General features: G+C 57.3%; 3 protein-coding genes across 5 annotated transcripts in view; 2 read left to right on the top strand and 1 right to left on the bottom strand.

Moving 5' to 3' along the window:
- Nucleotides 1-10848: 10848 nt before the first annotated feature.
- Nucleotides 10849-18365, top strand: LOC137776254 (protein DGCR6). Of its 2 annotated transcripts, none has more exons than XM_068562508.1 (5): nucleotides 10849-11035; nucleotides 11123-11283; nucleotides 16233-16333; nucleotides 17201-17341; nucleotides 18274-18365. In XM_068562508.1, exons 1-5 carry the CDS (start codon nucleotides 10926-10928, stop codon nucleotides 18301-18303), a joined length of 543 nt encoding a protein of 180 aa, XP_068418609.1. In that variant the 5' UTR covers nucleotides 10849-10925; the 3' UTR covers nucleotides 18304-18365. The 2 variants fall into 2 exon arrangements, with proteins under 2 accessions (XP_068418609.1, XP_068418608.1); XM_068562507.1 differs by having other exon boundaries at nucleotides 17874-18365.
- An 890-nt stretch (nucleotides 18366-19255) lies between these two features.
- PRODH (proline dehydrogenase 1) lies at nucleotides 19256-37733 on the bottom strand. Of its 2 annotated transcripts, none has more exons than XM_068562505.1 (14): nucleotides 37461-37733; nucleotides 33542-33750; nucleotides 29750-29784; nucleotides 29227-29376; nucleotides 27375-27439; nucleotides 27059-27175; nucleotides 26556-26635; nucleotides 25931-26012; nucleotides 24776-24868; nucleotides 24541-24687; nucleotides 23839-24014; nucleotides 23361-23459; nucleotides 19527-19615; nucleotides 19256-19451 (listed from the first exon to the last, which is right to left on the bottom strand). In XM_068562505.1, the coding sequence occupies exons 1-14, from the start codon at nucleotides 37731-37733 to the stop codon at nucleotides 19264-19266; spliced, it is 1803 nt and encodes a 600-aa protein (XP_068418606.1). In that variant the 3' UTR covers nucleotides 19256-19263. The 2 variants fall into 2 exon arrangements, with proteins under 2 accessions (XP_068418606.1, XP_068418607.1); XM_068562506.1 differs by lacking the exon at nucleotides 37461-37733 and adding an exon at nucleotides 35064-35079.
- A 27412-nt stretch (nucleotides 37734-65145) lies between these two features.
- RTN4R (reticulon 4 receptor) overlaps nucleotides 65146-68804 on the top strand; it is a 23873-nt gene continuing 20214 nt past the window's right edge. The window contains exon 1 of the mRNA XM_068563552.1: nucleotides 65146-65219. Within this exon, the coding sequence (XP_068419653.1) occupies nucleotides 65198-65219 (22 nt within the window). The 5' untranslated portion in view covers nucleotides 65146-65197. The remainder of the gene's footprint in view (nucleotides 65220-68804) is intronic.

Raw genomic sequence — 68804 nt, 5'->3', positions numbered from 1 at the left:
GTCCAAATTCAAACAAGGATGCAATTATGCACAGCAGCACTATTCATAATGGATGCAAACTTGAAGAAATCAAGGATATCCTTCAATAGATGAATGCATAAGCAAAGTGGGGTCCATCCATGTCAAGGAGAGTAGAATATGCCACCCCAAAATATGCCTCTCTGGCATAAGGATTATTTCAGTCTGATTTTTAAAAAAAGAAAGGAATCTCAGAAAACTGAGTACAGATTGCCCTTTTGTGAAGGACATGTACAATAGAGAAATCTCCGTTTGTAAGGGTATGTCCCTCTTTGCACCAGAAATAGAAGGATAATTAAACCTCAAGTAACTCTTATCAATGTAGAAGTCCTGACTTAAATCTGCAAACAACCATACCCTGGTGCACTGTGTTTTGCATGATAACCTGCCATAACTGGCTTCCCCCGTTCCCCAAGGTCTTTCTTCTGTTTTTATCTGAAGATGATATTTAAGGTGATGGCTTTCGCCATTTGTAACCGAGCAGGACCCTATGGGGCCTTCTCAGGACAGGCCTTCCCCCATATCCTCTGCTTTAGCTCCTCTCTGAAGGACCTAGGTAATAGCATTTGATGCAAATTTCCTGAGTTGCTTTGCCAGTGTGAACCGCCCCCCTACCACCACCAAAAGGAAGAACTATTTAAAGACCAGGAGCGCATAGCCCCAGGCCTCCTGGAGCCTAGGGACTGATAAAGTTAACCCCTGTGACTCCACCCTGCTGCCTCACCAGGAGCTAATCGGAGAATTGTGCACAAGCTCATCACGTACCCTGAGACCCCGCCTCTCCTGGCCTTTAAAAATGCTTTGCCGAAACCCTTCGGGGATCTCGAGGCTTTTCAGGGCATGAGCCACCTTGTCTCCTTGCGTGGCCTTGCAGTAAACCTTTCTCTGCTCCAAACTCCGACTTTTCAGTTTGTTTGGCCTCACTGTGCATCTGGCACACGAACTTGCATTAACAATTTCAGGGAGTGACTCAGTTTTTCTGGGTAGCTCCCCTGTATACAGGAGGTATACATGCTATTAAACTTCTGTTTTTCTCCAGGTAATCTCTTTTACTACAGGTGACTGGGGTGGGGGGGAGGGCGGGTCTCAACAAAGAACCTAGAACGGCAGAGTGAAAATTGCTTTTCCTCCCATACACATGCAATGGAATACTACTCAGAAAGGAGTAAACCATCAACCCGTGGAAAGATATGGATAAATCTTCAGTATATATTGCTAAGTGAAAGAATCCAGTCTGAGGAGGCTGCACACAGTAAGACCCCATTTATGACATACTGGGAAATGCAAAGCTACATAAATGATAAGCAGATCATGGGGTGGGGGGTTTGAAGTGTTCCATGTGATACTTTTGGATGGATACCTGTCACTATGCATTTGTCTAAGCCCATAGATATGTATAACCTAAGGGGTCAATCAAAATCTATTCAGATTTTGTTATTTAGGGTGAAGGAATATTGCAGGATGGAATACTCAATATGACAGAATCTAACTCTATCAGAAATGCATGGACAAAACTCTAGGGGATGGGGTAAAAGGTGCTGACCTACGTTAACTTTGGAAATGAATCGAATCTGTACACTAAAGGCAAAATGGACCATACGTAAACAGTGGGCTTTACTTTATGGAGTTCTCTTCAGGGTGTAGTAGCTAACAATTCTGCCCCCTCTTGAGTTCTTGTGCCTGAAGTAATAACAAAATTACAGAAGACATATTAACAGGAGAAAAAGAAACAAATTTTTATTCCTGCACACAGAGTCTCATTGAATTGGGTCCTAAGAATAGTCAGACCAACATCTTTTATACTTTTTTGACGAAGAAACAATAAGCTTATGAGGAATTGACAGGCCAAAGAAACTGAGGTTTTGGGTGCTCAGCTACTGAAGAGTCTAAACAGTTTGGTCTTGGGGTCGTAAATTAAAGAAGTAAAAAGGTTTGTTTATGCAGGCTTCTGCACCTTGCACATGAGAGACTTATTGCATGCTTTCAGGGAGGCAGAGAGTCAGAGTGTCCCTCTTGCATCAGCCATTTATTAAGGAACTTTAATTCAAAGTAATCAATATGCCATTGTGGAGCAGCCCTTCCTGAGACCCAAAAATACACAGAGGTGGGAATACATGCATATATTTCCTTGCATTATCAGCTGAGCACATTTAGCTCCTATATGTAACTTTTATTTATTTATTTTTTTAATTCAAGACCCATTTATTCTCTAGTTCTGCCCACATGGAGACACCCTCCTTGAAAAGGCCTTAAATCCTTCCGTTCACTTTAACACCTTGTGCTGAAAACACGTGTTCCAAGGTTTCAACTATGAGATCCACATTCTTAAAGCACTAATTCTTAAACCTCATCTAGATTTCTCCCTTTGGATGGGGGGAGATGACCCAAACACAGCGAAGAACAGCTCAGGACTGTGGGCTCTGCTCACCCAGAAGACTTTGCAGCTCCCCTGACCACCCGGCTGGAGCCAGGATTAGGGCCCTGAGACGAGGGGCGCCTGCTGGGCTGCCACCACTGCCACCGGCCCCCTAACTCCTGTCCTCTTCACTGGCTTGCTGTCACCTCTAGTTTCCCTGGAGTTTGGGGATTCCAGACGGTCTCTGCTCACACTTCTGCATCACACCTGCTGCCTCAGCACTGCTGATCCACACCACGGGGGAAAAGCACACAGAGCTGCTTTTCAACACACCAACGTTCCACACAAAGGTTATTTTATAAGCCTGCAGGTTCTTTTTCATCAGAGGACATTCCCAAAGCCATGACTTCCCCTGGCTCCCCACTGCCCTTGCCGGCAGACTGGACGTGCGTGGCCGTGCGTGGCCGTGCTGAGTCGGGCACACCCCCCTGGCTCCACTCAGGCGCACTCTTCTGGAGAACTGAGGGCGGTGCCCTGGGCGCATCAGCAGGATCTGTCCTGAAGCCAGTCCTAGAGTGACAAGAGCCACACCTGCAGGTCTATTCCACTGACCAGACGCACAGGACCGAGCTGGGCCCACGGACCTTGGTCTGGACTGTGTCAGCTGGTCATTCTTGCCTAAGTTCACAGGCCAACCGCCAGTGTCCTTCCTTTCCTGTTCATCACTGCACCAGCGGCTCACTCCTACCTGCTGCCGTCACACGCCTGGCAACCTCGTGTTCCGGGGCCAGCCAAGAACTGAGACCCCAGCAGGCCCCTAGTTCCCAGCAGGCAAACTCTCCATTAAACTACTGCTGCCTAGCCATGTTCTCGAGGCTTCAGAGCCGGGAAGGTGCGGAGAGCATAGCAAGCCGCGGCGCCCCAGCCCCGGACCCGCGATGCTCCGCAGAGGCTCTGGAACCTCGTCGCACCACCCCCAACACAAGAGACCTCTGCGCCCGCCTGTCCTGCGGCCCCGGGCGCACCTCCGGCTACCGCGACCCTGGAAGGAGGCGCGGGGCGCAGGGCTCGGCCGTCGGCGGCCGCTGGGGCGGGAGGGGATCCCGTCTCCAGCCCCGAGGCCGCGCGGACCCGCCAAGCCCACCTCCGTCCCCGCCGCCCGGAAATCTATATGTAACTTTTTAATACCATTTTCTAGTAAAAGGAACCAGAGCTCTTTGAAGAAATGGCTGACACTAGGAGTGAGACAGTAAATATATGAGCCAGGACAATCTTGAATCTTGTATCAGAAAGTAAGGAAGTACCAAGAAAACAAATCCACAGGATGAAATGATGTCAAAGGAAAACAGGAGCCAATGGAAAGAGCTCTCAATAGCCAAAGTGGGAATGAACTTAGCAACCAAATCTGGATTGCTGGATAATAACACAAAGTTTAAAGAAACAAAACAAAACAAAACTATCCATAGGTGTCCATGTTGGTAAAAATAAGTAACTGCATAGGGTTTTTTATGAATGGGGTTGAATAGAAATCTCCTATGTAGAAGAATTCCAAATAATTGATGTAGACACTCAGCCATCCATGGAGTGTGGAGGTGGCGCTAACTCCTGCCTCCATAGGTGCTGGTTCCTAATGTGACTTCCTCCTAAAGAAGACACACAGTATGGAAATGGGAAAAAAATTAACTTCATTGTGGGGAAATCTGACAAGCACTACCTCAGGCAGGTGACCAAAGTTAACATTAACAGTGATAAGTTGCCTTGAGAGCCCGTTCCCTTGATATAAAGTGATGAGAAATCACTTTACCTCTGTGATCTGCTTACTCAAAACCCATAACTCAAGCCTAATCATGAGAAAAACACCAAGTAAATCCCAGCGCAGGACAGTCTACAAAATACCTGATCAGACCTCCTCACCAATGTCAGTGTCATAGAAACAAGGAGAGTCTGAGAAACTGTGAAAGCCCAGAAGGGCCTAAACAGACATGATGACTAAATGTCACGTGATACCCTGGATGGCATCCTGGAAGAGAAAAAGTTAGAATGAAGGAAACCCAAATGAAATATGGACTTCAGTTAATAATAAGGTATCGATATTTGTTCATTAATTGTGACAATTCTGAAGAAAACACTCTCTTGCAGTGTGATCTGGTCTCTCTCCAATCCTTTGTCCTGCTTTGGGGTGACCCCATTCACAGGAACAGTCTCTCTCACTGCATCCAGGGCCTCCTGGAGCAACTCCAGGCTGATACCACTCAATGTCCATTTTACCAGAAAGGGTCTCTCCTTCCCATGAAAAGCCATGGTCTAAAATGCCTTTGGTTTGGGTCACATTCTCATTCTTGAACCCATCAGAGCACCAAGAAGATAGAACATAGGATTGGCTAGACGTGGATCAGAAGCCCATCTTCAATGTGGGTGGAATGTGGGGTCTGCCCTCTGGAAATGTTTGGATTGGAAGCAGGTAACAAGCAGTTCCCCCAAGGAAAGCTGAGCTGCTGGACTGGGCCATGAGAACAGATACCCAGTCAGGGAAAGCAGCTGCTTCTGTATCACTGACAGATCACTGCACAGCTGTGGAATCTGAAGCCCAAAGAAGGAAGGGGTTCAGTTAGGGTCAGGGGCTGCAGCCACCCATCCATGGCTCTTGCTGTCCTCCCTTGATGGCAAGAAGCTCTTCCACTTGCTAAAATAGCAACTTTGCTTTTGGTGGTAAACTCCAGGCTCTTGCTTTGGGCATCGGGTCCTCACATCAGAGACTGGCCCTGATTGCCCATGTGCCTCAAAAGGCACACGGACTTCATTCATGTCCCTGGTGGTGGGAGCCCAGGAGTCACACCTGCCCCCTGGCCACATTAATCACCCATTCCTGAAGAACAAAATTGCTCATTTTCCAGTCTCTTCTCTCTCCTTTACAAAGAGCAGAGACCAAATACTGGGTGGTAAGTAAACTCTTGCTCAGTGAAGCAGTGGGAGCTTCAAGGGTTATTCCATGCCACACAATCCACAGTTGGCAAGCTTTCTGGAGGACACAGGGGCTGAGCCCTAAACTCACATGGCTCACTGAGACCATGTGGCCTCAGTGAGAAACTGCCCACAGGGAGGCCCAGTGTCCCCCGTATCTTTGAGTCTTAATGAGTATGAGTGTCAAAGCTTATCACAACTGGAAAGCCAAAGAATTTTAGGGTAATAGTCTGCTGTTTGGATGTTGTGGCCAGGGCCGCACTCTATGTTTGGAGGGTTATTACCTCTCTTGGCCGGCTACGAGGCTGTGAGGGAAGAGACACTTCTCTCAATCACATGGATGTAGGGAATTGAAACATCCAGGGGGATGTCTACGCTGCCTGGGTAGCTGTTCAATTGCACAGCTGCATGGTCAGCTCAGTAATTGGCAACAAGAGCTTGACAGGGCCCAGGCTGGCCTGAGCTGGAGAACCACAGATGCCTGCCTGGATGCTCAGAGGTCAAGGGCTATCCTGTCTGAGACTTGATTTTCTACTGATACCCACTCAGATGGGACAAAGGATTCATCAAGTGTCAGGAGGGCCTCAGCAGCCCTCAAAAAGGCAGCACCTGAGGGCCAGCCAGTCACTGCACCCAGTCCTGAATAAATCCGCACATGTCTTCTGAGTGCCCTCGCGTCAGAGCTGTGCTGGAACCTAGGACTGCCCAGGCAGAGTGGGGCCAGCACCATCCTTTCCAGGCAGGAGGGAAGGCTGACAGAAACTGCTTGATTTCTGATGCCCTCCACAACCCTTGACTGAGGTTGAGTTGGATTCAAAACAGAGACAAGTACAGACATTCATTCTCTCAGAGCCCAGACTCGGGGGCAGAAACACAATGATACAGCTCACCTACCTGACTAATGTGTGACCCTGGGAGAATAATGTCCATCCTGGAAGCCTCAGAGAAGGAGAAGGGGGATGAGGGTGGGTTATGCTTAAACCTAAATCTAACCCTAACACCACAGCCTATAACCCTAACCCCTAACCTATAACCCTAAACCTAACAACCCTAACCTTGGACTCTAGACCCTCGATCCTGACACCTAAACTCTAATCTCTGACCCTGACCCTTTAACCATCACCCTCTATCCTGACTCTCCAACCCTGACCATAATCCTAACCCTAACCCTGACCCCTAAGCCCTGACACTGACTCTGACCACAGACCTAAACCCTAGCAAAGTGGATACCGAGGGATGGCTCTATAATCTCTCAAATAAACCAAGGGAATAAATCTTTATCACCTTACATTTAGTAATAGTTTCTTAGATCTGACACGAAAGTACAAGCAATGAAAGAAAAAAATAGATACATAGGATTTCCTCAAAGTTAAAAACTTTATCATCAAAAATGCTATCCAGAAAGTGAAAAGACAGCCCACAGAATGGAAGGAAATGTTTGCACATTTTATATCTAATAAAAGTCTATTTTTAGAATATATCAAGAAACTTACCAGGGACTTCCCTCGTGGGACAGTGGTTAAGAATCCGCCTGCCAATGCAGGGGACACGGGTTCGAACCCTGGTCCGGGAAGATCCCACATGCTGCAGAGCAACTAAGCCCGCATGCCACAACTACTGAAGCCCTCGCGCCTAGAGCCTGTGTTCCACAACAACAGAAGCCACCACAATGAGAAGCCCGCACACTGCAACGAAGAGTAGCCCCCGCTTACCGCAACTAGAGAGAGCTCACGTGCAGCAACGAAGACCCAACACAGCCCCAAAAAATTAATTAATTAATTAATTAATTTTTAAAAAAGAAACTTAACAACAAAAACATAAAGAACTCAATTTTTACAATGCACAATGGACTTGACCTGACTCTTCTCCAGACAAGATATACAAATGGTCAGCAAGGACATGAAAACATGTCAAACATCAGTAGTCATGATGGAAATGCAAATGAGTACCACGATTCAATACCCCTTCAAACACACTAGAATTGTTATTGTCAAGAAAAATAAAAAATAATGAATATTGGCAACAAGGTAGAGCAAATGGAAATTTTAACCATTGCTTGTGGAAATGTAAAATGGTGCAGCCTATGTGTATAATATTTTGATATTTCCTCAAAAAGGTAAATGTACAGTATGATATGGTGCAACAATGTAACTCCTAGTTATAGACACCAAAGTATTGAAAACAGGGGTTCAAACAAAAACTTGCACATCCATGTTAAGGGGAGCGGAATAGGACACCCCCATATATGCCTCTTTGGCATAAGGATTATTTTGAACCAATTAATTTAAAAAAACAGACACAGGAGAATCTCTGAAATTCGAGTAGAAGTTACCCTTTTGGGGAGGGAAATTTACATTTATAATGGAAATCTACATTTATAAAGGTGTCTCCCTCTCAGTACCAGGAATAGAAGGGTGACTATCTCAAGAAACTCTTTTCAGTGGAGAAGGCCGGGACTTAAATCTGCATAACAACCATACCCTTTTTTTTACTGTGCTTTGTCTGATAACCTCCTTTAACCTGGTTCCCCCCTCCCCTAACACCTTTCTTTTGTTTTTAGCTGAGGATGGCATTTGAGGAGATGGCTTGGGCCATTTCAGGGACTTACTTAGTTTTCCTGGGTACCTCCCAAATTCACAGGATGTATGTACATTATTAAGTTTCTGATTGTTTTTCTTTTGTTAATGTATCTTATAGGAGTGATCTCAACTAAGAACACAGAAGTATAGAGGGAAAATTATTTTTCCTCCCATACACATGCAATTAAATACTATTTAGCAATGGAAAGAAATGAACCATCAATCTATGCAAAGACATGGATGGATCTTACATGTATAATGCTAAGTGTGACAACCAAAAAAAAAAAAAAAATGCAGGAGACTGCAAACAGGAAAAGGGTTTATTTGGGATCTTAAGAATTGCATTTGGGAGTGTCCACTGGAAAAAAAAAAAAAAAAAAGCACAACGTGAAAGTTGTGAGTTATGTTTTATTTGGGGGCAAAATGAGGACTACAGCTCGGGAGACAGCCTCTGAGATAGCCCTGAGGAACTGCTCTGAAGAGGTTGGGCCGGGGGTGGGGTTGGGGTGTCAGTATATATGTGATTTTGGTGAAGGGAGATACGTACAATCAAGCACACATGTTGGCAGAAGATTGCAGCTGGTCATGAGGCGGTTGCTGCTAGTCACGAGGAGCAGATGTCTCAGTTAATGATTTTAGTGCTTTTCTTTTTTTTTAATTAATTAATTAGGCTGCGTGGGGTCTTAGTTGCAGCACGTGGGATCTTTCATTTGCAGTGTGTGGGCTCTTGGTTGCAGCACACGGGCTTCTATAGTTGCAGAGTGGGGGCTCAGTAATTGCGGTGCGTGGGCTTTGTTGCCCCGTAGCATGTGGGATCTTAGCTCCCCGACCAGGGAATCGAACCCGTGTCCCTTGCATTGGAAGGCAGATCATTAACCACTGGACCACCAGGGAAGTCCCGATGCTAGTGCTTCTTTCCATATGAGAAAATGCAAGAAATTGGGCTCATAAAATCTGTCTGAAGACCTGTTCTGCCAGTTTTCCCAGAGCAGAGTGCCTCATTCCTGATCTCTACCCTGAACTCCTTTCAGGGTGTGTTTTGAGACTGCAGTGGCTGGTGACCTCATCCTGGCAGAGTCAGATGGCGAGTGACAATTTTTAGGTGGCAGGAGACACAGATTCAGGTAACCCTTAAAGAGTGTGCTAGGGAAGAGAAAGGGTCAGGGGCTTATAAAGACAAAAAGACACAAGGTTGTTAAAAGTTGCCTGGCAATAATTGTTATTGACTCTGGAGGGAGTCAGAAAATATTTGTCCTTAAGAAATCACGAGTTTTGGGGACTTCCCTGGTGGTGCAGTGGTTAAGAATCCGCCTGTCAATGCAGGGGACACGGGTTCGAGCCCTGGTCTGGGAAGGTCCCACATGCTGCGGAGCAACTAAGCCCGTGCGCCACAACTACTGAAGCCTGTGCACCTAGAGCCCACGCTCCGCAACAAGAAAAGCCACCACAATGAGAAGCCCGCACACCGCAACCAAGAGTAGCCCCTGCTCGCCACAACTAGAGAAAGCCCACGTGCAGCAACGGAGACCCAACACAGCCAAAAATAAAAAATAAATAAATAAATTTATTTTTAAAAAAAGAAATCATGAGGTTTTTTTAGGGTAACGATTGTTGCAGCAAAAATAAAAATGAAGTTTTCCCTCTCCTAAGAACAAGGAAAATAAAGGGAGCAGTGAACAGGCTAGAGAAGAAACATAACGTGGCCTGAGAGAGTTAATCCTAGTTTTATTTTAACTGTTACTGATCTGTAGTGTCTGTAGTTAGAATTGCCCTTCACAAAGCTAACCTGTCACCCCCAATCCTTTGTAATTTACATTCTGCACCTGGTATTTGCTCCCCCTGTAACCTCTTGTAGCAAATCACCCCTTGTAGTTGTTTGCATTTCAGAAAGGAGGTCGCAGACCGATAATCCAGAGACTAACAGACCCAATTACCGGGCTGCCGGACACAATTACCGGGTTGCTTGACTCTAGCGGTGACTGTTTTGAAATAATGCAAGAAGAAGTATGCATGACCTTCACCATTTTGATCCTTGTCTCTCACTTCGGACTTCGAACTCCCCATAAGAATCCCTGTAATTCCCCAGGAAGGTTGGCGGGGTGGGGCACAGTTCTTGAGGCACTAGCCTACTGTCTTCCCTTTGCCTGGCAAAGAAAATTAAGCCTCGCTACTTCCTATCTTCCAAACCTCTGTCTCCATATTTTTATTTGGCATCGGTGCACAGCGAGCCAAGATTTTGGCAACAGGCTTGGGATTTAATCCTTGTAGAGGTAGATGGCAAGTGCCAAATTTTAGTTGTCGGGTTTACTGTTACCATTTTACTCTAGTCTTTGTGTAAAACTGAAAAGTCTTAAAAGAACCAATGTTTTAGAAGAAGCAGTGTCACTTGTAAACATCCTGCCACTTAACAGGACAGCCTCTTCTTCTCCACCCATGACTTGATAAGACAGGAAGCTCTCAACACACAGGCCTGGAGAAGATGGATTTCACAAGTCACTGTGAGTTAAAACTGTTCTAATGCAATGGAACTACTAAATACATATGCTTGTTCTTAAGAAAAATTATAAAACTAACAAATCCTTTTCTCCAGATATAAAAAATAAAATCTATTAATCACTACTGTAATTTGATTCCAGAAAAATAGCCAATTGAAGGAAAAAAAAGCACAGGGTGCCCATAGCACAGTCTACAATGCAGGGCGGGGCAGGGCGGGGCAGGGGCGGGGCCTCGGTCCACGCCCACCGCGCGGGCGGGGGAGAATTCTCAGAAATCTCGCGATTTTGAGGCTGTGGAGTAAAGACTCGGAGGTCGCGTGGGCGTGGAGGCAGGGTAAGGGGCGGGGACAATGCGGGACGCTGCTCACTGGGGCCGAGACAGCCTCCTTCTGGATGACGCAAAGGCGGGCCGCGCCGTGCTCAGAACTGTCGTGAAAGGGGGCGGGGCGCGCCGCGCTCTGGACTGACGTAGGAGGCGCGCGTCGCTTCGGCGGCGGCTGGCGGGGTGTGGGTGTCATGGAGCGGTACTCCGGCGCCTTGGAGGAGGCGGTGGACGGAGCCCGGCAGCAGGAGCGGCACTACCAGTTGCTGTCGGCGCTGCAGGGCCTGGTCAAGGAGTTGCCCAGGTGCGCGGCCGCGGGGCGCGCGGGGTGGGCGGGGCGCGCGGGCAGGCGGCTCGGCCCCGCCCCGCTCACCGCGCCCTCCTCCCGCAGCTCCTTCCAGCAGCGCCTGTCCTACACCACGCTCAGCGACCTGGCCCTGGCGCTCCTCGACGGCACCGTGTTCGAGATCGTGCAGGGGCTGCTGGACATCCAGCACCTCACCGAGAAGAGCCTGTACAACCAGCGCCTGCGGCTGCAGAACGAGCACCGAGGTGCGCGGGGGCGACGGGATGGCCCAGCTCCCCGCGCGGGAGCTCGGCCTGCCCCGGCAGTTCCGGTCTCTGCGGGCGGAGGCCTTCCCCGGGTACCGTTCGAAAGAAGCCCTTGAAATTGACCGGATCGAGGGCGCGGGGCCTTTGATGACAAATGGGTCAAGTCGGTTTTACTTTGTCAGTTGCACGGTCATCTTTTCGCAGGACATCCAGAAACTCCCTGCTCGCGCTCCCGCGTGCCCTCACTCCCCTTCCAGGCAGGATGGCCCGAGGCCTCTGTGCTTGGTCAGCCCACCGGCAGGTCTGGTGTTGGCGGTTGGCCCCCCGCAGTGTTGACAGCTCTGCAGCGCCCTTTAGTGTCAGTTCCCTCTCCGCCGCGCATCAAGTTCCCTTGCTCTGAGCCCTGAGGCACCCTCCAGGACCCGAAAACTTTTCCACTTGAGCCACGCGTTTGGCCAAAGCCTTAGGAGCCTTGGCCCCTCCCAGGCATCCCTACCGGGAATGGGAGGGGCCTCCGGAGCCCCTTCCTGCGAGGTATGCTGGGCAGCTCTTCCCGCCCCCTCAGATTTCCCACCTTTCTTATTTTATTTTTCCCAAACTTTTTATTTAAAAAAGGTTAAGTATTTAGAAAAGTTGGAAGTATAATATAATGAATACTTACGTTCTCCAGCTACACTCAATAACTGAAGTTTTGACAAAGTTCTTTGTGTCCGTAAGTATGTGCAACACCACAGGGCTTCACCAGGGGTCCTCAGCATTCCTCTAGACGAGGGTTTTCAACAGCAGCACTGTTGGCATTTGAGGCTGGACAGGTTTTTTTTTTTTTCTTCTTTATTTTTGGCTGCATTGGTTCTTCATTGCAGTGCGCGGGCTTCTCATTGTGGTGGCTTCTTTTGTGGAGCGCGGGCTCTAGGCGCACGGGCTTCAGTAGTTGTGGCACGCGGGCTCAGTACTTGTGGCTCGCAGGCTCTAGAGCACAGGCTCAGTAGTTGTGGCGCACGGGCTTAGTTGCTCCGCGGCATGCGGGATCTTGAACCCATGTCCCCTGCTTTGGCAGGTGGATTCTTAACCACTGCGCCACCAGGGAAGTCCTTGGACAGGTCTTAATGGTTATTTGCTGAATGTTTAAAAGCATTCTTGGCTTCTAACTACTAGATGATAGTGGCACCTTCCCCCAGTAGTGACAGCCAGAAATGTCTCCAGACATCCTTGGGGGTCAGCCTTGGTCCAGTACTGAGAACCAGCGATCTAGAACAAGAACGCTCTCCTCTGTAACCACAATGGATAGAAATGAATCATTCCAGGGTGTGTTCTGACATTGAGTCCACGGTCACATACCGAAACTTGTCTCAAATTGTCTGTCCCTTTATAAGGATCCAGTGTGTGGTCATGCATTGCCATTGGTTACTTTGGTCTCTGCTTCTGAAACAGTTCCCAACATTTATCGTGGCACTGACTTTTTGAAGAGTCCAGGGTATTCTGCCTTAGAACGTCCCCACTGTGGATCTGTTGGATTGCTTCCTCGTGTTGACATTGTACCTCTTTCTCCACTTTCTGTGTTTCCTGTAAACTGGACAGCATGACGATACACACGTTAAGCGTTTGTGGCAAAAATTCCTCCTAGTGATGTGAGGTCCCTTTCCTGTGGGGGCAGATGATAGACATCTGCCCCAGGATTAGTGTGTTTCTATCAGGAATGGATGTTGGGATTTGTCACATCTTTTTTCTGCGTCTATTGAGATGATCAAGTGGATTTTTGGTTACTACGGTGAAATACATTGATTTTTAAAATTCCTGGGATAAACTGCATTCCTGGGATAAACCTTACTCAGTCATGATGAACTATTCTTTTTGTCTGTGTTGGTTTGATTTGCTAAAATCTTAAGAATTTTTACTTCTATGCTAGTGATGGGCATTGGTCTGTAGTTCTCTTGTAACATTTTTGTCTGGTTTGAGTATCAGGGTGATGCTCGCTTCACAGGATGAGTTGGTAAGTGTTCTCTTTGGTTTTCCAGAAGAATTTGTGTATAATTGGTACTACTTCTTCCCTAAATGTTTGGGTGGTTGTCTTTGTACACATTGTTTTTTTATAATTATATTTTATTTATTTATTTTTGGCTGCGTTGGGTCTTCGTTGCTGCGCACGGGCTTTCTCTAGCTGCGGTGAGCTGGGGCTGCTCTTCGTTGCGGTGCCTGCTCTTGTTGTAGAGCATGGGTTCTAGGCGCGCGAGCTTCAGTAGTTGTGGCACAGGGCTAAGTAGTTGTGGCTCATGGGCTCTAGAGCACAGGCTCAGTAGTTGTGGCGCACGAGCTTCGTTGCTCCGCGGCATGTGGGATCTTCCCAGACCAGGGATCGAACCTGTGTCCCCTGCATTGGCAGGCAGATTCTTAACCACTGCGCCACCAGGGAAGTCCCTGTACACATTGTTATTGAGGAATGAGATGCAACTCACAAATCCAAAGTACATAGTTGATGCCTTTTAATGCTCAAATCATGCCACATTTGGCCAGTGGAAGAACAGTGGGCTGGCTCCTGTGTCCTTTTTATGTGTCCCCATTATTGTTGGAGCACTTCTTGCTTTCTGGTACAGGAAGGTGTTCAGGCTCATCTTTTCTTGTTCTTTCCCAGCCTCAACCCCTCTTCTGACAGCCTGCCTCCAGCTTCCCCACACCAACAACCTTCCATCAGGATGGACCTTTCCCCTTTGCCACTGTAAAGCTTTCCCACTCCTCCTGCCTTTGACTGGGTCTGTGCCAAATGCAGATTGTCAGTAAGTAGTATTTGCTCTCGTTTTGGTGATTTTTGTTTATCTCCAGAGCTTAGTAGCTCAGGGAGCAAATCAAGCACTCAGAATAGTTTTTTTAAAGGGGGAGGGGGCAGCAAGGGAACAAGCCGTGTCTCCATGGAGCCCTGGTTCCTTTTAGTGCGGAGTTTTGATAACTCTTCAGACACTTCGCTTCTTGTCCTTTGGAAGGTTTTGTGCTGTCAGCAGTGGGAAAGTGCCTGTGACTTTCTGCTTTTCCTTTCTCTGACTTAGCAGGTGGTGGTTGGCTGCCATTGCTTTCCTTGGTCATTGCAAAGGCCAGGCCCCAGCCCGGGCAGTGGGCACAGCTCTCTTTTTGCCTCTGGTTGCTCGCCCCGTGGAATCTGGAAGTTTGTAGCAACGTTGATAAATGGGGTGAAGATGACATTTCCCTGCATTTATCTGTTTCCTTGCATCCTGTCTCCACACATTGTAAACGTTAACTGGGGAGTGTCTTTCTCATCTCTGTGTTTATGGAAATGTCTTGAGGGTGGCCCTCAGCTTCAGACTCACTTAGTGTGATAAATGCCATAGTCGAGATGTGCACGCACTGCGAAGAAACAGGAGATTGGGGAACCTCAGGGGCCCTCCAAAGAAGGGCTGTAACGTGAGGTCTCTGCCGAGGACAGAGTGGTGGGCTTGTGTCTTATAGCTGGGACCCCTCCTCACAGGGGAGATCTGGCTACTTGACACTTACAAGTCTAGGATTTTGGCTGCATAGTGTTGAGTGTTCTGTTTTGTGATTGGTTTCTTTCCATCCCATGCTACCTTTCTCTTCTGTCCAGTCCTGTACAATTAGTGGGGACTGTGGAAGCTTTGCTTGGTGGTCGTGGTGGCACCTCTTGGAGCAACACAAACTTCCTGGCACATGGCCTCTGCCGGCTCATGCCATTTATTGAAAAATTAATCAATAGTCAATCTAAGAAAGAAATGGAAAATTTTAGTCGATCGAACGTGAGGATTCTAACCTGGAGACAGTCTTTCCGAAAGCTCTGAGGACTGTTCCAAAGAGGTGACGGGGGGAGGCCAGTATATATGTGATTTTGGTGAAGGGGTACATGTAACCAAGCACGCAGCTTGGTAGAAGGTTACTGCTATTCATGAGGAACAGATAGCTTAGTTAATGGTTTTAGTGCGTTTTAAGTATGGGAAGATGCAAGAAACTGTATTCATAAAATTTTCTCCTGAAAATATCCAAGTGTCTGAGGGCCAGTTCTGCCAGTTTTCCCAGAGCACAAAGTGCCTCATCCCTGTCTTCACCCTGAATTCCTTTCAGGTAGGTCAGCGACTGCAGTGGTTAATGACTTGATTCTTGTAGAACTGCGTGGTGGGCAACATTCTGTATGTTACAGTCCCTTCTCTTTCAGTCTTAATTTCGACCAAGGTTTGGAAGGCATTTCATGACCAATTTGTCCCACGGTGTTAGGAATGCTCATTCCCAGGTCAGGTGAGGATTTCCTTGATAGGCCACTCAATGTGCTGTTACCAGACTAGGCCCTGTTAACTAACAGTAGCCCAAGGCCTCCGGGCCGCCTGTTCTGCTAGTCTGTTATTGCCCTGTTGCTTCTTCCCACATCTAGAGCTACACTATTACAATCACTGATCTTACAGAACTATATATTTGGTCAGTTGTTTCAGGTCTTCTAGTCATCATTATTTTTGTTGGAGGCTCAGCCACACATTTGGTCATGAAAGAAACAATAATCTTGTAAAATAGGCAGAAATATAGCTAGTGACATTAATAAGGTCATCAGTAAGTATTTAAGCTGGGAACTCCAGCCCAGTATCTCCGCAGGTCGTCTGACCAGTCTGTTCTGCACCAATCGCTGTCTTTAAGGGAAATGATATAGTGGCCTTGTCCATAAAGTCCACCAAAGATGTCTACCCCCGTACCACACGCTTGGCCTCACCCTCCTCTAGTGCCCTGGAGCCCTGCTGCTGGAGAAGGGCTGTACCCTGGGTGAGGGCCCGCCTGAGTGGGCTGGGGGCTGGGTGTCCAGAGCTCCACCCAGCTCCCGGTGCAGGCCTCCCTCACGTCCACGCCTCTGCCCTGCTTCCCTGTGGTGGTGGGACAGCTGGAGCAGGCCCCCTCCTTCTTACCCCTCTGCCACCTGCTGATGCCCCTCTGGTCTTGTCCCCGTCCAGTGCTCAGGCAGGCGCTGCGGCAGAAACACCAGGAAGCCCAGCAGGCCTGCCGGCCCCACAACCTGCCTGTGCTCCAGGCGGCCCAGCAGCGCGAGCTAGAGGTAGGGGTGTGGGCAGGGTGGGCACCACCTGGGCTCTGCTGAGAGGGCCGTAGAGGAGGGGCTCCGGGTGGCTTGGAAGCTGCTGGCCAGCCCGGGCCTCAGCCCGGGGTGGGCCGCGAAGGCTCGATGTGCCCACATGTGGCTCTTCACTGTTGGGGGTTTGGGGTGTGCTTGGAGTGGGTGGAGAGTGTGTGATCCCCCCACTCCCCTCCACCTGCTCCTCAAGACAGCAGCTCCTAATGGGCTGGGCCTGTACAGGGCAGGTGTGAGTGGGGGCCATTGTGCCCCGTGGCCTTGGGGATGAGGGCAGTGGTGGGATGATGGAGCCAGCAAGTCCTGCTCCCAGGTTGCCTGGGAACAACGCAGAGGCCCACCCATAACCAAGAAGCCACCAGCAGTGGGGTCCATGTGGAGGTGTGTGCAGGGTCCTGAGGCAGCCCCAAGCCAGGGCATGCAGGGAGGAGGTGCTGAGCTGGGGTTGGCCGCAGCTCCAGTGGGGAGGAAACATACGCAAAGGCCCAGAGATGGTGGCCAGCTTGACAGTCAGCAGAGGTGGAGCCAGCATCTGGCCTGCTCATGGTGGTCCCAAGCTGTCAAGGCTGGGCGAGGCCTGGCACAGCAAAGGGAGGACACCTGACAGGAGGTGCTGGAGTAAGGGCATTTGGGGCAGGGCATCTGAGCCCCTCTGTAGGGTTCTGTGTGGCCAAGGAGGGACAGACCTGGGTGCAGTACGGGCTCCATCCGTAGTCTGGGAGCTGGATCCACTGGGGGGTGGAGAGGGGCCAGAGGAGGTGACAGGCCAGGAGTGTGTGTGTGAGGCACTGATGGGCAGGAGGCTGAGCCCCTGAGCTGCCTTTACCGTGGCAGGCGGTGGAGCACCGGATCCGTGAGGAGCAGCGGGCGATGGACCAGAAGATTGTCCTGGAGCTGGACCGGAAGGTGGCGGACCAGCAGAGCACACTGGAGAAGGCAGGGGTTGCCGGCTTCTATGTGACCACCAACCCGCAGGTCAGTGGCATAGGCCTGCCCCGGCACAGCCCAGGGGATGCTGGTCCCCAAGGCCAGATTCCATATGGGGTTTTAGCTGGGCGCTGGGGAGCCCAGGCCCAGGGTGTGTGGGGACAGGGTACGTGGTGAGTTAGGGAGGCTCCAGGAAGGGTTTCTGCGCTGTGCTCAGCATGGAGGCCGGTCACACTGCCTCCGCCACAGGAGGGTAAGCCATGTGGCTGCAGGGCATTGCCCACCTTCCCTGGGTTCGCTATGCCCTACAGGGCCTCGTGTGCAGTTCCCCTACATCCCTGCACACACCTCCATTTGTGCCGAGCCAGGGCAACTGCAGGCCCTGCCACAGGCGGAGTCCCAGCTCCTGCCTCTTTCTGGCGGGAGGTAGCCAGGCTTCACTGGAAGTCAGCCCCATGGGCTCAAGCCTGGTGCTCTCTAGGTCCTGATATCTGCCCCGGGTCCTTGGGTAAAGGAGGCTGCTTCCTGGGGCCTTTGCCAGGGCTAAAGGGGACCTCACAGTGGCCCCTCTGCATCCCAGGAGCTGACACTACAGATGAACCTATTGGAACTCATCCGGAAGCTGCAGCAGAGGGGCTGCCAGGTGGGGAAGGCGGCACTATGACCAGGCAGGGTTCCTGCCAGTTACCCGCTGCCCATCTTGGCTGGGAAGACAGCCCTGTCCCACAGTCACCAAAGGCAGCAGAAAGCTGAGTGGCGCTCATCTTCCTGAAGTCTGGCCACCACCTTCCCAGCTGCTTGCAGGAGGGGCATCCCGTGAGGAGAAGCTAGGTGGACCTGGGCTGCGTCTGCCACCCACCTTCACCTGGGCTTTTTTGTCCAAAGCTAGGGTGGGAAGGTAAAGGGAAGAGTGGGCTCAGCCTTCCGGCTGTCTGCCCCAGGCTTCTGATGTGTTCTGCTCTCGGCCCCTCCCTTGGCAGGTGCAGCCCCCGAGTGGGAAAGGCTCATGAGCTGTATGTGACCCCGAGAAATAAAGATGCCTCAGCATGGCCTGCATGTGGCTTGCATGACAGCTCTGTGGTGCCTGTCGTGACCAGGGCCTAGCTAGGGCCCTCGCCTGGGGGCTCTGTGGCCTACAGAGGAATCAACAGAAGACGCCCCTACCCCCATGTCACAGAGGCCCCTCCCTGGGGCAAGTCCCAGGGCACTAGGGCCACATCCAGTCGCTCTGTGGGGCTGTCAGAGCAGCTAGAGCCTGGTGTGGGTCACTGGGGCCGCTGGGGTGAAGGGCACAGAGCAGCAGGAAGGGTCTGAGGGAGGAAGAGACTGAGGATGGGGAATCACCAAGCCCACTCTGGGGAGTGTGCTGTCTGCATTGGTCTGAGCCCCAGCTGTGGGGTTGGAGGTGAGGGTATCCAGTGCCCTGCATGGCCGGGTCTGCAATATGGCCTGAAGGCAGGTGTTGGTGGGTCCACCCTGCCCAAGGTGTGCTGGGGGCGCGTGACACAGGAGAGGCCAAGCCTGAGTGTGAGGCTTCTCGGGCCATCAGAGCCACTCCCTCTGCCACTGACTTCACGTGAGGGCTCTGCAGGGAAGAGCATCGTGGGCCTGGAGTCAAGGGCTCTTAGCTGCAGAAATAGTGGTTTATTGACAGGCCAGCTTCCCCAGCCAGCCACTGCCCACCTGTGGGGCTCGGGGCCCATGGGTTGGACCCTGCAGAAGGTGGTTCTTCAGGCCCAAGGTCGTGGGGGTGGGCAGAGATGCAGCCATGCTCGCTCACTGGAGGGCGGTTTCTGAGTTCCCAGCAGCTCTGGCAGGTAACGGACATAGCCCACACCTGGGTGCCCATGGGCAGGGGCCAGCGGGGTCTCACAGTCTGGGATGTAAAAGGTGTGTGTGAGGTTGGGGTCGGGCTGTAGCCCTGGGTGGTCGCAGCCCAGGTGAGGATGCGTTGGGAGGCAGCCACAGCACTAGGCCGGGCGGTGGAAGAGGCTGCCCGTGCGGAGCCTCCGCTTGAGCTCCTGCCACAGCAGCTGCCACTCCCTCTGGGCGCCCTTCATGACTCCGCTGTTCTCCAGGGCTCGGCGGGACAGGTAGGGCAGCACCTCCATCACAGGGCCGTAAGGCACGTACTTGTACACGGGGAAGCCTGCCTGGCCTGCACACGGGTGGAGGCGGTGAGTCCCAGCGCCTCCACCCCTGCCCCCCATCCCCCACAGGAAGCCCAGCTCACCTAGCGGGAAGCTTATCTGGTCACACATGCCCAGAAGCTGTCCAAAGTACACCTGGCAATCGGCAGGGTGCAGGCCCAGCTCCTCCATCCTGTGAACAGGCAGGGCGGTGGGTAAGCCCCTCCCTCCACCCCCAGATCCCCACCCACAGGGTAGGGCATGGGCATAGGCTCTCTCCTGCATAGACCAGGCCTCTTCCCTGCTGCTGCTGCCTCAGCCCAAGGCCACCAAGTGCCCCCCTTCCCCAGCCAGCCTCCCTCTTGCTGTGCTTGCTCCCCGATGGCCCCTTCCCTGCTGCCCACTATGACCCAGCAAGGCAGACTCATCCAGTGGCCAGCCCTTGGTGTGGCCTGGGAAGCTCTCAGCCCTCCCACCATCCCCTTCTCAAACCCCTCAGAGTTCCACTGCTGCTGTGTTCCCAGCCCTGCGACCCCACCTCCAGCTTCTCATCCTCCCCTTGCTGGCTGCCCTGTCTGTAAGGCAGTCACCAGCTACTGGTGGCAACTGAGCCTCTGGCAGGTGGGTGGTCTGAATCGAGGTGCACTGCAAGTGTCAAACACACGTGGGCTTTTGAAGACAGTGTGAAAACTGAATGCAGAGTATCTCACTTTTTTCTGAAAACGTTTAAATGGTACTATTTCGGATATGTGGGGTTAATTAAAATGTATATCAAAGTTAACTTCATTTTTTTTTTTAACGTGGCTATGAAACATTTGGGGTTAATAGATGTGGCTCGAATTTCTATTAGTGCTACTCAGACGTTGAGGTGGGGGCCCCCAACTCTGTCCACACCCTCTCCTATCCTCACACCTCCCCTTGTAGGATCTTTAAAAAATTCCCAGGGTTTTGAAATATCTATGCATTGATGATTCCCACGTTTTTACCTCTGGCTTCCTGTACATGCAGATACAGACTCGGCCTATCAGCACCAGCACTCTATAGCCCGCCCCCCATCCTTCCACCCCACAGGGGCGTGTTCAGCCTGGGTCCTCACACCCACCCAGGCTACAGGCTGGGCCTGTTGGTCCCCATCCCTGCCCCTGGAGCCCCCCTCCCTTCTCACTGTCTCAGGGCCCCACCCCAGGCCCCCAGACCACTTAGCACCTCTCGCCCTGGGCCTCTACATGAGGGGCATCCTAGATCGTTTCTCTCCTTCCCCCAGGGCTAGGCTCCAAGGTCGGGGCCTCAGTCTGCACCGTGTTGCCCTGGTATCCAGCTTACGTGTCTCTGTCCCCCGTTGAGAGCAGGGCTGCCACAGTGTTGCTGCCTGATGGTGGTGGGAACACTCATGTGGCGTCCTGCAAAAACTGACCCCTCCCCTGCTGCTGCCCCTTCCCTGCCAGTGTCCATGCCTGCTGCCATGTGACTGTAGCTTCGCCCAGCACAGAAAGAGGCTCTCTCCATCTGGCTGGCAATATCTGGGCTGGGCATGACTTCCTTTAGCCAACAGAACGATAGCAAATGTGACATGGGCAGAGGCTTGCCCCCTCCAGGGCTTCTGGTAGCCTAAGACCACCTGTGGAGAAGCCTAAGCTGGCCTGTAGGACACCTGACATGTGATGCAGTGCCCTTTGCTGTCCCAGCCACAAATGAGGCCATTTAGGGCCAACCAGACCCCATGTGACCACGGATGCAGGATGGGCCCCCCCCCAGGCAAGGCCAGCAGAAGCAGAGCCCAGCCCACACTGCTGGCTCACGGAACATACGGTGTTCAGGCCTCTGAATTTTGGGTTGGTTTGTTACTCAGCCAAAGCTAATCTGACTGAGGTCTCTAATGTGTGGCATCAGAGGCCCACACTGCTGCCCCTGGGAAGACCAGCCCAAGGTGTTCAAGGCTCTGTGGCTCCTGGAGCAGGTGCACAGGACCTTGGCCTGGCGCGGGCTGCGGAGCCTGTGAGAGACGGGCAAGCGCTCAGCTGGCACTCGGCATGGGGGGAGCCATGTCTAGGGCAGGAGGCCGCCGCGGCCAAGATGGGGAGGCCACACATGCTCCCAGTGACAAGATCCAGAAATCAGGTGAAAGGAAGCCCTTCTGAGGGCAGGTTATACCTTTAGACGTTTCACTGTCCTCGCCTAGTCAGTCTGAGTGGACTAGCCTGTGACCAAAACCTAAAACGGGTCAACCACAGGCTGCTGAGATGGTGATGGAAACCTCAGGAGGTAGGCACTGCCAGGCAGGGGCCAGGACCTCTGTGCACATCGTCTTGGGGAGGACCCTGGTGCCGGACGGACCAGCTTTGATCACGGTTCCATCACAGAATTGTACTTTTAAGCCTAAGTGAAAGCCAGCTTTTAAAATTTTCAACTCAGCCCTGTGTTCCTTCAAAAGTCAAAGAAGCCAGAACTGGGGCTTCCCTGGTGGCGCAATGGTTAAGAATCTGCCTGCCAATGCAGAGGACACGGGTTCGAGCCCTGGTCCAGGAAGACCCCACATGCCGCTGAGCAACTAAGCCCGTGCACCACAACTACTGAGCCTGCGCTCTAGAGCCCGTGAGCCACAGCTACTGAGCCCGCACGCCTAGAGCCTGTGCTCCGCAACGAGAAGCCACCACAGTGAGAAGCCCGCGCACTGCAATGAAGAGTAGCCCCCGCTCGCTGCAGCTAGAGAAAGCTGGCAAGCAGCAACGAAGACCCAACGCACGCAGCCAAAAATTTTAAAAATAAATTTAAAACAAAACAAAACAAAACAAAACAAAACAAAACTAATCTTCCCCAAGCACAAAAGGTGTCCCTGGCCATCCCACGTCCAGGGATAGGATGGGGCGTCCAAGGAGGCCCCAGGGATGGAGGGAAGAAAGCGGAACAGTCCACCTGGCTAGGACGCCAGTCAAGAGCCAACCACCAGCAAGGAAACAGCCTGACCCCAGCCCAGCAGGACTCCAGAGGGAGCCTCGACACAATCTGCCCTCCACCTGGCAGCCCCGCTGGCCTCAGTGCTCCTGTTCACAGCCAGGCAGCTTCAAGTGCAGAGCATTAGAAATCGTGGCCTTTAGTTGCAGTTTCACACCATGAAAAAGCAGCCCCAGCATGAGAAGGACAAGCATGACATTAATGAATGGTTTAGGACGACCAGAGTCACCCTCCAGGCAGAGCCTGCAAGTGCCTCTGGGTGCACGCCCTGCACCTTCACTACTCGGCCCAAGCCTTGGGCTCAGGGTGCCCACTGTGGGAGGGGTGGCCCCTGCCTTGCTCCTGGGGAAGGCGAGGGCCAGCAAGGCCACCACCCGCCCAGCTTCCTGTGGCGGGGGGAGGGGGAGCTGGACCCCGGCTGTGGTCCAGTTTGGGTTAAGATATGAGATAAAAGAACGTGGTGATTGGAAATTCCCTGGCAGTCCAATGATTAGGACTCGGGGCTTTCACTGCCTGGGGCCTGAGTTTGATCCCTGGTCGGGGAACTCCCAGAACACGGCCAAAAGAAAAAAATGTATATTTATTTCACCTCATTCCTATATCTGACTTATAAGGATGCTCCATGGGACAGGCGTTTAAAGAGAAAACAGACTATCTTAAATTCTAAACACAGTTTAAAGTGTTGAGAAATTGTTTATAAATGAGGCGACACATCTGAGGGCTCCAACATTTCACACTTAAATTTCACCTAATGAAATTTATTTTTTAATTTGAAACTTTAGTAAGTCTGGTATTAATGTTAAAAACCCAAGTAACTGCAAACAGCCTTTTGGCTACTGCAGCACAACGCCCAGCCGGCCTCGAGGGGTCTGGGGGCCCTAAAGCCGCCACTCCAGCTCGTTCCACAGATGTCCCCCCAAAACCCACTGCCTGCCCACGCTTCCTGCCCACCCAGAAGCGCCCAGCGGGAAGGGGGCGGGGCCAACCTGCACAGCGTGAAGCGCACGGTGTCTTCATTGTGCGAGGCCACCATCACTGCAGCCCTGGCGTTGTGCTTCAGCTCCTCCAGGACGTAGTTGAGGCACCTGGGGAGGGTGACGTGTGAGGCAGGCCTGCACAGCCCCTGCAGGGGCAGAGGCAGAAGCAGGTGCAAAACAGTGGACGACCCTGGCGTGGAATTAAAAAGCAAACAGGCCTCGTTCCATTTGGGGAGGGCTGCCAGGGTACAGCTCTCATCTTTGTCAACATAGGCAGTTCAGTAGACGTTTATATTAAAAAAAAAAAACCTTAATGGTTTTGGAAAAAGTAAAACAAAGGCAGAGGAGGTATTGGTTCTGACCCCAGGGTTGCTCCCACGTTGGACAGGGTCACGTCGGGTCAGCTCCAGCCCCTTCCCGGTTTCTCCCCCCCCCACCCCACCCCCGGGAAGCTCTGAGGCTCCGGAAGCCAAAGAGGGCAGCGCACCTGTGGTACATGGCGTTGGTGGCCTCGTACGTGGGGTTGATAGGGTCCTCATACCCAATCTCCAGGGCGCGGGCACGTTCCTGGGCCATGTATGCGCCACGCACCAGCTTGGCCCCGAAGCACCAGCCCTCTCGGCGAGCCAGCTCCACATCCAGGGTGACATTGTCGTAGGCGTCCTGTGGGCCGGAGCTGAAAGTTGAGGATGACCAGGATGGGCCCCCCTCCAGCCTGTGTCCCATAGGGCCTTCCTGGGGCCTGGGCACCCCCCAGTGTGTAGTCAGCAGGGACACCGGGGCCAGCAGCTGTGGTGACGGGGGCTGTCAGCGCCTGCCTGGACCCACACCCACCCACTTCCCCTTGTCCCCGCAGCGCCTACACCCACCCCACCCTGAGTCCTCCAAACACCTGGCTGGTCCCCGAGCGGCCGCCAGAGTTTGTGCTCAAGGGTCCCCGAGGCACATGCACGAGTCTGGGGAGTGGCCCAGAGCCTTCATCATACCCTTAGAGGGAACCAAGCTAAAAAGGGCGGGAGGAAACAGTCACTCGAAATCTGGCGATTAAGGCACATTACGTGGACTCCAAAAGCTCCTTCATCGTCCTCCTGCCCCTTCAACACCCTGTCTGGGGTCTGAGGCCCAGGGGACGGGTCCGCTGGCAGCTGGTCCTGGGGGCCTGTCTCCCCGCGGCAGACGCTGGGCGCACCTTGAGGTAGCACTGGTACGTGTTGAAGATGAGTGGCCTCTCCACGTTGAACCTGCGCTGCATCTCCAGCGTCAGGCGGCTGATGGCCGGCTGGAAGTAGGTCTGCTCGGCGTCCACCATCAGCCGCACGCCCACCTCACTGGCTTTCTGAGGGGCACAGCGGGGAGAGAGGGTCTGTCTGGGGCTCAGGTGACACAGGTGCCCCCCCACCCCGGCACATCCCAGGGTCCTCGACCTTGGCCAGGACGTCCATCCTCTGCAGCATCCTCGTCATCTGCCGTTCCTCCTCCTCAGTGAACCGCGACAGCAGAGGCTCCAGCTGTCCTGTCTGAGGGGGCAGTGCAGTCAGGCCACGGCAGGGCTCCAGACCTGGGCTCTCGAGGCCAGCGCTCCCCCCTCCTGTGGGCACCCTCTCGCCCCTGGTGCAGGGCCTACCGATACCCAGTGCCTGGTGCCCAGGACCAGTGGGCCTCATCCCCGCGCCCCCTTCTCCACCCGCCACCCTGTTTGTGCATTAAGGTCAGTGTCCTGTCCAGGGTCCCGCCGGCCACACAGCGTCCCGTAACCGCGCTGCCCGCCAGCACACCCTTCCTCACGGGGCTGGCTGCCCCAGGTCAGGCCTGCACCCAAGGAGTCGGCTCCCACGGCCTCCAGAGGATCCTCACGATGGGTCCCCTTTCTGTTCCTGCGCAAAGTTCAGGAAGTGACCCTTGACCCACCCAATCACCTGGAAAGACTCAGCCCCTAGCAGGCAGAGGACATGGAGGAAGAACTGTGCCTACAGGCAGACTTGGCTGGCCACACAGCACAGACTGACATGCAACAGGGGGACGGAGGCATCGGCCCCAGATGGTGGCACTCAGGGCGCTCGGCAGGTCAGCAGTGGGCACCCACCCTGCAGGCCCGTGAAGCACAGGGGGCCCTCTGCTTGCCCCGCTTGTTCACTAACACTACCCAGGGCACTCCCGGCGAGGCCTCGAGCACACCCCTCCTGGGCGCTCTGTCGCCAGGCTGGAGCTTGTGAAAGGCAGCGTCTTGGGTGTTTCCCAAGGCACCTCTGCTGCTTCCTCCCATCCCAGCTCAGGGGTGCGCTCAAGCACGGCCACAAATGCCCGGTCACCCTCCCAGGGGCAGGTGGAGTCTCATTCTTCTCCCCCGAACACAGACCAGTCTAGCAACTCCCTTTTAACAAACAGCACTGGGCAGAAGGGACGGCATGGGTCTCCTGAGGCTCGACTAGAATAGGTGACAGCTTCCGCCTGGCTTGTGGGGAGACTCATGCTGGGGACCCAGCGCCACTCTGAGGAAGCCCTGGCAGTGTGAGCGGGAACCCTCCATGACGACCCTGCGAGAACCGTGAGGTGGGGGGCACGGACGCGCACAGCGTCACCTGCATGTTGGGGACCACCAGGTGCTTGGAGAGCTCGGTCCTGCTGTCAATGAGGCTGCCCCAGTCCAGCAGGTCCAGGGTGCTGTGGGAGAAGGCGCATCAGCATGCGGACACGCAGCCTCACCACGGCCCCAAACCAGCCCCCTCCCTGCAGGAGCACCCCCAGACCCAACCCCACAGAACCTGCTTCAGTGCTCAGTTTTGAAAGACTGGTAAAATGTAAACACGGTCCTCTGTTTAAAAAACAGAAACCAAAACATGAATATTCTTACATCAGGGCCGAGACCACCCAGGCCACATCAGGCTCGGGTAAGAGCTGAACATGGGAGACCAGGCAGGAGGGGACGGCACACTGCTGCCAGCCCCCAGCTCCTCACAATGAGGCTTGGGACCCTCCAGGATGTCAGCTGCCCTCACCCTTCACCCGTCTGCCAGATGGGTCCTGGGACTGCTGGGTGTGGCACCCTCACTCCACGACCCAAATAATTCTGTAAGAAGCCCTAGGGTTCGAGGGGGCCCATGCCCTGGAAGAGGGCGACCAGGATTGGGAGACGCCATTGGGGCTCAGCCAGAACCTTGGCTGAACCAGGGCGGCCCGAAATCTCAGCCCAGGGGCTACTCTTACCCAGACACGCCAAGGGTCTCCACAGTGAACCAGTTCTCAATCTCCATCCGGGACGCGATGCCCATCTTCACCACGCTTTCCTTCAGAAGCGAGAGGGTGTTGGTCCCACTGCCATCTCCCAGCCCTGCTCACAAACATCTCCTGCCCCTGCCCACTGGCCTGTGATGCTAGGCTGACTTTCTTAATGTCAGTACTGAGACTGGCTACACTTCTGCCTTGGGTTTCTGCTCCAGAGATGGTCTCTCCCCGCTGCCCACCCCCTCCACATCTCCCCATCCCTGCGGGTCCACAGAGCTCGGCTACTGGCAGGGCCAGCCCCCCTCCAACCCTCCCACCCAACACATCCTCCATCTCTGCTCAGATTCCCTCCCCACTGACCCAGCAGCTGGGGGCTGGGCAGCAGGCCCTGGGAACCCACCTCAGACACCGCCTGGCCAATTCCTCCTGGGCAGGGCTCCTCCCCGGCCCACCTTCTCACACCCACCAGGGAGGGGCGGCCCCACCTGCAGTGCAGCCACCTCCAGCTTCGTGTCCATGGCAGCCAGCCCGGCCTTGCCCTGCTCTGCGGCCATTTGGTGGAAGAACCGTCTCCACTTGGTCAGCACATCTGAGAACTGCAGCTGCGGACGTGGGCCTGAGCTGCCATCCCAGGCGCACACCCAGCCCCCTCCCAGGACCCCCGTGTAGCCTGAGCCACCCCATCCCGCCCGTGTGCCTGGCTCCCAGGGCCAAGGCACCAGCGCACGAGCTTTCACTTAACGCTCACGGCAGCCCCAAGTTCTTACAAACTCCCTGTGGGCGGAAGGTTTTGACACTTACCAGAAACTGGGGTCTCCCCAGTGCGGTGAGCTTAATGGCTGAGAAGCCATCCTCGCTGGCGCCACCTGTGAGAAGCCACAGGAAGAGCCATCAGTGCTGGGGGTGTGGGGGGGCGGGGGGACCCTGAGCCTGTGCCCGGAATCTGTGCCACTCAAGAGTTAGGACACTTCTTGGGACGTCCCTGGTGGCGCAGTGGTTAAGAATCTGCCTGCCAGTGCGAGGGATGCGGGTTCAAGCCCTGGTCCAGGAAGATCCCACATGCTGCGGAGCAACTAAGCCCACATGCCACAACTACTGAGCCTGCACTCTAGAGCCCGTGAGCCACAACTACTGAGCCCACGTGCTGCAACTACTGAAGCCTGCGCACCTAGAGCCCGTGCTCCGCAACAAAAGAAGCCACCGCAATGAGAAGCCTGCGCACAGCAACGACGAGCAGCCCCCGCTCGCTGCAACTAGAGAAAGCCCGCACGCAGCCAAAAAGAAAAAAAGAAAAAAAGAGTTAGGACACTTCTCATAGACATATAACAGACTTCAGGAGGCTGGCGGTGGCCATTCTTCCTATTAGTTACCTACAACACATGGTACTGGGTCTACCTTGCACCTGGGCCCTGAGACCCCCAGAGCATGAACAATCCAGCCACCCAGTGAGACGGTGCAGTGGCACCAGCGCATCTTTCCTCCCTCGCCCACCAGGCCCGAGCAGGCCCACGGTGGCCATGCTTCTCGGACAGGCTGCCTGGCCCTCAGAAGCAGCTCTGGTGGCTGCCTGGCAATCTCAGGCCAAGTGGGGTGGCAACAGAAGGGGAGAGCTCACCGAGGACCCAGACGCCTGGGCTGGCTGACCACCCATGGCAGAAGGACAACGACCCTACGCAGCCCACAAACACCCTGCACTCGGCTGCTCCGGATGCCTGACCATGCAGGTGGGAACCGGTGACTCAGCAGGGTTTGAGTTTGCCACGTGGGTCCAGGAATGCAGTGGGCAAAGGTGCTGGTGAGACCTGCCCACTCAATCCCTGCCTGTTTCCTCTCCAATGCCCTCGGCACCCGGGGCTGCCCCTGGGGGTTCACCGAACACAGAAACGCCCAGCAGAGCACAAACTGGAGGCAGAAGGCACTCAACCACCTCCCCCATTCTCTCCTCTGGCTTCTGGAAGCCCACGACACACATCTTTGCTTCTGTGGAGCCCTCCCCATCTGTCTGCCCCCAGGCAGAGTGGGCAGGGAACCAAGAAGACGCCCCTGGCACTGGACACTGGGCAGCCGGGTGTCTGCCTGACCACCCGGGGTGCCCAGCGCTGCTCCTAGGAGGTTGCCTCTGGGCGTTGCTCACTCCCACTCCTTAAAGTGTTCAGAAGGTGTGGGACCCACTAACAGGAGGGCTGCTGGGGACCTGATGGACACTGAGGCCTCTGTGACCTCCCAGCTTAACTCACCTCCCTAGCAGGTGTTCCCACCCAGAGGCCATACGGGGAAGAATTCTCTGTTAAAGAGGACGTGGCACCAGCTCCCGGAATGGTGTGGCCCTCGGCAGAGCCAGGGGTCATGTGACAAGAGTCAGGCCCCTGCCTGGGACTGGGGGCCACTTGGCCCACTGACAGGTCCACATCTGGACACCTGGTACCCGGGAGCAGGGAGGTGCCCTCCTGCGGGCAGCCAGGCTCCTCAGGAAGGAGCTGGACTCAGGTGTGAGCCCACGTCATCCTCACGACCAAGGCCACAGAGATGGGGATGGAGCCCTGAGCAAACACTCCGGGCCCAGCCTTGTGTTCCCACACCAGCATCTCCTCGAGCGGAGGTCAGCCCAGGCAGAGCCTGGCGGGCGGCAGGCCAGCGACAAGCAGGGCCCCACCTGAAGCCTCGATGCAGCGCAGGAATGTCTCCATGTGGCTGTCACACTTGGCCTCACTGGCGTAGAAGTAGGTGCGGGCGCTGACGACGCCATCCCTGCGGTCTCCGAATGCCCGGTGGGCCTGGAACTGCTTCTCCCTCTTACTGGTGCCTGGAGAGGTGGGTGTCCGGCCTGAGCCACCTCCCCACCCCCCAAGCCCCCATCCCGCCACCAGCGCCGCACTCCAGCTCCAGCCCCACCCCACCCCGAGCACCCGGCCCCCTGCCTGTGCTGCTCCCCAAACCCACCCGCCCTGGCGCCCACTCTTCCTTCTCCTTGGGTCACCCTAGTCACGTGGCAAACCCAGGGCAGGGAGGCAAAGCCCAGACCCACCGAGGGCCGAGTGCACCGGCCCCCAAGGCCGGCTGTAAGGATGTGTCAGCCACTCAGCACGATGGCCTGGGTGCCCAGGGACACGGGGAGGAGCCGGGGGTGTGTGCGGGTGGGGAGCGGGCTCGTTCCTGAATGGTTGCCTCGCACTCACCATGGCCGTCCCTCTCTGATGCTGAGGTACAGGACCTGCAGGAGGGAAGAAGAAGAGGGTTGCGGTCACGTCACCTCAGGTACAAGTGACAAACGCGTCCCATTGAGGAGGCACAGGTGGGAGGAAGTAGAGGCTAAGCCCTGACCCTGAACCAGGAGGGCTGAAGAGGAAGGCAGGGTCACCTGGCCAGGTAAGCGTGACTCACCCCACCCCACCCGCCCCTGGCCTCCGGGGTCACCTTCTCTGAGCCTGGCAGACAGGACCCAGCCTACAAGCCCTGCTCCGGAGGAACCTGGGTCTCCCCCTGAGTGAGGCCCCCTCCCTACACTGGGTGAGGAGGAAGTAAAGCGATACACAGTCCAGGGCGTGGGTAGGTCCTTGAGGCCCGCTAGCCATGGGGTATTCCTTCCTGTGAGGAAAAGGAGGGGTGCGGGCCACTCAGGGCTGAGGATGGCGGAGAGATGGAAACCACCAGCTTCTTGATCCCCAGAGTCAAGGAGCAGGGCCCCTTGCTCTGCCCTCTGCCCACAGCCAGCCTCACCTCCACCCGCGCTCCTCAGGATTATTTTCAAACCAGCAACCACAATTTATCTTTTTAATGCAAACCCTCCCCTGGCCTCCCCTGGCCATCATACCTGAATATACCCAGCCCTCATGAGGACAGGACAGAGAGGGCACCTGTAAGGCCAGACCCAGGCTGCCCCGCAGCTGTGGCCCACTGAGGTGGAGGCACGACATGGCACCTGCCATCTGCACCAAGGCAGGGGCCTCATCCCGAGGTTGGCAGCTGCGGGAGGCTCGGGCCTGCTCTGTCACCACACAGCCCATAACCCGCAGATATCCACCTTCTAGGCAGACTGCCCTCCACTGAGGGGACACCACTACCCAGAGGCCCCCAGGGGCCCGGGGCCGTGTGACGGTCCCAATTAGCATTTCCACAGCTGGCCTTCTACCCTCCAAGCCCCAGCCTGGCTCCAAAGGCACAGGGGAGCCAGCCGGCCGCACAGCCACGTGGTCAGGGGGCAGCGGCCTATCCCAGAGCAGACAGTACTTAGCATGGGCAGGGCTGCACTCTTGACCAGGCCCGGCGAGTGGATCACGAGGAGACAAAGATGGCAGTTACCAGGCTGGGGGGAAGGGGAGTGTCGTGTCACCGTGAAGAGAAGGAAGAGCATGCTCTGTACACACACACACACACACGTGCAGACACATGTGCACACATGCACACACGTGCAGACACATGCGTGCACATATAAGTGCACGGCCCAAGATGTGGAGGAGGGAATGGAGTGCCCCGGGGGGCAGGGGGCAGGAGAGGACTGCAGGAGCGACCCAGGGGCTTGCAGGGGTGGCAGGAAGACCCCAACCATCCCCTCAGCCACCTCCAAGCTCAGCTCTGCATCAGGTAATTTGTTGGCTGGACACCTTTTAGAAAAATGTGAAAAGTGAGGGGAGACCACGCCGGCTGCCCTCACACCAGCTCTCCCCTGGTGAAACGCAGGAGGCAAGAGAAGAACGCAGAAAAGCCTGTGGGCCCCCAGGACCTGGCTCCGGGCAGCACCCAAGACACTGCGCACACCAGTCCCGAGGAGCGGCCTCCACCCTGGGGACCAAGGCCCAGGCCTCGCCCCCGGCCAGCCCTGGGTTTGCACAGCCAGGACACACACACCTGCTGGCTACACTGTCCCCAGCCATCCTCATCACAACCTCATCACAGCCAATCGTCAAGAGGAACCCAGCCCTGCGCCCTCTCCCCAGGGCCCTCAGCCTGCTGGGGGACCCTGTGAGGCTCCTCTTCTAGAGTTAGGTTCCTGGCCTCTGCCTTCTAACAAGTGTTCTGGGAAACGCCATCCCACCCCCTCCCTGGATGGCTATTTTCCCTCCTGCGCCTCCGGCCTCCTACCTCCTGCTTCCTAACCTGGGGAAGACCCCCGGACCCCCTCCTCCCAGGGCCACGTCCTCAGGGCACCTGCTGGACCTCTTGCATGTTCAGACACCCCCATCTTTACTGTGCCTCTTATGGTTATGCCTGGGGCAGGGCCCCACCACCTGTGCTCGCTCCCCGCCCCAGCCCACTCCACTCCTGTGGCGTTAACTTGGGGCAGTGGCCTCTACATCATTCCCCAGAGCAGGGTCTAGGGGTCTGTGACCCCTCTGTTCCCCACACAGGGGCTCCTGATGGAGAATGCGTGGCATCTCGATGGCGTGGATGTTCGATCAGTGCCTATGAGCCTGGTTCTGCACCCTCAGCCGGGCTCCACCAAGCACACAGGGCTGCCTGGCAGCAGCCCTGCCACTGGCATCGGACGGCGGCCACCATGTTAGGACAGGAAGGGACTGCCGTTCACGTCCCAAAGCCCACAAAGCAGGGCTTCTGCAGGACAAGGGGCACTAAGAGCAGGGTGGCCCAGGGTCACAGGCTCCAGTGTCCATGGTAGGGCGAAGCCGGCCCTCCTCCCAGTGCTCCCCTGCAGGGCAGGGAGGAAGCCAGGCGATCGCCCTGGGAAAGAAGTCTTTTCATACCAGAGAGAGAAAATCCCATTGTGAAACCACTAGCCCTCACCCAGACCCAGCGGGGATACAGCCCACTAGTTATTCAACAGCCCCAGCCCACAGCCCCCCTAGGAACACCGGGGTGCTGAGCTGGAGAGCCCCGCCTTCAAGACAGCAAATCGCGAGGCAGGGGCTTGGCTCCCCAGGCCAATCCACCAGCAGCTCGGCTTGGACATTCCGTTCCCAGGGTAGGAGCCTCATGTGACGCCTTCCCCTCCCCTCCGTGCCCCTCCCCACCCCTTCCCTCCCCAGGCCAGAGCAAACACCAGAGCTTGAGACAGGGCAGGTTACTCAGCAAGCCTGTCCCAAGCCTCACATGGTCGGGCGCGGCTGCTGTCAGGACTTAGTGGCCCAGATGCCAGTGAGGGGTGGAGGGGTGCAGGCACCAGCCCAGGAACTGGGCGTTTTGCAAAGAAAGGGCTGGTTCTGCCTGGATCTCCCATGAGGCTCCTACTTCAGGAAGCAGAGGGTGAAATGATCCTCGAGTTCTGTCCTATGGCCCAGGAGGGTGGGTCGGGGGATGCCCATCTGTCCCCATACTCACTGCCCAGAGAACGGGCCCTGCAGGCAGTTGGTGACCTCGGCAGGAGCCGCTGGGCTGGCCTGCCACACGTGTGCTCCTGGCAGCACATTCCCTTCTTCTCAGACCCCCAGGCAGTCTCCACACCCACCAGGTGGGGCCCACCTGCTAATCAGGAAATCATCTCAGGAGCCAAGCAAGAGTGGGACAGTGGGACCTGCCCAGTAGGTCAGAATCCCCAGAAGAGATGCTGCAGGAGAGCAGGAAGCCAGAGCACCTCCAACATCAGTGTCAGCAATCATATTTTGTAAACTGCCGGGTAGCACCCAGCAGCCACCATTGAGTCACGGCCACTCAATTCTGCCCCTGTAGGGTGAGAGCACTTTGAATTTCATATAATTTTCACGTGTCACAAAACATTACTTTTGCTTTGTTTCAACCATTTAAAAATACAACAATGATTCTTAGCTTGCAGACTGTACAAAACCAGGCTGATCGGGCTGGGGACCAAAGTTTGCTGACCCCATCCTCGCCCCTCCTCCAGCCTCGGCACACAAGGCCTCGGTGGAAGCCCAGAGCTGTCATCCTCACGGGGCAAGAACACAACCCCAGGCAGACCCAGGAGGGCTGCCGTAAGTCAGGTGGACAGAGCTCTCCCAGCCAGGCCCAGCCCAGCCTCGGCGTGCTGGGGTTGCCAGCAGGTGCCACGCGGGCCTTACTCCATCTCCTTGCGTTCGGCCTCCTCGGGGGTCAGGTCCTCCTCCACACCGTAGTCCAGGATAGAGCCCACGCCGAAGGCCCTGTTGTGCTGGATCAGGGGCCGGATGGACTCCTGGTCCTCACCAGCCACAAACTGCCCGTAGAAGGTCATCTTCATCAGTCTGTTGAACAACCTTTGCCCCAGAAGTCTCCTGGCAAGACGGAGCAACTGAAAGGTAAAGGGCAGAGGCTATCCTGGGCCACCTGGCCTCCCATGTCCCCAGCAGGACACTCCTGCTTCCCTGCCCGCCCGTCACAAAGCCTTGACGTGCTCTCCCCAGGGCCAAACTCGGCTCACGGCCTTGGTTTTACGGTGACACCACCCAAAGCAGATTGCTTCTCTGCTCACAGTGACTGTCCATGCCCCGCTCCTCATGCAGGGTGGCCGGTCCCAGGCGCTGCTCTTGCCTCCCGGCCCTGCACGCTCATGGGTGACCCCAGTGGCACATGGCAGTTGCCTGACTACCGCTTGGTGGATAAAGAAGTGAACGGCAGGTCTCTCTGGGAACAGCAATGGGCGTGATCATAACATTCTCTGTATCCACACCTCTGCAGGTTATGCTGGAGAAGAGGGGGATTTGGTGTGAGTTTCTAGAAGGTGAGAACCCACATTTTTCAATGTTTTGTTCACTGCTTATTCCAAGTCCCTAAAACAGTGCCTGGCAAGGGGCTGGGCCTCCAGTGGGTGCTGAACAGATGAACACACAAAACTCCGAGTGAGTATGAGCTCCTCTGGAGAAAGCATAGGCTAAAAGTGGTCCAGGTAACCACCCACAAAGGTCTGGGAGATGACCATCCACCCAGGACCAGCGGGGACTCAGCACACTCATCCAGGCCACAGCAGGCCGGCAGCCTGAGAGTACGTGCCCCAGGGGAAGACAGCCTCCCAAACGACTCATCTTTCTCCTCCAACCATATCTCGCCACAGCCCAAATTTCTGCCATCGTCATTCAAATGTCCCAAGCAACTGCCTCCTGCCCGACACAATTCTAGGGTGAACAAAACAGATGACGGGCTCCCATCCTAGATACAGGGAGACCCAGAAGGAGGGAGGGGCAAGGTACCTCCATGGAATTCAGAATGGGGGTGAGGGAGTGCTGGCCAGGGCAAGGGCGGGAGGTGTTTGCTAACTTAGATCCAGAGTGCGGGGCTTGCCAGGCTAGGAGGTGACGCGGTGCTCCTGCATTGGGGACAGTGGCGGGAAGGAATGAGGTCAAGGAGGGGCAGGGGGATGACCACTGGGAGGACACCTGTCTGGGAATTCCTGTGTGTCTACTACCCCAGGCTCCAGCTACAAGGCAGGAACAGTCTAAGGTTTCTCAAACCCAATGAGTAACAGAACCCCACTTTTTTGTGGGGAACATCTCTTGGGATCAGGGTCTCAGGGAGCAATCTCTAGTCTAAGCAAAAGCATGAGTCAGTCACACACCTTCATCCACAAACCAGTCCCAAACAGCCCAAGCCTCTCAAACGCCGACACACCTGAACTGTGGCTGGCACCCGGACGGAGATGCTTAAGGAGCCGTGCGGCAACACGAGGGTGAAGGTTTCCAGGCCATCACCTCTGTCTCGCTGCAGCCTCTGTGCCGTGTCTGATTTTATTGCATCTCATTATTTTTATAAAGAAGAATAGAAATGGAAAGTGAAAGTGCCAACCCGGGAGACGGGCAGGCCTCCTCCACCTCACAAGAGCCCTGGCCAGAAGTCACGAGTCTGTGGGTCAGAGCACCCTCGCAGGAGGAAAAGCCAGGTCTTGGACATATCAAAGTTCACCCCAGAGGCAGGCCAGGCGGAAACAGGGACCTGAAAACCATCATTCAGCTCTGGAAAACCCCGGACATCATACAAGTCAATTCTGAGGACTATCAGAAACACAGTGTGTGTGGAAGTGGGCCAACTGTCTACTCTAGGGCCGGCAAACTTTCCCGTCCAGGAACACATGGTAAATAATTTAGGCTGTGCGGGCCACCCAGTCTCTGTCATAACTACCCAACTAGCATGAAAACAGCTCTAGCCAATGCTCATAGAAGGAGCAGGAGCAAGGCTGATGCTGAGATGTGGTCCAGGGGTCATGGGCTGGTGACCTCCCGCTCCCCTCCTGTTACCCTGTTGTCAGAGGGAACAACAGTGAAGGCCACCCAGGTAACCTGAGCTGGTCACCGACCGTCTCACCCTGGCAAAGGGGAGGCCAGCCTGTCACAGAGGGCTATGGAAGCACATGGCGCAGGGCTGGCAGTTTTAAGCCAACTCCAGAGCAAAACAGCCCCTTTAAAACCATCCTGGCATCAGGCATGCCCTGGGGTGGCACTAACGGAGACGAGGGTAGCCCCACCTCTTCCCCAGGTAGGAATATCCTTCGTGGATTTAGAAACTTGCACCAGTAACACAAACACTGTAAAAGACTCAAAGACATGTCTGCAGAGAGAGGACGGGTAAAGCCGGTTCTCTCCCCTCCCTGACTGCCCCCTTCCCCCACACTCTCCTGCACTGGCTCACACCCAAGCACAAAGGCTTTCATCATGGAAGACCTAAATTTTCTAAACTCTTCTCAAAAAGGCCTGCCTTTGGGCAAGTGCGGGCCCCCACTGGGTCCTGAGCCAATGCCACAGCTCAAACTGGGCTCCTTGCAGGCTGATACTCCCTGGGGCATGAGCTGCACAGACCTGCACTGGCTCAGCAGGAGGAATTTTTGCTGCAGGCCAGAGCACAAGAAGGACCAGGTTCTAGTGAGCGGCCCACAACTCTGCAGTCTGGCCTCTGCCCCATCTCCTTCACCACCAGGCACCAAGGCCACTGTCACCAGTGGGACCACCAGCAATTACGACAGGGGGAACAGGTCCCACGGAAGGCAGGCAGAGCACACCGCACAGTTACTGGGCTCCTTAAGGATGTCCCCAGGGCACAGGTAGAACACGAGGGGAGCGTGGGAGAAGCCTCCTTGCTCCTCCAGGCACCCACAGCACAGTCCCAGTGCACTGGCACTTGCCCCAGGCCGGCACCCAAGGGACGGTGGAGCTGACATGTCCCTCCCACTGTTGCCCACAGTACCCAAGGACCCACAGCTCTGCTGGCTTCTCTGCTGGCTTCTCTGCTGGTTTTGAACCTAGCCCCTTCAGAGCCACCCAACTCTAACTCTGCCCTCATCATCCACCCACCTTGGGTGGCCTCACCTTCACCTATGCCCAAGGTGTGGCCTGGTGCTCCTGCCGGGTCCAGTCTCCTTAGCCTCTGCCCGGAGCTAAGGTGCCCTCAGCACAGTCTCACTGAGAAGTCAACACCACCTGCATGAAGTGCCTTCGGGACCCTCAGCACCAACTGGACCCTTGCTTTTAAACTGTTCCCAGGATCACCTTGACCAAGAGCGGCTAAGACACTTCTGCTTTTTACTTCCCCAAAGCCCTCACACTTTTCAATGTAACTGTGTTAAAGTTTCAAAAGTCGGATATTTGAGCAGCGAGCGTCCCATTCTCCCTCAACATTGTTCAGAGTGATCATGTCTGGGGATCCCCTGTGTCACAGCGTCCAAGAACTCTGGGGTCCCAGGCTATGAGCCGCTCAGTACGGCCAGGCTTCCCTTTGGGCAACATCGACGACACTCAATTTTAAATTTCGGGTGAACACTGTGTATTACTGCAAGCAGCATATAGCTTAAAATTTAAATTAATCTTTGTTTTTAGCTGCCAGTAACTGACACGTAGTAAAATTCACGGGCCCGAAAGGGCGTGCAGGAAACACCTTCCTTCCTGACTTCCCGGCCACAGGCGATGTTCCAGAGGCCCCGCTTTCCACTTTGAAACTTCATAACTGCTCCCAGGACCGGCGAAGGCCCGCGGGGCTCTGGCCGCACCCCACCCCCAGCGTCCCCAAGCCCCCGCACACCTGCTCGTGGCGCGCCAGCAGCGCGGGCGAGGCGCAAAGGCGCAGCACCAGTAGGCTGCGCGCCAGCTCCCAGCTGCGCCGGCTCCGGTACGCCTCCTGCGTGTTGCCGAAGTCCACGGCGGGCACTGGCGGCCGCGCGGCCTCGGCCGCCCCGCGCCCCTGCACGGCTTCCAGGCCCGCGGCGTGCTGCTCGCGGGTCGCCGGCGCTGTAGACAGCGGGGCTCGGCGGGAGAGGGCGGAGCGCAGCAAGGGAAACGTTCGCCTAAGGCTCATGGCTGTTGTGCATGTGCCCCTGGGCTGATTAAGTACGCGCCGCCAGCCCCGCCCCACGCTCGGCCCCGCCTTTTCCCGAGAGGCCCCGCCCCGCGCTTGGCCCCGCCCCCGGTCGCGCCCCATCACACCCCGAGCTCGAGCCTTGCCCTCTCCCCCGGAGGCTCCGCCCCGCGCGTTCCTGAAAGGTGTGGGTCGCCTGGCAGGCCCCGCCCACCGAGCGGCGCCACGTGCGCCTGAACCCCGCCTTCTCAGCTGGTGGCCGCTCCCCCCCCAGCCCCGAGGAGGCCCCGCCTACTTGGCTGACCACCGTAGCTCCCCTTGCTCCGCTGGAGGCCCCACCCTCCCCGCCCCCCGCTCACCTGTACACCTGGGCGCCTCCCTGGGCGTTGAGCTGCAGGAACTCACAGCTGAGGCCGGGTCTGCGGAGAATCCGGGAAGGCCGAGCGCGATGCTGCTTCTCTTGTGTAAAGGGGCTTTGGGAAGCCCTCCGTCCTCTCCCCTGGCCTAAGGCTCGAGCGTGGGAAGGAGTCTCCTTAGGGGCTTGCCAACTCCGTTCTCTCCCGTCTTTCCGGTCCCACTGCCCACGCAACGGGCAGGCGTGGACCACCAGGCTCCCCTGGGAAGCCCTGCAGCCCCCATGGTTCCAACACGCCCTGCTTCTCCCCTACAGGTCCTGCCCTCTGTACCACCTTTGGGGCTGACAGCAAAGCCCCTGCTTTGCCACCTTCCACCGGCCTCCCTTCACTCCTAAGGGCCTTCAGGGCCTTCCCACCCTCTGTCCCTTTGCCTTGGATTCCCTTCCTTCCAACATCATGCTAGGCCTGCTGTCCCAGCCCCAGATTTCACCTCCTGGGAGGAACCTGTCTTGACCACCCTCCCCATCACTCCCCCTCCCCCCACCTGCATCTCCTCAGGATGTTCCTGCACACCCACAGGTGCTAGGTCTGACTGTGTGTGGCAGCCTCACTCCATACCTTGCCCACCTGTTTCACCTGGTTCTCTGGGTGCTCCACGCATCTTGGTGCATTGGACACCCTGACCTGTTTGGCACTTGGGACTGAATAATTGTGCATTGCAGGATGTTTATCAGCATCCCAGGCTTCTACCTGCCAGATGTCAGTAGCACCCCTCCCCCAGACCTTGCTCATGTCTCCTGGGGGACACCATCACTACGCCCTATATTGAGGGAGGCTTCTTGACATTGTCACGGGCCTCTTGCCCCCCTTCCCCCTGTTGGAGTTGAAGAGAAAAAGGGAGACACAGGGGGCAGATGAGTCAAGGCCCAGGGGCAGGAACTTGGGGGTCCCTCCAGCAGCTCAGAAACTTAGCTCCCCAAGAGTAGGCCAGCCTTGACAGCTGGCCATGGCCACCAGACTCCCCCATTTTCCTGTCATGGATAAACTTCCCTTCTCCCGAAAACCCTTCAGGGACTCCCCGCTGCCATCTGGAGAAGGCTGCTGGTTCAGCCTGGCTCATCGGCCCTCAGTGGCCAGGCCCCACCTACACCCACCTTACCTCTCACCATGCTAGTCAATCTGCCGGCCCCTCCTCTGAGCTCCAGGTCATTCGCACACTGCTCGCTGCTCTCGGGCACCTGTCCCTCCCCTTGCACCCCAGCCCCCTCCCTCCTCCTCCTCCTCAGGGTCAGCTTGGCGGGCACATTCCCAGCTGGGCACCAGCTTGACCACAGCTCCCTCTTCTTGCACTTGACTCCCAGCCACTTGCTGTGTCCCTCCCCAACTGCCTCTTGATGTGTCTTTATTGAATGAAGGAAGGAAGGAGCACATTTGATGTGGGAAGTTTGATGCCAAGCTCTAGACTGGTGACTGGGTTGGAGACGTCCTCCAGGCCCCGCCCTGAATCCTGAGTCGCCCTGGACCACACCCAGCCCTTGCCTAGCACCCTGGCTCCTGCTTTACAGGCAGACACCCTGTTGGTGCCATGTCTCTCCTCTGCTGGGCACACAAAGCTGGCCTGGGCTGTGTTCCCCCAAGAGCGTCTGCACCCAGTTACCAGGATTGGACCCAGGTTCCCAGCCCTCAGCGTCATGTGTCAGGACAAAGTGCAGCTGAGCAGTTCTGTGGGCACCTGATGACGCACACACCAATCGGTGTTGGTACTTAGTCCCAGCTGACACACAGGGCTGGAGCTGACCCTAACCTCAACCCTTCCCACCAGCAGCCAGTACTGTGCTTGGCCCATCTTCAGGATAATCTTGTTGAGCTCATCTGCCCCTGCCAGTGATCTCCCTCTAATGCACTCGTATTAGGGGCCAGGGTGGGGGGTACCACAGCAGCCCTGGCTGTGCCACGGCTCACTGCACTGATAGTGAAGAATGCTGGTAATCATCCACATCACACACACTTTTGGCAAAATGATTGTGCATGTGAAATGCCAGGTCAGCTCGTGGGCTGACCTTCCCACGCACCCGTCCTCCAACATCTCCATCCCTGCTCTGACTCAGGGAATAGAGGGTGGAGTCTAAGCCAAAACACAGCTGACAAGGTCAAGGCAAGGTCCAGGCAAATCTCACAGACCAGGCAGCAGAGTCGTGGTCAGTGCTGGGCCCAGCCTGGTACCGCACCCCAGCCAGGGACAGTCCCCAGGGACATGTTCAGCCCTGCCTTCTGTGTGGGAGGTCACACTGGGTTCCTTGCCTCACATCAGCACTGGATTCCTGTTCTCCAGCTCAGGAGACTGAGACAGATCTGAGAAGGCCAGACCTCTGGGGTCTTCGCCATGTGGCAGTCACCTGCTGGTCACACCTGGATGAGGGCCAGTCAGCAAGGGCTCCGAGGAGGAAGCAGCTGGGCGACAGACCCTAGTGGGCAGGTCTGTCACACTCAGTGGACTGTCCCATCTCAGGACAGTCACTGACCCACTTTTGCCACAGTCGTGTGGCCCGGCTCTTCCCAGAGAGCACACCCTCGGAGTTCCCCCTGCGCCTCGTCTCCTATGGACACCCGGTAAAATGTTTGTTTTCACCTCATTGGTGAGCATGACATTGGAACTCTGTCAAAGTTATTATTTTGCCATGAGCCTCTTACCCGTATTTCCTGAAATATTTGTTTGCCCGAATCGTGGCTCCCTGTCAGAACTCATTCTAATTTATTACAGTTTGCTGCTTGCTCTATACCCATTTTCACTGATATATTTGCTCTGTCTGCACACAGAGGAATTCATTCACATTTGTTTAATTTGGGGATTGTCTTCCTGTTATCAGCCTGCACCAAACACAGGCCAGTATTTGCCCCCCCCGGAGCGTAAATTCCCTCATGGGCACATCATCCCCTTATCCACTCCCTGCCAGTATTCACAGATTCTGCCCGAGCTCTGTTTAACTCTGTGATTTTAGTCATTGTTTTCCAGAGCTAGTAAAATATGATTGCATTCCCTGACATTAAGATTGTCTGCTCGATCCCAGAACACGCTGCTGTGTTTACGTGGATGCCGTCACTCTTCACCACACAGGCCGCTTTGTCTGGTGACTTTCAATACATGTGAGGAAAGGCATTCAGGTTTCCCCCCCAATTCTTTCTCTGTAAAATCAAAGTGTCCTCTGTGTGCTGACAAGAGTGGCAGTCACAACCTTCCCCTTCGGGAGCTATGATTGCTGACCCGGTTTATGCAGGAGAAACTGAGGCCCAGAGGGGAGGAACAACCTGCCCAGGGCCCACTACAGGATTGGAAGCCTGGGTCACTGTCCCCAGAGCCTTCTTCCACCTTTTCTGGTTGTCAGGCGTGCACTAGGTCTGCGGAGCACACGACCCCCGGTGACGCACATGGCCGGCACCGGGCTGGGGACCTGCAGGCCAAGGAGGCAGAAATGTGGGGACCCCGGCCTGGGCTCGGGCCTTGAAAAGGGGCCAAGTCCAAGGGACCCGCAGCCCCTGGTGACAGAAGGGAGGGCATGACAGCAGAGTTGAGGCTAAATAAGCCTGTGCATCTGAGGTCAGTGGAGTGGAATCCTGCCCATGAAGAGGGCAGTTGGCTGGGGGCTCCAGACGCCTTTAACAGGACGGAGCAGGCACGTGTCATGTGAAGGCCGGAATGACACAAGAACAGGAAAAGCAGCCCGCAGCGACCCAGTTCAGGTTGTGTCCTGGGCACACCCACACCTGGAGTTCAGGGACTGCAGAGCGAGGCCGCAGACTGTGGCTCTGGGCCAGAGAGAGTTTGGGACCTCTTCCGTGGGGAGATGAGAACAACAGTAATCCCCCCCGGGGGTTACTGCCAACAATCAATGGGCACCGAAGGCGTTTAGCACAAGCCCTGGCACCCACCAAACTCCTGACAAACCAGAGCTCTGCTCTCGCCAGCTGCGTGGGGCACCTGGGAGGTACAGGGAAGCCTCAGGAGACCAGGTCTCCCACAGGCTGGAAGGGGGCCCCAGGGGACCTCAGGACTTGACAATGAGCAGGTTGCAGGCAAGGATCCTGTGTGGAAGCGGATACCCTGCTGGCATCTGTCCTGGGGACACGGACATGGCAGTCCCCTCACACAGAGCTTCCTGCATGATGGTTGTTCCCTCGGGGGGCAGCGGCAGGTCACCAGGGCCCTGGACCTTGTGGATGGCCAACAGGTCCTGGGCCGAGTCTCAGAAGCAAGGCCATCCTGGGAAGCTGTGACTTTGGTCCTCCTGCCCGCAGCCCTCCCTGGGTGACCCACACACACCCTGTGAGTCTGGGTGGGATGTGAGAGACATGCCACCCATGGTCCTTTGCAGTCAACTAGAAGCCAGGACTCTTGGTGACACTGGGCCAGCCATACCCTCTCTGCTCCAGCCTGGTGATGGTGGCACCCCAGCCCAGGTGGAAACCTCCCCGGGGAGCAGGAGCCAGCTGCCCCATGTGGCTCCTTTGGGGCATCCACCTCACTTCTCCCTAAGGCCATGGGGCAGGATGCAGGGTGATGCCTGTGGTCTCTGCACGTGCCATGGGCCCAGCAGGGCCTCCTGGGAGAGTGCAGTGGGACAGACACAGTCACTCGTTCCTTTACACACCTGTCTACTTTGAGCTTTTTATCCCAACAAGCAGGTGTGACTTCTGTAAAAAAAATATTTTTAAAGTGTGTAAATAATAGCCATAGAAAGAAAAGGCAAAGCAGGGGCTCTGGCTGAAGTCCTGGATGTTCGTGAGGAGCTGGCTCAAGGCAGGGTTACACGACCGGCCTTTCATGCCTTTGGACACAGGTGGAAATGGCCCTGGCCCTGCCAGGTGCCTCGCACACGTGGGACTTGCACAGCTCCCTGTCCCTGGCGGTCTCTCTCCCAAGGTGGGAGGCCCTGGTACGCAGGGATGAGCTTGTCCAGAGTCCCCAGGGCTTGGCCTGGCTGCGTGTGCCAACTCGGCCACCAGCAACGGCCTCAGCGCTGGCCGTGCTTCCTGGGCACCCACGCAATGACTGGTTGGCTTCCTGGAGGAGGTGACAGCTGAGTTGGAACAAGGAGGACCCTGGATTGGTAAGGGAGAGCTGGGGGTCTTCGGGGGTCACAGTGAGACTTGGCCCAAGATGCGGAGGCTTGCAGTCCTCCTCTACCAGCTGGATGCACCCTGAGCATCCTCCAGCCCGCGGGGGTCCTGGGGGCGGCTTGCAGCCTTTGCTTCTGACTTCTGACCCTTCACCACGGGTGCCCCCATGCCCCTTTGTCTGCCTTCAGCAGTACTGGGATGAGCCCCCGCCGCCAGCTCCCATCAGTCCCAGCTCCCAAATTAGTGCCAAACCACAGCCTCTCCTGGGGGTCTCGGCATGGGGGGAGGTCGGGGGCTCCCTGCCCTGCCCGTCCCCCAACAGTAGCTACATCAGAACTTGCACCGGGGTCCCCAAGATGGGTTCCCTTCGGTAGGGGTCGGGGACAGATGGGGGCTTCACAAAGCATGACTGAGGGCCCCAGTTCCTCCTGCTACCCCAGCACCTCTCGGGGACTTCAGGCCTCCTGCAGAGCCATCTCCTTGGGCTGCATGGAGGCATTTTGGCCTAAGGTCTTGCTGGGGGTTGCGTGGCGGCAGGGGCAGGGCCGGCCTGGCACACTGGGTCCTGGGTGAGGTCTTGGGCTGGGATTTCTCACAGAGGCCCCTGATAAAGAAGGTTTGGGACATCCTTAAATGTCACCACAGGGGTTGAAGGGCTGGGAGCACCTTGGGGCATCCACATGATGATAAATGAGTGTCTTCTGTGTGTTCGCCACAGTGACACATGTCCCTAGTACGCGGGGGTGAGGAAGGCCTGCACAGGTGAGGCTGCGTGCCCACAAAGGCCGCAGAAGGGGGTGGGAGTGGGGCAAGAACAGGTGAGTCGAGGAGGCCAGGACTCAGTGACTTTTGTCTTTTACAGTGATGTTTTTGTATCAACTGCTCTTTTATAAAGAGTTGCCATCATTCTTTTTCAAAAGTTATAACGTCGTAAAACAAGCTTACAGCTTACTTTGTAACGTGTAATAATCAGGGCCAGTCAGAGACGGAGACGAGGCCCCTAGGCTGACCCCTCACCAGTGCCCTTCACCCAGTCCAGGCTCGCCGGGACTTTTTGGAGATTGGTTCAGCTGGCGTGGCTGGAGCTGGCCTAGGGCGTCTCTGGATCGCTGTTCAAGGCCCTCGGCTTCTCTCCAGATCCGCCCCAGTGCGTGGTCAGCAGTTCTGCTCCAGCTGGGCCAAGAGCCCGACCACCCCCAGGGGATGTCCAGGGCCCAGGTGGACGGGCTCCCGGAGTGCTGTTCACCTGGCCGCCCCTTCCCCGGGTTCCCGTGGAAAGTGGAAAGGCGCAGGGGCCTGTGGAGCCGGAGTGGGTCTGGCGCCCCCAGCCCCGCCCCCAGCCCTGTCCCCTCTCCGCCCCCACCCCCATCCCTGCAGCTGCGAATAGTCCTTCAGCCCAACATTGATTTTCCTTCCTTGCTCCGGCCACACTTTGAAGTTGGTACGAGCGGTACCTCCAGGTGCTCAGCGATGCTGATCTTGGCCTCCCTGCCCCTCAGCAGAGCACGCTGTTCTGTGCATCCTGCCGCCCTCCTGGAGAGGCAAGGCACGGACGACCCGGCCCCCTGGCCGTCCACGTTAGACCCCGTATTGCAGAGAGCAGCGCAGACAGGCCTCCCCCTCCTCCGATTAATGTTTAAACACACGTGTGGGGGAATGTGGTGCGGGGCAGGGGGCCAAGGGGGAGAAAAGCTGTGTCCTCTGTCCACTCAGATGCTGCCGCCTGCTGAGGCTGAAGGGAAAGCAGGAGGCCGTGGGCGTTGGGGGTTGCATGCCTTCTCTGGGGGCTGAGCCTGGGGAACGAGGGTGCCCACCCCAGGCGAGCCCCAGCAAGTTCCCTGAGGGCCAGGGGTGGGTCTGGAAGGACTAGGTTGGGCGCCCTGGGGCAGAGCAGACTGTGGGGCACAGTGGGAAGGCCCCACCTCCAGGCCATAAGGACATCAGACAGGCGGGCCTGGTGAGGACAGGGCCCAGAGGTGCAGGGTGGCTGGTGAGAAATGCAACACACAGGGCTTCCCTGGTGGCGCAGTGGTTAAAACTCTGCCTGCCGATGCAGGGAACACGGGTTCGAGCCCCAGTCCGGGAAGATCCCACATGTTGCGGAGCAACTAAGCCCATGTGCCACAGCTACTGAGCCTGTGCTCTAGAGCCCGCGAGCCACAACTACTGAGCCCGTGTGCCACAACTACTGAAGCCCGCGTGCCTAGAGCCTGTGCTCCGCAAAGAGAAGCCACTGCAATGAGAAGCCCATGCACCGCAACAAAGAGTAAGTAGCCCCTGCTCGCCGCAACCAGAGAAAAGCCTGTGCGCAGCAATGAAAACCCAATGCAGCCAAAAATACATAAATAAATAAATCAAAAAAAAAATACAAAGAAATGCAACACACACACACACACACACACACACACGCAAACGATACTAAAACAGAGCCCTGTGGGTCCCCCGAGTCCCAGTGCAGCCCCGCTTCTGCCTTAGCCACCCTGCCAGGTTCCTGGAGCCTCTCTCTGGACCACCTGGACTTACCCTTAGCCTCTCAGAGACCTTCATGTGCTTTGAACACTGTCTGATGTTTTGAAAAAGCTTGTTTCCTTTCTGATTATAGAGCTAGCCTGTGCTTTCTGTAGACATCTTGATAAACACATGGAAGGTCAGCAGACAGAACAGCACTGTCTGAGACCCCAAACCCAGGGCTGGAAGCCAGGGCTGAAATTCAGGCGTGTCTCTCTCCAATCTCTTCTTTGCAGGTGTGACACGTGTGCACACGTGCACCTGTACCCGAGGCACACTGGCCCCACCCCACACATGTGTTCATGTGTGCACACCCACCCTCTTTTCTGGAACTTCCTGTCCCACAGGGCTCGGGGCTCCTGTGCTCCTGGTGCTCTCAGAGTGTCGATGTCCTCACAGGGACCCGCCACGTGGCAGGGCTGCCTCAGGACGAGTTCTCTAGGCGCCCAACAGCCCTGCACCAGCTCACGGCAGCTCAGTGGGTGTAGAGGCCCCACAGAAGCCAAGAGACGCCTTCAGCTCTGTCCCCCCAGCAGCCTGTGAGGGATGTGGTCTGTTTGCAAACCGCGAGGGTGGGTGGACTCAGGAGCAGCAGCACTGGGAGCACGAGGCCTGTCACCCCCACCCCCCGAAGAGCAGGGCAGGTTCTGAGTGATGTCCCGGGGGAGCGGAGCCTCGGGGGCGCTGAGGGAAGGGGGGTTGGTGTAGGGGGAGGCCCCGGGGCACTGAGGGCTCTTAGCAAACAGAATCTGCCCTGAGCCCTTCACAGCCCCCGGTGATCACAGGTGAAGACCTGGCCTCAGCTCAGCCCTGGGCTGGGCACAGGGTCAGCACCAAAGTCACTGTTCATCCAGAACAGCCCACTGGCCTGTTTTAACCAAGTATCAAACTCCATTAGGATTGATGGAATTCATTACCTGTGTACGGAGCTCTGGGGCACACAGAGGAAGGTCCGCCATAAAGAGGGTCTGGGTGGTGAGCACCCTCTGGGAGGGGCTGGGGGAGTCAGGCCACGTTCAGGGTGATGTTGGGGGCAGAAGGGATGGATCCCCTGCCCTTAGCTTCTCCTTAGATCTCTCACCAAGGGCCCAGATGGGGAGCCACAGTGCCAGGTGCTTGGGGTGGGGTTTCCTGTCCTCCTCCTGGTGGCAGGGCACCTGCCAAGCTGGCCCCTGCTGTCCTGAGACCTTGGGTTGCAGCCCAGCCTTTCTGAGCCCTTTCCTCTCAAGCCACTGTGGGGCAGTGGTGGCGGCCCCCAGGCTGTCCCACAGAGTCCCCCAGGACCTCCTGCCCCAGATGACGCTGGGCACAGGGATCGGCACAGGCTCCCAGCCCCCTCAGACCTCAGCAAGTCAACCCCATGCCTGCCCCTGGCACCACCTGGCCTGGTCTCTTGGGGTCCATGCCCTTGGGAGTGTTGGGGAGCTGAGGGGCTAGGCCCGCAGTGACAGAGCTGGCCAGCAGAGGGCAGCAAGAGGGCCATGGAGCCCCCTGTATAGAGCCCCCCCACCCCACCCCAAGGGGCCTTATCCCGCCTCTAGGACACCCAGACCCTGACCCGCATCTGCAGAGGGAGATCAGGCCTCACCCCTCCCCCACTCCAGGCCACCTCCCCTTCAGGCCTCTATCCTGCCTCCTGCCCCCAGCACAGAGCTCTCTCCCACTGCTCTCACCAGCCCCCACGCACGGGCCACCCCCAGACACTGTCCTGGCCCATCCCAGAGCCCAGCACAGGGTTTGCCTCCTGTACCCCTGGGCCCCCAAGGACCTGGTGAGGCTCCAGAACATTCTGGGCGGCAGCCCAGGGGCCATAAAGCACGTTTGTGTTGCTTCTGCACCACACATCCTGAAAAACGCACCTCCCAGCAGCTCAGAGACCCCACGTGCAGCCAGCTGCTGAGGCCACAGGTAGGGAGCACCTCCAGGGAGCAAGACTGGGCCTCCAAGGCCTGGCCAAGCATCCTCAGGGGCCAACTTCTCCCAGTGGGGGTCCTGACAGAGATGGCTGTACCCTGCACCAATGTGAGGCTCCCTGGACCCAGCATCTTTTTATTTATTTATTTATTTATCTATTTATTTATTTATTTATTTATGACTGTGTTGGGTCTTCATTTCTGTGCGAAGGCTTTCTCTAGTTGCGGCAAGCGGGGGCCACTCTTCATCGCAGTGCGTAGGCCTCTCACTATCGCGGCCTCTCTTGTTGCGGAGCACAGGCTCCAGACGCGCAGGCTCAGCAATGTGGCTCACGGGCCCAGTCGCTTCGCGGCATGTGGGATCTTCCCAGACCAGGGCTCGAACCCGTGTCCCCTGCATTGGCAGGCAGACTCTCAACCACTGCGCCACCAGGGAAGCCCTGGACCCAGCATCTTGAAGGCTGCAGAGCCTTGCTGCCTCAGTGGGTGGTCAGTCTCTTTGTGTCCTCCAGTGACAGGGAGCTCACCCCTTCAAGGCTGCTGGTTCCAGAACCTCCACAGCTCCTTCCCATAAGTTCAGGTTTGGTGGTATCAACCCCCTCGGCCCCATGGGTGGTGTTCTGAATTTGCCATCAAGCCCTCCTCCTCCCACTGCTGGATCCGGCCTCTGGCCTGGGACCCTCCCTTCACTGTCCACCTTCTTTCTCAGGTGAATGCATTGGTGTCTTGGCTGTAACTACAGTCCACAATGGTCCTCCCACCAGCCCAGCCACTCCCAGGACCCACCCCTGGGCCCAGGCTCCCACTGTAGGCTCCACACAACTGACCCTCCTCAAACAAGCCCCGACCCCATCCCCCCAGCCACCACATGGCACCACTGGCCCTAGGGACATCGCCCCCCCCATTCTTCTTCACTCACCCCAACTTCCGTCTCCCTCTCCCTCCTTCCCCAGCCCACTTGCTTGGCCCCCATCCTGGACAGAAGCTCCTAACTGCCCTCCTGCCCCCAGCCATGCCTGAGAAACCTCCCACGGCTGTTCCATGCACTCAGAATCAGTCCGGGCTGCCCTCCACCCCCACCCCTCCCCAGCCACACTGGCAAGAATCCCACCCCACCCCCAGCAGCTGTGACCTGGCTGGGCCTGGCCCATTCCCACTGTGAAGACTGGGGCCTGGCTGGCTCAGGTTGTCAGCACAGACTTGTACCTGCCACAGAGGCTGATCTGGACCAGGCAGAACTGAGGCTAGCCAGGTCGCTGTGGCCTGCCCTGGGCATGGAAATGGGACAATGAGGGTGGAGCCAAGGGTGGCTGCTGAACAGCTGAGGTGAGAAGTGCACTGTGGGCTTCCAGGAAGGTAAAGCAGGCACACGGGGCAGCATGGCCGAGGGAACCTCTAGGAGCAGAGTGAGCCTTGATCAAGCAGCACCTGAAACTTACATCGCTGCAAATCTTCTCAGTTACACAAGCCCATGAGTTCCCTTCACCATCCAGCCCAGTTTGCAGTGGGTTTTCTGTTCTTTGAAGCCAAAGGCTCACTGTGGGTGTATCACCACTGTCTACCCCACCTCGCCCCCACTGCAGCCCAGAGTTTCTCGCCACAGTCTTCCCAGTATGTGTGGCCGGCTTGCCTGGGGATGATTGGGTCCCCACAGCCCCTCTTCAGGCCCTCCGCCTCCAGAGGAAGCCGGCAAGGAGCGGGCTGGGTGGCACCTACTGCAGAGCAGTCACGCTGGCCCACAGTGAGCCCCAGAGACAGAGACACCCGGTGGCCCGCAAGGGCCCAGGGCCAGCCAACCAGGATGCCCATCTGGAGGGGCAGACAGGTGGAGGGTGTGTTCCCTGGAGGTCACTGTGCCAAGAAGGAGAGTGCCCCCAACCAGGACACTCTGGTCTGGACTCTGGGGGGCTATCTCCCCAACCCACCCCATCACCCCTAGGCCTGCAGCCTCTCCAAACCCCACACCATGTCCACACACTGGGTCTCCTGCCCCAGCGCTGCCCACTGCCCCACACGGTTCCACACCCTCACCCTCTGGGGCCTGCAGCCCCCCGGTGCCCGCAGCCCCACGGTGCCCTTTGTCCAGCCTCCCGAGCCCACACTGAAAGTCGCAGCCTCCTACCTGACACAGAGGCACCAGGAAGATGGGCTAGGTCTGACGTGCCCTATGTGCAGAGCCGGGTGTGCGGCCATGGCCTTGGCCGGGCGAGAAGCTGGTGAGACCTACGAGCTCCCTCGGGGAAAGGGCCCAGACTCCAAAGCTCGCCTCCCTCTTCAGAGTGTCAGGACAGACACCTGCCCAGGGCACCAGCTCGGATGCTGAGTGAGTGACAGCCTGAACCCGCGAATGAGCCTTGAGCTGCCCCTCGTGGTGGCTCAACCTGGAGCCCTGGGCCTGGTGACCGCAGGCCCTGTGTCAGCCAGGGGGTGGCCCAATTCTGGGCACCGTTTTCAAGGGGCAGCCCCAGGGGCTGAGGGCTGGCCGGGTGGGCGTCTTAGGCCCACTCCACCGAGGACAGACTTGAACCTGCCTCACCTTCCTCCTCCCGAAGCACATTGTCTTCGAGGATGGGGCATTTTGTAACAAAAGGGTTTGATGATCAATGGGAGCAACTTCCCCCTTACAAAAAATTGAATAGATTATCACAGCATTGTTAATTGTCTATACTCAATATAAAATAAAAAGTTAAAAAAAAAATTGAGGGACTTCCCTGGTGGCACAGTGGTTAAGAATCTGCCTGCCAGTGCAGGGGACACGGGTTCAAGCCCTGGTCCGGGAAGATCCCACATGCCACGGAGCAACTAAACCCATGCCCCACAACTACTGAGCCTGCATTCTAGAGTCTGCGAGCCACAACTACTGAACCCACGTGCTGCAACTACTGAAGCCCACGCACCTAGAGCCCGTGCTCCACAAGAAAAGAAGCCACCGCAGTGAGAAGCCCATGCACTGCAATGAAGAGTAGCCCCCGCTCGACGCAACCAGAGAAAAACCCACGCTCAGCAACGAAGACCCAACGCAGCCAAAAATAAATAAATAAATTAATTAATTTTAAAAAAGCATTGAATAGAGCCACTGGCCCAGGCCACAGCATCTAGCCCCTTCCCATTCGGAACAGAGGCCTCCTACCTGGCCCAGGTCTCTGTTGGGGTAACCCTGCCGTTGCCCCATCTGACTATGTGTCCCCCTATACCACCAGTGCCAGCCTGGGATCTCCCATCCTGTCACTGGGTTTCCTCGATGTCTTCACCTCCAGTGTCCCCGGGAGTGGCTCCCACTGTGCTCTGCTCCATAGCACCCACTGATTCATGCTGCCAAGGGGGCACTGGGGTCTCCAGCAGCCTTGTGCCCTTTCTCATCAAGGTGTAGGGCAGGGGCCACTACTCCCAGCCTCTGAGGGAGGAAAAGAAGCATGTGGGGGCCTGAGGCTGTGTCCGGGGAGAGTCTGGCCACACAAAGGCCGGAGGGGGTGTGGCAGGCCCTGGGTGGCCTGGCCTGCGCTCCGTCTCCCCCCGCCCAAACTTCACTTTGCTGCCCCTCATCTCTGCAGGGGAGCTGATGTGGATGAAATGGGAGCGTGAGACACGTCTGGGGAGAGGACGTCCCCAGTGGGGTCGGAGAGGGTCGACGGGGATGGGGGGAGCAGGTGGCAGCCCCCAGCCCTTGTTCTGAGCATCAGGAGGAGCTGGGGCTTGTCTGGGCTGGAGCCCCACAGCGGTGGGCAGTGGCCGCGGCGGAACATGCCATTTGTTGCCCCTGACAACGTGGTCTTGGAGGGGGTGGTGGTTTGAGGAACATACTCATCCAGGCTCCCTGAGCTGGAGGGTCATCTTTGGAATGGGGGGTCCGGGGCTGTTCCAGACATGGTGCCCCTGGGGAGAATGAGCTCTGAGCCGGCCACCTGCTCCCCCCGGGCCCCCTTCCTCCCACTGTGTGTTGGTCTGTGCTGGTCCAGCCCTCGTCCCCTCCCTTCACCCTCAGTCCTGCCTGGTTCCCTGGAGCCCTCACTCTCCTGTCTCTGGGCTCAGAACCCAAAGCTGAACTTGGGGGAGACAAAACTGAGCCAGACCCCACCAGGAGAGAGGCAGCCTGGCTTGGGGCAGAGGTGGCTGTGAGCGGGTGTTGTCTCCAGATGCGATGGGAGGAAACAGCACCAACTGCCCTAAATTGCCCTGAGGCTTGAGCACAGGGCGCCAGGAGCTGTGGGAACGTGGAGGGGACGAAAACGCAGACGTACATTGTGGGTCTCGGGACGGGCCCCAGGCTCCTGGGGACAGAGGGCTTGCAGCTTCCCAGGCAGGCCCGCCCAGGTTTCGGGTGGAGGGAACACGACGTTTCCCACAAGCCCCCCTCAGCCCGTGGTTTGGCTCCTCGTTAACATCTGAGGACTGAGGTGGTGGGTACTCCAGCATCCCTCCTTTGCCTCAGAGGACATGCGGGTGACTCGTTGAACATGCTGGGTTTGAATTTCCAGTTCGGTTCTCCCAGTGTCATAAAATATTGACCCAATCTCGACATTTACAAGGAAAGGGCGTGCTGCCGGGAGGCACGACAGGCTGTTGTGGGGTGGGTCTTGGGGAAGTAACCGCAGGGCTCTGACACTCGTGCCCGTCTCTCTCTCTCTTCAATCTGGCTCAGATATTTTTAAAAGGGAAATAAAATCTCTGCTTCGCAATGGTGGTTTCTGCACTGCTTCCAGGTCTCTGGGGTCAGAGTCCCCCTCGTGCACCCTGGGTGCAGTTCCCTGCATCTGGGGGCTCAAGGAACAGGGTGTCAGCACTGAGGGGAGGAGCTCGGGGGAGACGGGGCTGGCGGCTGGAAGCCAGGAGTGGACGGTGGCGGCACCGGAAGCAGGCAGGGCGTACACCTGGTGGCCCCAGCGCCCAGTGTCGGAGGCCTGGCGCCCATGGCCCTGTGGGTGGGGGGAGAGGCTGCAGGGGGCCGGTCTGCCCCCTCAGGCTCCTGGCTTCCTGCCTACCCTTAGATTCCCGCAGGTCTGTCTTGCCTCAGGGCCTTCGCACTGATGGTTCTTTCTGCCCATGCCTGGCTCTTTCTGGTCTCCTCTTCTGAGAGGCCCTTTGGTAGCACCTGAGTTCGGCCACATTTCCTCACTGCCTGCACCTGCCCTAGCACCTGGCATGCACCTGTCCTAGCAAGTGTGCCCTATAGACTGGGGTGCAGGGGAAGGAGGAGGCTCCCTCACCCCTGGGGTCCTCTGGGGTTGCTTCTCAGGCTGGATGTGTGCTGGACTCTCGCTCCAGCCTTGCCCTTGATTTGCCCACGCTCCATCCTCCCAGACTGGCCGCGTCGCTCGGGGGTGCCGGGCAGGTGCTGGCTCAGAGGCCCTGGCTATTGGGCAGAGGGCACAGCCTCAAGACCTCGGTCTGGCCACAGGCATGGGCACAGTCCAGCTCCCCGACGCCCTGTCCCCACAAATAAAAGATTCCCTTCCTCCTTCCAGCCTTGCACAGCCGCCGCCGCCTGCTCAGGCCCGGCCCTTTGTGCCCACACGTTGCCATGGAGACGGCGATTCAAAGACCTGGCACTTCAAGGCTTCCCTCCTCTCTTGGCGGGCTGGGCGGGGGTAGCTGGGACGGTTGGTGGCAGGTGCCGCCTCCTCTCTCCGTCCAACTAAACGCCAGGCTCAGCCAGGACTGGCGCCCACTCCCTCTCACCCAGGGACAGGTGCACTTTTACTGGGATCTTATTTGAAGCTGTATATAATGAGGGAAACTGAGGCCTGGTGGCCCCTGGCTCCTTGGTCTCTCTGCAGCCCAGCGTGGTGCTGGGTACACGAGGGCTGCAGCGTACTACACGGCGGCCACAAGACTCTGCATGTGCCTTCTCCATTCCCCGGCCAAAATCACCATCTGTGCAGTGGGCTGTTCTCAGCCTGAGTGCCCGCAGGGTGTCTGAGCCTCTGGGACCCAGGCCCAGGCAGATGCTGCCCCTCCCTCCGTACCCACAGCACCTGACGGCCCCGGGACTGACAGGCAGGGTGTGCTGCAGGGGGCTCCTGATCCAGTACTACTCCATCCTCTCCTTGTCTCCACGTCCGCTGTCTGGTGTCTGTCTCTGACTCACCCCATTGGGGGTGTCGCGGGGTTTTTGAGGCTCTTGTGCTTCCTCTACGCCCTGTGCACCACTCACACTTTTTATCTCCCCATAATCCACCCTTTAATCATCTCCTCAGACTCATGCAACTAAAAAAGTCTACGGCAGAATTTTCTGGTTGCAGCCACTGCCCTCCCACCCCCATGGTGTGGCAGAGGAGAGATGACCATTTGGGGTGTCACCCACTCACTGTGGCACGTGGGGGCATCTGGAACAACTTTGAGCCTCAGTTTCCTCTCCTGCCTAATGGAAGCAGCCACCTGCTCTTTAACACGTCCCCAAATGCCTGGGGGGCTGGGCTCTTTGGGGGCCTCATTTCTTTGGGGGAGACGCTGCCCCTTTGTTCCAATCCAGGAACTCTGGTGAGGGCCGCTCATCCGGACCTCACTCCCCTGCCCATGTTTCAGAGCAGGCCGGGCCAGTGAGGGACTTCCTGGGAGTTTCCTGATGGAGTGACGGAAGCCAGGGAGAGGCAGCAGGCCTGGCTGCACCCCAGGCTGGCTCCATGAGGCCCAGGCTTTGCACCTGCCTTCCCTGGCCTGGACCCCTTTTCATTCGAGCAGCTTGGCCCAGGGCAGCCCTCACCCTCACGGGCTGTGCCCATGGAGCCATGGTCCTGGCTTCTGGAGCAGGCAAGTGGTGTGAACACAAAGAGTATACAGGCCAGGGCCCTGTGACAGGGCACAGCGGGAGCCGGGCAGCTTCACTAGGTATTGCCCCAGCACAGCATCTAGGTGACCCTCTATGTTTTACATTAAACTCCTGGGAGCGGGTACTCCCTTCTGGAAAGATGTTGGCGATGGTCTGGTGTCCCTTTTCAGTAGAAAGGTCCCCATGACCAGTCAGCGTCCTCACACCCCATGAGAAGCTATGAGACACAAGTTTGTGGGGTCTAGCGACATATCTGGACCCAATCTTAGCAGAGGAGGGGCCACGGCCACCCCGAGGTGCTGCCCCTTAGTGTCCTGGGTCCCCAAATGGGAGGTTTCAGTGGATGTGTGTGCCTTGGGGCTGGGTCAGGGCTCCAGCCTCCCAGATGAGCCCCGGGTGAGCCCTTGGGCTGTGTAAGGAGAAGGAGGGGCAGAGGCTGGGACTGATGGAGCCTCTGGCGTGGTGGGTGCTAGGGCCTGGCACACAGAGGTCAGTAACAGAGCTGGGCCCTCCACCCCATCCCCAACCCCTCGTCGCTCCTGGAGATGAGCACATGGACATCACTTAATTTGGACTAATCTGGGCTCCCCAGCCCAGTAGAGGAAAATCCTGCCACAGGCAGAGCCCTGCTTGGCCCCTCGTTGGGTGGGCACAGTTAGCTGAGGACCGCTGCCCAGGTGCCACGTCCCCGGAGCTTAGCGGGAGCTAACTGTCCCTGTTCTATCACAGGAGCCCCAGCCTGGCAATGAGGTCACTCAGCTGGGGAGGGATAGGGCAACGGGGGGTGGGGTTGAACCCCACCCATCTGACCCTCAGGCCTGGGCATCACCCACCACACTCTGTTTTCTGAAGAAGAAACTGAAGGGGACCACAGCCTCACGGGAGAGGGCCAGCTGGGCCCCAGTCCATGGCCCCCACACCCTGGGAGCTCAGATGGGGCCACCCCCTCGTCCCACCTGGAAAGGTGGCCGGGCCAGGTCCTAAGTGCAGGGATACTCTCTGCAGAGTAAGAGCCTGCCTAACTCAGAACCCACTGCCATGTCCAACCGTGCAGGGTTCATGGATTACACCCACCAGGCCTCGCACGGCCAGGAAGAGGGGTTCAGAGGGTGTCCCAGGCAGCGGCAGGTATCGGTGAGGGGAGAGCAGGGAAGGGCAGCACAGGACTGGGCCCGACGGGGTGAAATGGGCGCGCACGGCCTGGGTTGTCACTGGAGGGAGGGTGTCCTCCTGCTCCATTCTGTATATCCCAGACTTTTGCTGACAAACCCATCTCTTCTTCTCCTTTTTTTTTTTTAATAAACTTTAAAATTTTAGAAGTTTTATATTTACAGAAAAATTGAGAGGATTACATAGGGAGCTCACATCCCAGTTTCCCCTATTGTTAACATTTTACTTAGTATGTGTAATTGATGAACCAATATTGATACATTATTATTATCAACTAAAGCACATACTTTACTCCTCTTTCCTTGGTTTTTACCTGATGTCTTTTCTGTTGTAGGATCTGCCTTTTAGTCATTGAAACTTCTCAAGAACAAAGGGACACAGAGGTGTGGTTTGTCACCTGGGACCCAGCCCACCAGGCATCCAGGGGGCTTCCCAGGAGTCAGGCCTGGACAAGGTGGAGACAGTGACCCACCACACATCTGGCTGTGGCCCTTCCCCACTCCTTACTTCCTGTACACCACAGAGAGCCTCCTGGACTTCAGTCTCCTTATCTGTGACATGGGCCACGTCCACACCATGCTCCATACCCGACAAGCACGTGGAAGAGCCTTTTCCCCAACTGTGGCCAGATGCTCTCGGGGCTGGACTCCCCCCCCTCAGGAGCGTGGGTCCCCCAGACGGGGTCTCCCTGTCCTAGGACCTGGGTGGGGCAGGGGCGGCATAGCCTGTGCCCTGAGGGGCACACAGGAGGCGTTCCTGACCTGGCAGGCAGAGTGCCTGCTGGAGGTGCCTCCCCCCAGTTCTCACCCCCGAAGTCTCACTCCTCCGCACCCGGCCCTGCTGCCATCCTCCCACCTCCAGTCAGCCTCAGCTGAAAAGATGACCTTTTCCCCAGAAAGCTCTGCCAGGACAAGACAAGCTGGTGAGTTATGGGGCAGGGGAGACCCAGGCTCTGCTTCAGTGAAAGCAGCTTCCGCCTCACTCTGGTCCCTGAAGCTCAGCCCCGGGGGCTACCCAGAGCCCAAGCTGGTCAAGCATCCCCTCCTTGGTCCAGCGGGGTGGGGGGGGCAGGCAAAACTAGGCAAGTGGGTCCCTAAGGAGTGGACAGTCAGCCTTGGTCGCCCTGGCCCAGCACTCAGGGACCAGCTATCTGCCTCTTCCAGGCAACCCTCCTGGATTACCCACCTCTTCTCCAAATGACTGTTGTCTTTGCACCTCCCAGATGGACATGCCTAGGCAGGACCTGCAAACTCAGGGACCCCCAACCCACTTTGGGACCCTGGCAGGGTTGCTCCTCTCACATCCCACCACTCCTGCCTTCCCTATTCTTGTTAATTCTACCTCCTAAGAAGTAGGTCTTACCCCATTTCACCAACAGGGAAACAGGCTGGGAGGGGAAGGGACTGCCCAGGGACATGTGGCCAGTCTATGAGAGGCCAAGGATCTGCTAGCGACCTGTGACAAGTGGGGATAGCTGGGGTGTGATAAAGCAATGTGGGTGAAGCTGACTGGACCCATGAGGAGGGGCAGTGGAGCCTCTGGTGAGGGGCTGCAGTGGGAGCCGGGGAGCAGGGCCCCTGTGCACCCGTTAATCTGGCACTGCTGCCTAGAAGCAGGACAGCTGGACGACAGACTAATTAAAGCAGGTCTTGCTAGCACAGTGTCAGTGAAAACGAGGGTGGGGGAGGCCCTTCCGGGCGCCTGGTGGCAGCTCTGCACAGGTGGGCACCAGGAGAATCCCTGCCTGCGACCTTGTCAGTGGTGGCAGCCAGGAGGGGATGGGGTCATTTGTTTTCTTTTTAAATAATGCTTTATTCCTATTTTGAGTGGATCCCCAACCTGTAATGTAGGTAAAAGGGGCACAAGAGTGTGTCTCACTCTCACCCCATCTCCAGCCATCTGACAATGCAGCCCTACCTGCAGGTGCCCTCCCTCACGCCCCATCCCTTCCTACAGGTGTCCCCCCACCCCCCATCCCTACCTGCAGGTGTCTCCCCACCCCCCATCCCTACCTTCAGGTGTCCCCCTACCCCTCATCCCTACCTGTGGGCCCCCCCAGCCCCCATCACTACCTGCAGGTGTCCCCTCTCTCGCAGAGTGAGTCCCCCAACCTTAATGAAATCTGTTGCCCTGTCAGGGGGTGGGGGTATCGCATCTTACAGCAATTTAAATTTGCATCTTTCTTATTTTGAGTGAAGTTGAGCCTGTTTTGATGGGTTCATTTCATATCTTGGTCATTTTTCTCTTGGTTTGTTGGTCTTTTTCTCACTGATTCGTAAGAATTTGTTATATGTAACTAGAAGTGGCCTTTTGTGAAATGTCTCCGATACTCCCACAGTATGTTGTTTATCTTTTTATTTTGTGCCCCCCTCTCACTGCCATGCACTGCCTTTTATTTTTATGAGGTTGAATATATCCATCTTGTACTTTATGGCTTCTGGTTTTTGTATAATTCTTAGAATGATTCAAGTTTACAGGTTTTTTTTTTTCTTCTTCTAGTAGTTTTATGGTTTTTTACTTTTTAAAGCTTTAGTCCATTTGGAACTTATTTTAGTATCAGGAGTGAGGTAGGGAATCCAAAAATTTCCCCCAAACGTCTGTTTAGCTGTCCTAAGATGATGTATTTTTTATGTATTTTGAATTATTTGTTGAATAATCCATTTTTCCTCCTGGATTTCACCTTCTCCCTTCTCATATTCGCATTGGAGTCTCTTCTGGGTTTTCTTTCCCATCATCTGACTGTCCATGGGCCGTGTTAATTATTGTGGTTCTAGAATATATTTTAGGATCCCACATGGCCCGTCTCCCTCGGTATGCTTATTTTAAAATTTTGCCTGGGTTTCTTTGCTTGCTCAGAATTACTTTGGCAAGGCCTCTTGATTTAGTCAGAGAACCACCACTCAGAACTCCAGCGAGGCCCGGGACGCGCCCCAGGGCCCAGCGCCCGGACCACCTCCTCTGACCTGCGCCCGCGGCCCCGCCCCATCCCGGCCCCGCCCCCGCCCCCCCGCGGCAGAGTGCGCAGGCGCGGCGCTGTCCAGCGTGCTGAACAGTGGTTCTGCCCCCTGGCTTTGGAAAGGGAGTGTGCCAAGAGAGTGGCCCAAGCGGAGGACATTCTTTCTGGGTGTCCTCACTTGTCTATGGGAAAGGAAGTGGTTGGTCCTGGCCAAGCCGGGATGCTCTGCAGGCCCAGGTGTGGGCCCTTCTGCTCACATGCAGAGCCAGCCCACCCTGTAGGACAGGCTGCAGAGACCCAGTGGCCAGAGCAGGTGGACAGCACTGGGCAGGGATGTCCGGGAGAGGAGCTAGGCCCGGGGCAGGTGGCTATGGCCACTCTGCTGACCAGTCATTCCAGAGGATGCCTGCAGGCAGGTGGGAAGCAGCAGCCAGTGGGCCCTCAGGCCGAACTTACACATGCTTAGCCCAGACCCTGGAGCCCGGAGCCTGGGCATTGATTGGAGACTCCCAGAAACCCAGCTCTCAGGCCGGTCAAGAGTGGTGGCCGGGAGCCCAAGATCCAGCACACAGGCAGCCGATGGCTCTGCTACCAGGTCTCCCTTCACCAGATCTCAGCTGCACCCTCAGGGCCCAGGCTCAGTTCCCAGAATGCCTGACCTGGGAGAGCCTCCCTTGGGAGGAACTAGCCACCTGACTGGGAAGGGCTGCAGCTGGATGGGCTGATGGGGCGGGGGCCCTGAGCCGGGGCTGGACTTGGGTGGCAGACCCTGAATGTCCTGACGCAGGCTGGGAGAATTGCCTCTGTGGCTGGCAGCAAACCTCGGCCAGCCTGGCCTGTCAGCAGGAATCCTGGCTAAAAATACCCCAGTCTCAGAGGCCTGCCTGCTGCTGCAGCCGCCTCAGAGCCCCCTCCTCACGCCAGGCATTGCAAACGTGCCCTTCAACCCCTGTGAAAGAGGCTGGTGATAGGGCCCGTTGAACAGATGAGAAAACTCAGAACCTGCACCTGGTGAGTCCCAGCCCAGGACACTAGTCTCCAGGACTGGCCACAGAGACCTCTGTCTCACTTGAAGGGCAGGTTTGGCAACTGTCCTGCTCTCTGCTTGGGACCCTGGACAGGGGTCAGGGTGAGGCTCAGTCCAGGATAAGCTGGGGCATGGGGCATGGCTCTCTGTCCCATGGCTCTTGGGGTGCAGAGTCACTTGCTGGGGGGGGGGCAGAGCCTCAAGACCTTGGACTGAGCCACCCCAGTAGAATGTGGGGCACCAGGTGAGTGCCAAGCCATCTCTGTCCCAATTGCCTGCCCCACTGTATCAGTCCCTGTGGGCTTCTGGGGGACCACTTGGCATGGGCACACCCTTTGTTTTGGGCTCATTAGCTGAGTGACCCCAGGACAAGGCTGTCTTCCCTGGGGCTAAATTTCCCCATCTGTACCCTGTGAGGGTGAGAGGAGTCGAGTCCAGAGAGATATAAGCGTATCTGGAAGCAGTCTTCCAATGTGTTTGTTGAATGACTAAGTGACTGAGCAAGAGAGAAGATGAAGGCATTGAGGAGAGGATGGCCAGGGGGTTCTCCACAGTACACTTTGGGTGGGAGTTCTGAGCTCCAAGTTGGACTGGCCCTTCTCTGTCCTCAGCCTCTCCATCTGAAAAATGGAGCAAATCTTCATGCCCCGTGGATCATGGCAGACCAGAGAGGGTCTCAGGGGCCCAGGGAGCCCTGGGAAAAGCAAGACTGGGCACTAAGCCTGAGTTGGCCCAGCAGGAGCCTTTCACTGTGACTTCGGAATGGGTCTGCAATGCCCACCCTGCCCTCCACTCCAAACTACTCCAGCTGGCAGCCATGGCCACGCCTAGGCCTGCCTTTCCCACCCCACTGGGCGTTTGTGGGTCCTCTAACCAGGGGCCCCCCCTCTCCCGACCCGGTTTTGACCGCTCGCTGGGCTCCTGGTGTGAACGGTGGCTCCCAATTTAGCTGTCACTGCCGGGTGGGTGGCTCTGGAAGGATCCGCATTCCCTGCAGGGGTGGGGGAGGGGCATGAATCAAGTGCTGATGCCTTGGGCACAGCCTGGGGGCACTGCCTTCCAGACTTTTGGCCCTCAGGGACCAGGAACATCCTACTCAGCCTTAGCCCCGGTCTCAGCCGGTGCCCAGACAGAGGCAACCAACCTACACTCACTGAGACAGGACCCTAAGCCCACCCCCCAGTGACCACTAGGGAGCCCTGGGGACTCACTGCATCTTCTGGGAGTCAGCAGAAGGGGCAGATCCAGCCTTGGGTGCCACGTGCCAGTGCTGCGGGTCCCACTCAGCCTGAGTCCCCTACCCTCTCCAGGCTTAGGTTCCCATCCTGGAGACCGGCCACTAGAAGCGGGGATGGGATGTGCGGTGAGGGTCACCATTGTGTAATGCACACACTTCCTCGACCATGCCCGGCAGCCTCCCAGAGGTGGAAGGTGCATGTTTCCTGGCAAAAAGAGCATCCAGCATGGCAGAATCCAGGATGCCATCCTGTGGGAGGAAGCGTCTAGTTGGTGTGGAGATAGGAGGCATTTGGAGATGGGCAGGCCCAGTGGGATTCTTGGGGATGCTGCCAGGGATTGGGCTGTCAGCCCCTTCCCTGCACTGGCCCCCATTGCTGCTGTGTGTGGCTTTGATGAATAAGAGATGAAGTAGCAGATTAATTATGGCCTAATATGCACCAAAGTTGGGCAGAGGGACTCCTCAGGGGCACAGGGCTGATGACAGAAGGCCAAGACACCCTCTGCAGCCCTGAGGTTGGGGTGATGGGGGTTTCTGGGTGAAGTAGTGGCTGTGGGCAAAGGTCATCCTGGGAGGGGCTGCCAGGATGTGGGTCTACCCAAGTTCCCCTGACCTCCATTTTCTTGTCTGTAAAATGGGTAGTGGTGGTACTGTCTACACCATAGGACAGAATGCACTTAGCAGGCCTGGCACAGAGTTCTTTTGGGCCTTGGGCAGACAGCTGCCCTGTGCAGAGAGAGCAGATGGCAGGCCGGCGCCCCCCAGCTCCCTGGAACTGCGACCACATTCCCAGCCACCCACTCAGAGTGCTGGGAAAAGTCACATTGGAGCAGCACCTGGGTGGAAGCAGGTTTGCTGCATGCCCTTGGAGCTAACAGGTCCTTCCTTGCACTGCCCTGGGGTGGCCCAAAATGTGTGCAGCAGAGGCCATGCCCCCCTTATTCCCCCATCCCTCCCTCGGAGGGTGTCAAGGGACCACATGCCCATGGGTACCACATCAGCTGCCCAAGCAAAGCCACCACAGGCCTTTCTGTCCAAGATGGAAACGAGCCTCTGGGAGCGTCTGAGCAGGTTGACTCCTGTCCCTGTTACCCAGCACCAGCCACAGTGGAAGGGTCCCCTTGTCCAAGCTGGATTCTACCTCCAGTGGACCTGGAGGTTTGAGTGAGAATCCCACGTGCCCCCTCAAGGCCCTGTACAGGCCTCTCAGGGAATAGGATAGGTTGGGCAAAGGAGGGACGGTGGCCAGTTCATCCATCCCAGGAGGTGTTAGTGTTGGCCTCATCCACATGCTGCCCCGAGCTCAGAGAGGGCAAGGGGCTGGACTGAGGTCACACAGCTGGGAGGGCCCTCTCATGCCTGACAGGCTGAACTTGGAGGCTGGTCCCCAGGGCGGAGGAGAGGGGTGAGGCAGCCCTGTACGTGGCTTCACTGGATGGGTGTAGTGGGTGAGCTGACAGAACGCCATTGTGGTGGGTCTGAGGGGGGCAATTCAGGCAGAAGCCCAGGCCAGGCAGGGGTGACAGGATTGTTCAGCCCCAAGAGTAGAGCTGTCTGCAGTCTCCAGGCCAAACCCACTCCGGATCCCCAGAGCCATGTGTCCAGAAAGCCTGGAGAACTCAGGTCAGTGCGGCCCGAATGGCCTGTCATCTCTCCACCCTTGCTGGGTGACCCAGGGACTAGTCAGCAGTGTGCAACCAGGCTCTTCCCACGGTGTCTCTGGCTCCAGCCCCAAGCACTGACCCCTAGGGCTGGCTGTGCTCCTGGACCAGAGGCTGCAGCCCCATCCCTCATGCTTTCCTGGACCTGCCCACACCCTGATAAACGTGCCTTACCATACCCCTCCCCCACTCCCGCCACTGTCTCCAGCCTGAGGAGCCAGCTGTATCCTGCTGGAGGCCAACTGACCTGCCACCCAGCCCTGCTCAGCTCCTCCTCTGCCTGCCATGGGCCCCCTCAGTGCTGGCCCACACCTACCTCTCCCTCCCTCCAGCCAACACCCACAGCAGACATGCAGGAGTCATCCTACAGGCTGGACTTCCAGCGAGGAGGGCGCTGGCCAAGGTGCTGACTTGGCGGGGGGGCGGGCAGAGGAAATCTTTCCCACAGCCTGCAGTGGCTGGCTTGCAGGTCTCAGCCCCACTCCCACCACACAGACCTGCGGGTGGGTGGTAGGCCCAGCCCCAGGCCAGAACAGCCAGAACATCCGGGCTTGGTGGATGAAACATGTGGGCCTGTGCCCCAGAACGGCTGCCCCCAACTGCTGCAGGAGCGGGCTTTGAACCTACAGGCAGGCGGGGCACAACTTTTAGCAGTGGTGGGCCAGCCCGGGGTCCTAGATCATTATAGCCACCCAGGAGCATGGGATCATGGTCCACACTAGCCCTGACCCGAGAATGACGGCCAATGCCACATGGCTTGTCATCTGGTCTGAGGTGGCCCTGTGGGGAGAACTCTTCCTGATCTGGGAGCTCCTGCATGCAGGGACCCTGGGGGAAGAGCTGACATGGGGGACAAGCCTCAGCCTCCTGCTGGCTCTGTGAGCTTGACCTCATGTTCCCCATTTACACAATGGGGGACACACCTCCATGTGGCTGTGGGGAGGATTCACTCGTGGCACCCAGCAACGAGTACCCACTGGGGAGGCGGCTCTGGGTGCATGGCCGGGTGCAGGCGCAAGTGCACAGGAGCTGGGGGTCTTGGTTCCCCCTCAGCTCCCATGTGTCTGGGAATTGAATGTACTCCACAATGACCTGGTAAGCCAATCCTGGGACAAGGGTGACAGGGACTCAACAGGCAAAGGTGTGGTCAGGGCCACAGTACAGCAGCCAGAGGGGTCTGGGCAGTGTGGCCTGTACCCCAGGCCAGAAAGCTGGCCTGGCACGGGCACCATCATTGGTCTCCAGCCCATGAGGCTGCCTGTGATTTTGTGCTCAGATGGGAGCACTGGGCTCAGAGAGGTCCCACTTGCCCTTGGTGAGGCCAGCAGGCCTTGATCCCCTTGCTCTACTGACATCTCCCAGCCACATCTGAGGTCATGAGGCCTGATGGGGAGGCAGAATGTGCCAGGCCTCCCAGTCACCAGGTCCCTCAGCTTCACATCACTGGAACACTGGCTGGGCTCCCAGGGAGACCACCAAACCCTCAGCCAGGATGCTCCAGTCACAGGGAGCCTGCCAGTCCAGGGCCTGCCCTGGGCACAGGGTCCTACAGACTGGAACTAACTCTGCCAGCCAGTACCCATCCACGTGGCCCTCTTACCTGCCAGGCAGGCTCGGAGAGGCCCAGATCTGGCTGATCAGCTCCCAGCCCTCCATGTGCAGGGCAGCCTGCAGGGACGCTGGCCTGGCAGCTGGGTGAAGACTCAAGAGCTTATCTGTGAGGCCAGGTAGATCCCCGAGCAGCAGAGGGAGGTGGGATGCCTGTGCAGATGTGCCTGGGTTGTGAGTGTGTGTCACTGGGTTCTCTGGCCCTAGAGCCTGGCCTGGCTTTGAGAAGGGTGGGGTACTAAACAAGTGGGCTCAGAGAGGAACTCCTGGGCTGGAGACCCCATCCCACGGGAGGGAACAGGTGGGGGGAACCTGTGGAGGTAGGGGCAGGCCCGTGCCTGAGTCCCCTCCCTGGGTGGTGCAGAGAAGGCCACAAAGACAGGTGGGGACCTGGGAAGTCTCCTGAGCTTTGAGCCTGTTTTCTAACTGAAAGATGGAGCAATGCTACCCCAGCAAAGGGTTGCTGGGCAGAGGGTGTTGGCCTCCAGGGTTTACTGAGGCGAGGAAGGGCGTGGGCCAGGCAGAGGCGCACCCCGCATTCCCAGGCCTGCGGACCAAGCCCTGCCCGGCAGCTGGCCGATCGGGGACCCCCAAAAGCCTCCAGTCCGGGCCGCCACGCCCTCAGCCCGCGCTCCTAGCCGACTCGGGCCGGGCCGCCATTCCCGTTGCCGCCTGCAGGGGCCGCCGCCTCTTTAGAAACGCGCCGCCTTTGTCCTGGTCCCGCGGCCCCGCTGCACCGGGCGGGCTGAGCGCCTCCCGCGGCCCTGCCCGCGCCCCCGGCCCGCGTCCCTCCCGCCGTCCCGGCCCGGCCCGGCGCGGCGAGCTCAGGTGGGCGCCCCGCCCGCCGCCAGGCCCCGCCCCGGCCCGCCCCCGCGCCGCCTGGCCCGGCCGGCGGGGACCCGGCGGAGCGCTCGCGCGTCAAACCACATGATCCCATAAAACATTCATCCGCTCCCGGCCGGCTGCCCTCGCCTCCGCGCCGCCGCCCGCCAGCCCAGCCGACCGGGCGGAGCGTGCAGCCTCGTCCCGCGGCCGGGCCGGGGCCGGGCCGGAGCTGCGGCGCCTGGATGCGGACCCGGCCGCGGGGAGACGGGCGCCGGCCCCGGAGCGACTTTCGGTCCCCGACGCGCCCCGCCCGACCCCTAAGATGAAGAGGGCGTCCGCCGGAGGTGAGTGCCGCGCCCGGGCCGGCCGGCGGGCGGGGACCGGGGCGCCCCTCCCTGAGCCGCGGGGCGCGCCCGGGCTGCCGAGGCTGCGGAGGGTTACCGCGCGGCCGCGAGGCCACCGCAGTGCTGCCCGGCCCCGGGAGGGCGGAGCCCGCGGCAGCAGGAAAAGTTGCCGCTTCCCTGGAAAGTTGGCGGCGGCGGCGGCGGCGACGGGGCTAGTGTGGGGACTGCTGGCTGGAAGGGTGGGGTCCTGCCTCTGATCGCCCGGCCGCGAAGGGGTTAATGAGCAGGTCTGAAGAAACCCGGGTACCGAGCAGAGGTGGGGGGTGTCCAGCCGCCTCCATCCTCGACCCGTGGACTCAGCTCAGGACATCTGGTTTTTCTGGGGTTAGACCGCAGCAGGATGAATGGGGGCGTTGGCTACAGTAGAGGGCGTGGGGGGCGGGGCTGGCCCAGAGCTGTCCCCCCCAGGGGGCGGGCGAGGAGAGGCGCAGCCAAGCACCCCCTATCCGCAGTCTGAGGGCGCCTGAGGGCCCCTGCGGGCTCCGCTGAGGGGCACCAGAGGTGGTGGGGCTCCAAGCACCACCCCCCGGCAGCTCTCATGGGACCCTTCCCCCCTACCTGGTGTGAGGTGCTGGGGGTGACCTCCTGTAGAGGGAGTTGGACATGCCTTGCCTGGAGGGTGCTCCCCTCGTCCCCCCCCACCCCCCCTTGCCCCAGGGTGCCCTGCTTATTTCCAAGGTGCCGCAGGCTGCACACGTTTCTTTGCACGTGCACATGTCTACAAGGGCTGCACACTTGCACACCGCATGTGCACACGCATGCCAGGCTGCCCCGTGTGCACGCGTACACACACACGCTGTGGGTGCACATCCATGTCCTCGCCCCCGCCTGCTCGCCCACGGCCATGCATGCACATAGCGTGCCTGCTGTGGTCTCCACGCTTGGCGCACGCTAGGTCACCTCCGAGGGACCCATTCTTGTGCCTACATGCACGTGTGTTAAGGGGGAGGCCCTGGGCAGCCGGAGCTCAGAAGGGTGAGAAACCAGCTATAGGATCCGACCCCTGTGTCCGGGGTTGTCCCCTCCCAGCCCCCTGGGGCTGTGTGTGTGTGAACTCGGTATGCGTCTGCACGTGTGTCTCTGTTCGCATGACCATGTGTGCCTGTGAGCATATCGGCATGTGTCTCTTTGCCTCCAGACGTGGGTGCCCCTGTGTGCCCAGGCAGCCCGTGGCCAGGTTCCACCCAAATCTGTAGCAGAGGCCCAGGGAATGTGTGTTGGGGGCCCAGTGCCCCAGCCCAGGGTGTGAGGCCAAAGGAGTGTCTGATTCCTCCCCCTCCCCCCAGGCTGGGGCAGTGGTGGCTGATGGGGGCTGGGACCCACCTAGGCAGGGAAGGCCCATTTCACACCTCCAGGTCAGCACCGTGACACACAGGCCAGACCCCCGGCATGCTCTGCAGTCTGCCACTAGGTCCAGCTCAGGGTAGGTATAGGCCCACCCCACGGCTGACCCAGGGTGACCTCAGGAAAGCTCTGCCCCCGGTGCCTGGGGGTCTCCATGGCAAGAGCCTTCTTGATGAGAGGTTCTGTGGTGTGTCAGCTGCCTCAGGTGCTGTGTGGAGGTCTGAGGTAAGGGTATTGGTGACTCGCTCTCACTGTGGTGAGGAGGACCCCAGGCCAGGGCTCAGAGAGGCAGGGCCACGCCACCTGCTCTCCCCCGCACCCATCAGTGTCCTTGTCTGTAGAATAAGGACAAGTAGGTCATCCTTATAGGCTGTGTGGGGGTGAAACAGAGGGTTGGGTCCCATGATGAGGTGGGCAGTGGGGCTGGCCACTCCCCTTTTCTAAGCCTCAGTCTTTCTATCTCTAAAGTGGGTACCGTCACTGCTCCCACTTCTGCTTCAGTTGAGGTGAGGAAGGAACCAGGTCCCTGCAAGGCAGAAGGCTGCTCACAGACCCTGATCCTGGGTGTGGGGTGGCAGGAGAACAAGGGCCTGGATGTGGGTCCTGGCTTAGCCACCAACAGTGGTATGACCTTGGGTGTGCAGTTCACCCATGCCTCAATCTCCTCACCTGTGACATGGTCAGTAATTGGGCCTCCCTCAGGGGTTGTTGGGGACACTTAAAGGGTGAGGCCCCCACGGAGTTCTGACTCCAGTGCTTCTGCCTTCAAAATACTGAAAACACTACCCCCCTGCCCCACTCAATGGTTCCCACAGAGGGAAGTCCCCCTGGAACCCTTGCACTGCCGGCTGGACCCTCCCTCCTAACCATTTGCAGATGGGAAATAAAGGCCCATGGAGGTCACTGGGGAGTTGGAGAAGGAGGTGGGCAGGTGGGGAGGCAGGGAGGGAGAGAGGTCCCTGCGGGAGGTGTGAAGTGGCCACCGATGTGTCCCCCACACCGGGGCAGCATCTTTGCTCTGCCCCTTTCCAGCTGGGAACCTGCAGAACCCCTGACCCTTGGTTTCCCTATGTGAGGACTAATGGTCAGCCGGGGGCCCTTAGATCAGAGCTGGCTTTCTCCCTGTGGTCACGGAAGAGAGCCTGGCCCAGGGGGTCTCAACAAGCAAGAGGGCTTGTAGGGGGTCCGTAGGAGAGAGATGTGCTCGGGCTCTGGAAGACAGGGGAGGCCGAGGGCTGCCCCAGGTCAGTGGTGGGGCCCAGGGTTTGTTTGCTTTTGTTCATTGTGAGTGACAGACGGTGAGGGGCCCGATGTGTGCAGCTGTCCCAACCCCCACTCTCTAGACTCCGACCTCACCCTCCCTCCGCTGCCCCCAGGACGGCCGGCATGCTGGGCCGGCCCCTCAGTGCTCCCTGCCCTGGCCTTGAATTCATGGCTTTGTGGCATGGAGGCCTGTGGCAGCTGGGGCAGCACCAGGAGGGGCCCAGCTGGTGGAGGCAGGAGGAACTCACCCCGCCAGGGCCGTGTTTCCTGCTCTCCTGGGCCTGTAGCCAGAAAGTCTCCGTAGAGCCTCAGTCTGTGCATCCAGAGAGGGGTCAGGAGCATGAAGAACCAGTGAACTGAGCCAAAGGAATGGGAGAATGGGGGTCTCAGTGAGCATGGGGAGTAGGTGTGAGTGGCACTCTGGCCCCCGGGCCCCATCCTGGGGTTCTTGATGGCTCTTGGCCCTGCACAGTCAATGAGGTTCAGGCTGCCCTGTGCCCAGGGCTCTGACCTCTGACCCCTAGGCCAGGCTGCCTAACCTTCTGTGGCCCGCCTGCTCCTGCCCCTTCCAGTGGTCCATTCCCAGATGCCACGTTTGCTTTCAGGCACCTGTTCATTCACTCACTCACTCACTTATTCCTGGCCTGTCAGACTCCCTCTGAGCCAGGCAGGTGAAGGGATGTGGTCCTTGCCCACCTGAGTTTATAGGACTAAATGCTTTAAAGGACAGGTGGCCACGGAGCTGAAAATGGCAGCCCAACCAGAGCAGCATCCGCACCCCTGCATCTCCTGGTGCCGTTGCTGGATCGTGTGGGCCCGGCCGGGTGTCTTGTGCTGCAGTTTCTTCTTTGGTCGCTGTATTTTAAACATTTTGCACGTTGGGAACTGTTCTTGTGTATCATGGGTTTGCGGGTGTGT

Source organism: Eschrichtius robustus, chromosome 14 (assembly GCF_028021215.1).
Source record: "Eschrichtius robustus isolate mEscRob2 chromosome 14, mEscRob2.pri, whole genome shotgun sequence".
Classification (NCBI taxonomy): domain Eukaryota; kingdom Metazoa; phylum Chordata; class Mammalia; order Artiodactyla; family Eschrichtiidae; genus Eschrichtius; species Eschrichtius robustus.
This window is presented reverse-complemented; position numbering and strand designations above follow the sequence as displayed.

Excerpts from the sequence above, each read along its gene's own strand:
- PRODH (XM_068562505.1), bottom strand. The coding sequence starts at position 37,733 with ATGAGCCTTAGGCGAACGTTTCCCTTGCTGCGCTCCGCCCTCTCCCGC. Across the intron at positions 26,636-27,058 it reads TGGAGGTGGCTGCACTGCAG|GAAAGCGTGGTGAAGATGGG; the intron begins GTGGGGCCGCCC and ends TCGCTTCTGAAG. Across the intron at positions 19,616-23,360 it reads GTGCGCTTCACGCTGTGCAG|GATGGAGGAGCTGGGCCTGC; the intron begins GTTGGCCCCGCC and ends GCCTGTTCACAG.
- LOC137776254 (XM_068562507.1), top strand. The coding sequence starts at position 10,926 with ATGGAGCGGTACTCCGGCGCCTTGGAGGAGGCGGTGGACGGAGCCCGG. Across the intron at positions 11,284-16,232 it reads GCTGCAGAACGAGCACCGAG|TGCTCAGGCAGGCGCTGCGG; the intron begins GTGCGCGGGGGC and ends GTCCCCGTCCAG. Across the intron at positions 17,342-17,873 it reads ATGTGACCACCAACCCGCAG|GAGCTGACACTACAGATGAA; the intron begins GTCAGTGGCATA and ends TCTGCATCCCAG.